Genomic DNA, 65,000 nt, shown 5'->3' on the forward strand with positions numbered 1-65,000 from the left:
GGGAGGAGTTGAGAGACTGGGATGGCATGTATACATTTATATGTATAAAATAGATAACAAATAAGAACCTGCTGTATAAAAATATAAAATAAAATTAAAATTAAAAAGAAATAAAATTTAAAAAATAAAACAGAAAAAACAATTATTCCTGCACATACATGTATTTATATGAATAAATTATTTCCATGCTTATATCTGTAAATACAAAAAAGAGGAATAAAATCTACCTTGAACAAAAACGAAAAAGAGAAAAAAAACACAGAACCCACCAGTTACACAGAGGAAAACCGTATCAGGGCACTTGCTCCAGTTGTAAACAATTCTGAAGTTGGTCAGTGGTGGGGAATCGTCTCCCATTCAGCCAGCAGCCCCCACGCAACAAGCGTCCTCATTGCAAAGCTGGGGCACCGTGCCGAGGCATCTGTGAGTAAACGTGAGCTGAGCCCCAGGCCAGTTGCTGCTGAACTATTCCCACCCGTCCCAGGTAAAACACCTGAATATATACAAGGACTTGAAAGCCTAGAGGAAGGGCCATAGAGCCACACGAGTGACAGCATGCCGGCCGACTTGGTGCCTGCAGGCCAGCCAGGATGGTCCTGGCCCTGGGTGCTCTTCTGGAAGATTTCCATTTCCCTGCCTGAGATACCCGTCCTGTCCCTGCCCCCACTGCTTTTTTCCTTCCTCACCTCTGCCCAGGGAGAAATTCCAGCAGCAGGTATGGGTGACACATCCTCTTCTTTAGCAGGTGGCAGCCTGGCAACTGCTGCAGAAAGTCCAGCAGAGCCCCACTCACACTGGGCCACCCACAAAGCCGTGGCCTCTCACTCCCTCCCACCAGCCCAGCCCCGAGACTGCTGACAGGGCAGAGAAAATGGCGTCAGGCACGGCTGCAGGGGCTCTTGCTGCCTGGAGTGGTATTTATATTGATCTCAACCCAGGCACACCTGGGGAGGGCTGGCCAGCACGGTAAGGCTGCCCAGGTCAGCCAATCATCACCCCTCAGGGGCTCACAGTTGCAGAAAATGGAACTTGCTGAACCGGCCAGGTCCAAGGAACAGGTGTGGGCTCCTGAGAGTCAGGATAGACAAGGGGCTGCAGCTTTGGCTTGTTTTCTAATCATTTTATCTGGCCCATGAGTGGGAGACAACTTCAAGAAAACCCTCTCCTAATGAGAGGAACCCAGGAGTCAGGTAGAGGAGGGGTGGGTGGTGGTTGGAGACAGAGGCCTGGTGCCCCGGGTGCAGTGGAAGTCTCTGGAAGACCAGGTGGAGGGAGGCCTCACGGAGTGATGCCCAGGGTCACAGACCTGTCGCAGCTGCTGTTTGTTAGTTCAAGTCCTGCTCTGAGGTGCTCTGTGTCAGCTCTGAGCGACAGGTGAGCTGGGGGTGCTCTGCAATGAGGGCTATGTGCACGGTTCCTGTGTGCCCAGCCCTGCCACGGTACCTGCAAGGGTAGCTCTGTATCCTGGGAGGGGCCTGACCACGAGAGCCCCGTGGGCTGGGGTGGGGGTGGGGTACCTGCCCAGGTGAGCTCCATATTCTGGGATTGGTCTGACCACGAGAGCCCCATGGGCTGCTGGGGACCTGGTAAAGGATGTCAGGACAGTCAGTGAAGCCACCGAGGATATACCTCCAGTTGCTCCTAATTCCTACACCCTGCTGGTCATTCTACCAACCACCAGGACATGGTATTCTGTATTAGTCTTCAATGATGCCTTCTTTTGTATTCCATTAGTCCCAGAGTCACAAGAAATTTTGGCTTGTGAGTGGCAGGACTCAACATACAACTAAAACAATACTTCCGGGCCGTCTGGCCCCAAGGGTGCAAAAATTCCCACACCATCTTTGGGGAAAGCTTAGCTAAAGACCTAAAAGTTCTACCTCTGGAAAAGGAAACCCTCCTTCAATATGCAGACGACATTCTGATCACCAGCCCTACTAAGGAGGCCTCTGAACTACCAAGCCAATAAAGGATAGAAGTTGTCCAAGAAAAAGCTCAAATATCACAGACTGCGGTGACCTGCCTGGGCTTCATTCTCACAGAAGGTCAGAGAAGCCCATCCCAGGAAAGGGAAGAAACCATTTTCAGCCTTACCCCTTTCTAAAACTAGAAGACAGCTTAGGGGTTCCTGGGGAGGCCAGGGTTTGCTGCTTCTGGATCCCTAACTACAGTCTACTAGCTGGGCCTCTATATGAAACACTGAAAGGAAAAGATGATGATCCTTTTGAATAGAATCCAGAAGTGGCCTTTCAAGAATGGAAAGAGCAGTCAATTCAGACCCTTGCCCTGGAACTCCCTAATTTAGCTAAACCCTTTGACCTTTACATTCCCGGTGAAAGGTGAATCGCCATTGGAGAATTAGTGCAAAAACTGGGACCACTTGAAATGGAACAATGCAAGAATGCCATCCAGGTAGGATAAACTACGGTCACTAAGGGGCTTGGCCCACTGCCACATCTGGCCAAGATACTGGCGGTATCTAAAAACCTGGAAATCAGCAGCCCAAAAGGCCACCTCCCTCCTAAGGGAAAAGGACCCCACGTGGTGATCCTAACCACCAACCATGCCCTGAAGTTGCAGGGTTCGCTCCGTGGGCACACCGACCTCGAGTGAGGAGGCCCTCCAACTCCAACATCCAGAGAGATAACCGGGGGCAACAGGGCACCATGACGACTCGTGTGAACATCACTTGACCTGGAGTTTCTCTCATAAAACAACAAGAGTGTGTCCCAAAAGAGTAGACTACTGCTTGCAGGACTTACTGCACCCAGAGGGGAGCTAATAATCTTGGCGGGGGAACAGTATACCACACTGTCACCATAGAAAAGCCTACAGACACCGTGATGATGGTGGCCAATAAGACCGGCTGGACTCCTGTTTACTTCAAAAGGCTGTTGACTCAGTAGCCATCATGGTCCTTGATCACCACTGACCCTGGACTGTCTGGGAGTTGAGCGGGCAGGGCTCTGACACCTGGTGCTGTTTGTACGTTAATTCAGGGGCCTAATTGAAGAAAGCGCAGACTACTGGTCAGAGCATCTAGGCTGGCAGAGACGGTCAGCCTAAGGTGGCCGAACAAATGTGGGGCGGGGTGAAACCGGCCCCCACAGCGTCTCTGCACATCTCTTTCCTGGACCCTTAAAGGTCATTAGAATCTATAACACTTCCAATGCTGGTGCTCAGGTGGACGAGCAGGGAGGCAGGGGTCCTGGGGACAATCAACGTCACCGGGAGGCTGCTGGGGAGAAGCTCTGACCCTCGCCCCAGGGTATGAGGGCTCCCAACTCAGCACTCAGCAGTTACAGAAGAAGGGTCTGCACCCTCAGCACTCCAAGAATGAGGAACGGGACAAAAGGCAGAGGAGGGGTTTGTCCCCAGCAAAGCCCATTAAAAATCCCTGGGAGATAAAAATAGAATCTGGGCAATAAAGTCAAGTCTAACCTTTTTTATCCTTTGTGCTTTGTCTAATTTCACGTGCTCCTAGGGTCCCGCATGCAGAGGTTCCACACCCGGCACTTCAGACCAGATTTCCTAGTGCAGAATGGCTGGGTCGACACCTCAGCTCCTGGGGCCCAGTGCAGACTCCACGATATAGAGCCTGAGCTACAGCCAACCCGGCCCTCGAGAGCTCCGCCGCCCCCTCCCTCCCACTGACTCTGACAGGATCTCTACACAGCAGCCCAGCCCACAGCCCACGGGGTAGTGCATGCTCTCACCTCTCCATTCTCTGATCAAAATATAAAGTTTCCTTTGCTTGTGAACCAAACTCAGTCTCGATCTGTTGGCCCCAATGACACTGGGCAGGGGGACACTTGTTGGGGTCCACTCTGGAGGATCAGTAACAGAAATTGAGACTATTGTAACCTCAATGAACAGATGTGTGAGCCAAACTGTAGTTAACATAGAACAGTGTATAAGGCTCGGGTAAAATAAGATGTTTTAACACTTCCATTTGATATTTCCATCACTTTTTATAAGCAAGTTCAGTGAAAAGGTTTGTCTTATTTGTCAGGTCAATATTAGAGAAACGAAGTGATTTCTTTCCAAGGATGTACAGCTAATAATCTTGGTTAAACCTTCAATCTTGTTTTAAATGCTTTTCCATTGAAAATGATACCTCTCTTTCAGCTCCCCCATTTCTGAGAAGTATAAAATCTTATAATTTATTATTACCAAAGGGGAAAGGTGGGAGGAGGGATAAATTAACAGTTTGGAATGAACACATACACACTGCTATGTATAAAATAGATCATCAACAAGGAACTACTGTATAGCACAGGGAACTACACTCAACATTTTGCAATAACCTATAAGGGGAAATAATCTGAAAAAGAATAGATATTTTTATTGACATCATCTATCAATGACAGTTAAAGTGTAGCCTAAGGGAAGCTGGTGGTGAGTGCTTCTGACCCTGAAGACTTCAATCATCTAAAGTTTGGACTCTGCCTACTTCCCAAGGCCCTTAATGAACATATGTGTAGCCGTAGCTTAAAAAATTCCCCAGTTTGGGTTTCGGGGAGACACTGATTTTGAAAAAGCCCTGGTGTTCTCCTTACATGAATGGGACTCTTCCTACTGCTAAAACATGTCTGTCACACCCAGAGGATGGTATACCGTCTGATCGGGAAGAGTTTGGAAAAGGCATCTCATCTCCTCATCTCCTGGTGCTCGGGTTCACCCCTCCAGCGTCTTTACTAACAGTCTCCCCACTTGGAGATGTCAGCACTGTCAACATCCTGTTGCGTACAGTTTGGAATTTGTCCAGAGGATGAAGCGGAAGGATGAGGAACAATGAGAGACAAGTCCTAGGTGTTCAGACAGGCACATGTCACTCTAATTTCCAATCAGGAAGACGAATTGACCAAAGGCTAGGGTTGCCCATGGAAACAGTATAGGGCTTGAGGAAATCCCGCTGCTTTGTGGCCAGTTCCCATAAACACGAGTTGAACAATGGAACTCAGGGGCAGTAAAATTCACAAAACTGCAGAGTTGAAAATATCCATCACTGAAAAATGTCTTGAGGAAAGTCAGAGAAAAGGACTTGTAAGCAAGGGAGAATGGCAGGAAAGGGATTTGAGGAGGTAGAAAGGACTCGCCATTAAGCACAAGAAAAGGAGCTGAACATTGCCAACATTGCAGTTGGCCAAAAAGGGTGTATGCGATTTTTCTGTATATATTCAAGAAAAGGGCATACACTTTTTTAGCCAACCAAACAGGGGGGCACTGGAAGTCAATACTACAAAAGATATCACTTCGCATCAGTCAGAAGAGCCATCCTCATAAAGCATAAACAACAGAAATGCAGGACAGGGCAACGAGAAGAGGGAGCCCTGTGAGACTTATAGTGGAAATGTATATTGCCAACGGCCATTCTGGAGAAGTGTATTGTGTTTACTAAAGCATCTAAAAAATGAGCTACAGAGCATAGGGCACTTGCACTCATGGGCGTATATCTTGGGAAAAACAAAAATCGAGAGGACACAGGCACCCCAATGTTTACCCCCTCTCTGTTTAAAAGATCCTCGACTAGGATATAACTTAAATGTCTCTGGAGGGAAAAAATGGATAGAGATGTGGTACTTAGGTAGAGTGGAATATTATTCAGCCTGGAAATCAATGAAATATGGCCAGTTGTAACAACTCCGGAGGAGTTACGTATGATCATTCTAAGTGACAGAATTCAAAAAGAAAAAGACACATATCATAAGATATCACTTAAAGGTGGAATCCAAAATGGCTACACATGAAATAAATTACAAAACAAAAACATAGTCAAATATGTAGAAAACACGCATAAGGCTGCTAAACGGGAAAGGTGGGGAGGGGTGAGGCATCATCCAGGAGGTTGAAATTAGCAAAGATACCATTCCAAATACCAAACTGATAATCAACAAGGCCTACACGGTAGCTAAAAGAACTGCACTCAGCACACTCAAGTCACCGGAAAAGAATATATACGACTGGTAAGAATCTGAAAAAGAATTTATTGATGTCTCTCTGTACGTGAATCAAGTGGATGTACAGCAGCAAGAAACAGAGCTTTGAAAATCAGCTGTAACCAATATAGTAATAAATTGAAAAAAATAAACGACAGAGAGACAGAGAAAACCTCTTACAACTTTTCCTCAGGGACGGTGATGCAACATGGATTGAACACATCTAGACCCACAGCAGGATGAGACATAAGGCTGGAAACTGTTTGCGCTAAGAGAAATGTGAGGTTGGGTGAGGAAATGCACACCCTTTAAAGTAATACTACCTGGTACCCATTGAATGGGTCCCAAATCTGCAGGTTCAAGGGATCTTCCTACAGCTAAAACATGCATGGAAAACCCAGAGGACTGTACACCATGTGATCGGGAGATGTGTCTAAAATGCACCTCATTTATCCTCTCCTGGTGCTCCTGTTCACCATTCCAGCCACGCTACTTAGAATCTCCCCACTTGGAGAATCAGCACATTTAAACTTCTGTTTCACACATTTTGCAAATTGTGAGGAGGATGAACGGGAAGAGGGGGAACCAATGAGAGAAGAGTTGTAGGGGTTTGGACGGGCACATATCACTCTAATTTCCCATTAAGAATAAGAATTAAAGAAAGGCTCAGCCTGCCTCGCCGGAGCCAAAATAGGGCCTGAAGCAATCCTGCGGGTTTGAGGCCAGCTCACAAAAGAACAACTTAAAAAATGGAGCTCAGGGTCACTGCAATTCACAAACCTGCAGAGTTATAAATGAAAACTAACGTCCAAAAATATGTTGAGGTAAGGCAAAGAAGAGGATCTGAATGCAAGACAGAATTGCAAGAAACAGATTTCAAGAGATAGATTGGACTCGTCTTTAACGCACATGAAAAGCGGCAGAATTTCGACAATGATGCAGTTGGCCCAAAAGGGCGTATGCGTTTTTTCCTGATTATATCCAGGAAAAAACGCATACGCACTTTATGGGCAATGAAGCAAGCAAGCAATGCAAATGTGCACAACAAAGAAGTCTCACTTCCCACCGGTCAAAAGGGCCATCCTAAAAAATTGTAAAAACCAGAAATGCAGGACAGGCCATGGAGAACAGGGAGCCTTTATACGCTGATGGGCAGTGTGTGAACTGCCGAGAGCCACTCTGGAGAAGTGTATGGTGGTTCCTAAATCATCTAAAAAACAGAGCTACAGAGCATAGGACACTTCCAATCATGGGAGTATATCTAGGGAAGTCTAAAAATCAACAAGACACAAGCACACCACAGTTTAGGGCTACTCTGTTTACAAGAACCTCAACTTCAGTACACCTTAAATATCCCAGGAAAGAGAACAATGGATAAAGAAGATGTGGTACTTATGTACAATGGAATATCTCTTCACCATGAAATCAATGTAATAAGGCTAGTAGAAGGATAAAGAGTGGATTTAGGTCCGATAATACTACTTGAAATAAGTCAAACAGAAAAAGAAACATGTCATAAGATATCACTTATAGAGGGAGGGTAAATATGGCTGCACAAGAAATGAATTACAGAACAGAACAGTGTCTCACATTTAGAAAACACACTTATGTCAGCTTAAGGGGAAAGGAGAGGTGGGGTGATGCATAAAACCAGAGTTTGAAATTAGCACAGATACCGTTCAATAAACCAAATAGGTATTAGACAAGATCTACACCTTGCTCAATGAACTGGCCTCAACACACCCTATACACCGCAGAGAAATATATCTGAGTAATAAGAATCTTAAAACCCATGTATTGATATATCTCCATAAGGGAATCAAGTGTGTGCAGAGCGGCACAAACACAGCAGTGAAAAGGAGCTAAACCCCATTATAGAAATAAATTTAAAAACAAAACGCTGAAACAATGAAAGAGAGAAAAATTCTTACAAAATTCGCTCAGGGGCTGTGATGCAACCTGGATTGACCACATATAAACCCACAGCTGGATAAGACATAAGGCTGGACACTTGGGGCTGACAGGATTGGTGAGCTTTGGTGAGCAACTGCCGAAAGTTTAATGCAATACTTCATGCTACTCATTCCAAGGGTCCCAACACTCCAGGTTGAAGGGAATCTTCCTACAGCTAAACCATGCTTGGGAAACCCAGCGACTGGTATACCATATGATCGGGAAAGGTTTCTAAAACGCACCTCATTTTTCCTCTCCTGGGGCTCCGGATCGACATTCCAGCCGCTTTACTAACAACATCCCCACATGGAGTCAATGCCTTTAAGTTCTGGTATCGCACAGTCTGCAGTTAGTGCAGAGGATGAATGGGAATAGGGGGAACCAGTGAGAAACTAGCTGTAGCGGTTTCAATGGGCACATGTCACTCTAATATCACATCAGTAAGAAGAATTAACCAAAGGCACAGCAAGGTGCCCAGAAGAAAAATAGGGCTTCAAGGAATCCTGTGGTTATGGGGCAAGACCACAAAAAATAAGAGCTGAAAAAATGGAGCTAAGGGCCACTGCAATTCAAAAACCTGCAGAGTTATAAAGGCCAACTATTTTCAAAAAATATATTGAGGTAAGGCTATGAAGAGGCATTGAAAGCAAGGCAGAATTGCAGGAAACCGATTTCAGGAGGTAGACTGGAATTGCATTGAAAGCATATGAAGAGAGTCAGAACTCGACAATGATGCACTTGGCCAAAAAGGGCGTATGCGTTTTTTCCTGAATATATTCAGGAAAAAACGCATACGCCCTTTTTGGCCAACCAAGCAAGCTTGCAAAGGAAATCTGCACTACAATGAAGTCTCACTTCCCCCGGTCAAAAGGGCCATCTGAAAAAAGTGTAAAATCCAGAAAGGCAGGACAGGCCATGGAGAACTGGGAGCCTTGTTATGCTGATGGGCGGGATGTAAATTGCCAACAGACACTCGGAGAAGTGTATGTGTTTCCTGAAACATCTAAAAAACAAAGCAACAGAGCCTAGGGCACTTCCACTTATGGTCCTATAGCTTAGGGAAATTAAAATCAAAAAGACACAGCCACCCCAAAGTTTGGGACGGCTCTGTTTACAAGAACCTCGTTTACGGTACAAGTTCAATATCGCAGAAAGTGAAAAATGGATAAAGAAGTTGTGCTATTTACGTACAATGCAATATCACTCAGCAATGAAATCTATGTCATCAGGCCCGTAGCAGCATAATGAGTGGATTCAGGTATGATGATTCTAACTGAAATAAGTCACACAGAAAAAGAAACATCATAAGATATCACTAATACACGGAATGTAAACTTGGCTACACAGGAACTGAATTACAAAACAGAACAGGGTCTCAAATTTAGAAAACCAACTTATGCTTGCTTAAGGGGAAAGGTGAGTTGGGGTGCTGCATAAAACCAGAGATTGAAATGAGCACAGATAAAGTTCCTTAAGCCAAATATGGAATAGACAAGAGCTACTCCTTGCTCAACGAAATGGACTCAACACCCCATATTAAACGCCTAAGAATGTACCTGACTAGTAAGTATCTTAAAACCTATGGATTGCTATGTCTCCGAAAGAGAATCAAGCATGTGTACAGGGGCATAAACGCAGCAGTGATAGGATTGGAGAGGTTCGGTGAGCAAATGAAGACCCTTTGAAGTCATATTGCATGGTACCCATTCCACGGGTCTCAACTCTCCAGGTTTAAGGTATTCTTCCTTCAGCTAAAACATGCATGTGGAACCCAGAGTATGATCAACCATGTGATCGGGAGACGTGTTCAAATATGTCTCAGTTTTCCTCCCTGGTACTCGGGTGCAACATTCCAGACGCTTTACTAACACTCTCCCCACTTGGAGAGTCAGCCCTTTAACCTCCTGTTTGGCCCAGTTTGCAATTTCTGCGGAAGATGAACAGGAATAGCGAGAACCAATGAGAGACTAGCTGGAGGTGTCTGGACGGGCAAATTTAACTCTCATTTCCCACCAGGAAGAGGAAATAACCAAAGGCTCAGCGTGCCGTGCCGGAACCAGATTAGGGCCTGAAGCCATCCTGCGGTGTTGCGGCCAGCTCACAAGAAAGCGAGTTGAAGAAAGGAGCTCAGGGGCACTGTAATTCACAAACCTGCAGAGTTATAAATGACAGCTATCGTCCAAAAATAGACTGAAGTAAGGCTGCCAAGAGGACTTGAAAGCGGGGCAGAATTGCAGGAAACCGATTTCAGGAGGTAGACTGGAATTGCATTGAAAGCATAGGAAAAGAGGCAGAACGTCCACAATGATGCACTTGGCCAAAAAGGGCGTATGCGTTTTTTCCTGAATATATTCAGGAAAAAACGCATACGCCCTTTTTGGCCAACCAAGCAAGCTTGCAAAGGAAATCTGCACTACAATGAAGTCTCACTTCCCCCCGGTCAAAAGGGCCATCTGAAAAAAGTGTAAAATCCAGAAAGGCAGGACAGGCCATGGAGAACTGGGAGCCTTGTTATGCTGATGGGCGGGATGTAAATTGCCAACAGACACTCGGGAGAAGTGTATGGTGTTTCCTGAAACATCTAAAAAACAAAGCAACAGAGCCTAGGGCACTTCCACTTATGGTCCTATAGATTAGGGAAATTAAAATCAAAAAGACACAGCCACCCCAAAGTTTGGGACGCCTCTGTTTACAAGAACCTCGTTTACAGTACAAGTTCAACATCGCAGAAAGTGAAAAATGGATAAAGAAGTTGTGGTATTTACTTACAAAGCAATATCACTCAGCAATGAAATCTATGTCATCAGGCCCTTAGCAGCACAATGAGTGGATTCAGGTATGATGATTCTAACTGAAATAAGTCACACAGAAAAAGAAACATCATAAGATATCAGTAATACACGGAATGTAAACTTGGCTACACAGGAACTGAATTACAGAACAGAACAGGGTCTCAAATTTAGAAAACCAACTTATGCTTGCTTAAGGGGAAAGGTGAGTTGGGGTGCTGCATAAAACCAGAGATTGAAATGAGCACAGATAAAGTTCCTTAAGCCAAATATGGAATAGACAAGAGCTACTCCTTGCTCAACGAAATGGACTCAACACCGCATATTAAACGCCTAAGAATGTACCTGACTAGTAAGTATCTTAAAACCTATGGATTGCTATGTCTCCGAAAGAGAATCAAGCATGTGTACAGGGGCATAAACGCAGCAGTGATAGGATTGGAGAGGTTCGGTGAGCAAATGAAGACCCTTTGAAGTCATATTGCATGGTACCCATTCCACGGGTTTCAACTACCCAGGTTTAAGGTATTCTTCCTTCAGCTAAAACATGCATGTGGAACCCAGAGTATGATCAACCATGTGAACGGGAGACGTGTTCAAATATGTCTCAGTTTTCCTCCCCTGGTACTCGGGTGCAACATTCCAGACGCTTTACTAACACTCTCCCCACTTGGAGAGTCAGCCCTTTAACCTCCTGTTTGGCCCAGTTTGCAATTTCTGCGGAAGATGAACAGGAATAGCGAGAACCAATGAGAGACTAGCTGGAGGTGTCTGGACGGGCAAATTTAACTCTCATTTCCCACCAGGAAGAGGAATTAACCAAAGGCTCAGCGTGCCGTGCCGGAACCAGATTAGGGCCTGAAGCCATCCTGCGGTGTTGCGGCCAGCTCACAAGAAAGCGAGTTGAAGAAAGGAGCTCAGGGGCACTGTAATTCACAAACCTGCAGAGTTATAAATGACAGCTATCGTCCAAAAATAGACTGAAGTAAGGCTGCCAAGAGGACTTGAAAGCGGGGCAGAATTGCAGGAAACCGATTTCAGGAGGTAGACTGGAATTGCATTGAAAGCATAGGAAAAGAGGCAGAACGTCCACAATGATGCACTTGGCCAAAAAGGGCGTATGCGTTTTTTCCTGAATATATTCAGGAAAAAACGCATACGCCCTTTTTGGCCAACCAAGCAAGCTTGCAAAGGAAATCTGCACTACAATGAAGTCTCACTTCCCCCGGTCAAAAGGGCCATCTGAAAAAAGTGTAAAATCCAGAAAGGCAGGACAGGCCATGGAGAACTGGGAGCCTTGTTATGCTGATGGGCGGGATGTAAATTGCCAACAGACACTCGGGAGAAGTGTATGGTGTTTCCTGAAACATCTAAAAAACAAAGCAACAGAGCCTAGGGCACTTCCACTTATGGTCCTATAGCTTAGGGAAATTAAAATCAAAAAGACACAGCCACCCCAAAGTTTGGAACGCCTCTTTTTCTGTTTACAAGAACCTCGTTTACAGTACAAGTTCAACATCGCAGAAAGTGAAAAATGGATAAAGAAGTTGTGGTATTTACTTACAAAGCAATATCACTCAGCAATGAAATCTATGTCATCAGGCCCTTAGCAGCACAATGAGTGGATTCAGGTATGATGATTCTAACTGAAATAAGTCACACAGAAAAAGAAACATCATAAGATATCAGTAATACACGGAATGTAAACTTGGCTACACAGGAACTGAATTACAGAACAGAACAGGGTCTCAAATTTAGAAAACCAACTTATGCTTGCTTAAGGGAAAGGTGAGTTGGGGTGCTGCATAAAACCAGAGATTGAAATGAGCACAGATAAAGTTCCTTAAGCCAAATATGGAATAGACAAGAGCTACTCCTTGCTCAACGAAATGGACTCAACACCGCATATTAAAAGCCTAAGAATGTACCTGACTAGTAAGTATCTTAAAACCTATGGATTGCTATGTCTCCGAAAGAGAATCAAGCATGTGTACAGGGGCATAAACGCAGCAGTGATAGGATTGGAGAGGTTCGGTGAGCAAATGAAGACCCTTTGAAGTCATATTGCATGGTACCCATTCCACGGGTTTCAACTACCCAGGTTTAAGGTATTCTTCCTTCAGCTAAAACATGCATGTGGAACCCAGAGTATGATCAACCGTGTGAACGGGAGACATGTTCAAATATGTCTCAGTTTTCCTCCCCTGGTACTCGGGTGCAACATTCCAGACGCTTTACTAACACTCTCCCCACTTGGAGAGTCAGCGCCTTTAACCTCCTGTTTGGCCCAGTTTGCAATTTCTGCGGAAGATGAACAGGAATAGCGAGAACCAATGAGAGACTAGCTGGAGGTGTCTGGACGGGCAAATTTAACTCTCATTTCCCACCAGGAAGAGGAAATAACCAAAGGCTCAGCGTGCCGTGCCGGAACCAGATTAGGGCCTGAAGCCATCCTGCGGTGTTGCGGCCAGCTCACAAGAAAGCGAGTTGAAGAAAGGAGCTCAGGGGCACTGTAATTCACAAACCTGCAGAGTTATAAATGACAGCTATCGTCCAAAAATAGACTGAAGTAAGGCTGCCAAGAGGACTTGAAAGCGGGGCAGAATTGCAGGAAACCGATTTCAGGAGGTAGACTGGAATTGCATTGAAAGCATAGGAAAAGAGGCAGAACGTCCACAATGATGCACTTGGCCAAAAAGGGCGTATGCGTTTTTTCCTGAATATATTCAGGAAAAAACGCATACGCCCTTTTTGGCCAACCAAGCAAGCTTGCAAAGGAAATCTGCACTACAATGAAGTCTCACTTCCCCCCGGTCAAAAGGGCCATCTGAAAAAAGTGTAAAATCCAGAAAGGCAGGACAGGCCATGGAGAACTGGGAGCCTTGTTATGCTGATGGGCGGGATGTAAATTGCCAACAGACACTCGGGAGAAGTGTATGGTGTTTCCTGAAACATCTAAAAAACAAAGCAACAGAGCCTAGGGCACTTCCACTTATGGTCCTATAGCTTAGGGAAATTAAAATCAAAAAGACACAGCCACCCCAAAGTTTGGACGCTCTGTTTACAAGAACCTCGTTTACAGTACAAGTTCAACATCGCAGAAAGTGAAAAATGGATAAAGAAGTTGTGGTATTTACTTACAAAGCAATATCACTCAGCAATGAAATCTATGTCATCAGGCCCTTAGCAGCACAATGAGTGGTTTCAGGTATGATGATTCTAACTGAAATAAGTCACACAGAAAAAGAAACATCATAAGATATCAGTAATACACGGAATGTAAACTTGGCTACACAGGAACTGAATTACAGAACAGAACAGGGTCTCAAATTTAGAAAACCAACTTATGCTTGCTTAAGGGGAAAGGTGAGTTGGGGTGCTGCATAAAACCAGAGATTGAAATGAGCACAGATAAAGTTCCTTAAGCCAAATATGGAATAGACAAGAGCTACTCCTTGCTCAACGAAATGGACTCAACACCGCATATTAAACGCCTAAGAATGTACCTGACTAGTAAGTATCTTAAAACCTATGGATTGCTATGTCTCCGAAAGAGAATCAAGCATGTGTACAGGGGCATAAACGCAGCAGTGATAGGATTGGAGAGGTTCGGTGAGCAAATGAAGACCCTTTGAAGTCATATTGCATGGTACCCATTCCACGGGTTTCAACTACCCAGGTTTAAGGTATTCTTCCTTCAGCTAAAACATGCATGTGGAACCTAGAGTATGATCAACCATGTGATCGGGAGACGTGTTCAAATATGTCTCAGTTTTCCTCCCCTGGTACTCGGGTGCAACATTCCAGACGCTTTACTAACACTCTCCCCACTTGGAGAGTCAGCCCTTTAACCTCCTGTTTGGCCCAGTTTGCAATTTCTGCGGAAGATGAACAGGAATAGCGAGAACCAATGAGAGACTAGCTGGAGGTGTCTGGACGGGCAAATTTAACTCTCATTTCCCACCAGGAAGAGGAATTAACCAAAGGCTCAGCGTGCCGTGCCGGAACCAGATTAGGGCCTGAAGCCATCCTGCGGTGTTGCGGCCAGGTCACAAGAAAGCGAGTTGAAGAAAGGAGCTCAGGGGCACTGTAATTCACAAACCTGCAGAGTTATAAATGACAGCTATCGTCCAAAAATAGACTGAAGTAAGGCTGCCAAGAGGACTTGAAAGCGGGGCAGAATTGCAGGAAACCGATTTCAGGAGGTAGACTGGAATTGCATTGAAAGCATAGGAAAAGAGGCAGAACGTCCACAATGATGCACTTGGCCAAAAAGGGCGTATGCGTTTTTTCCGGAATATATTCAGGAAAAAACGCATACGCCCTTTTTGGCCAACCAAGCAAGCTTGCAAAGGAAATCTGCACTACAATGAAGTCTCACTTCCCCCCGGTCAAAAGGGCCATCTGAAAAAAGTGTAAAATCCAGAAAGGCAGGACAGGCCATGGAGAACTGGGAGCCTTGTTATGCTGATGGGCGGGATGTAAATTGCCAACAGACACTCGGGAGAAGTGTATGGTGTTTCCTGAAACATCTAAAAAACAAAGCAACAGAGCCTAGGGCACTTCCACTTATGGTCCTATAGCTTAGGGAAATTAAAATCAAAAAGACACAGCCACCCCAAAGTTTGGAACGCCTCTGTTTACAAGAACCTCGTTTACAGTACAAGTTCAACATCGCAGAAAGTGAAAAATGGATAAAGAAGTTGTGGTATTTACTTACAAAGCAATATCACTCAGCAATGAAATCTATGTCATCAGGCCCTTAGCAGCACAATGAGTGGATTCAGGTATGATGATTCTAACTGAAATAAGTCACACAGAAAAAGAAACATCATAAGATATCAGTAATACACGGAATGTAAACTTGGCTACACAGGAACTGAATTACAGAACAGAACAGGGTCTCAAATTTAGAAAACCAACTTATGCTTGCTTAAGGGGAAAGGTGAGTTGGGGTGCTGCATAAAACCAGAGATTGAAATGAGCACAGATAAAGTTCCTTAAGCCAAATATGGAATAGACAAGAGCTACTCCTTGCTCAACGAAATGGACTCAACACCGCATATTAAACGCCTAAGAATGTACCTGACTAGTAAGTATCTTAAAACCTATGGATTGCTATGTCTCCGAAAGAGAATCAAGCATGTGTACAGGGGCATAAACGCAGCAGTGATAGGATTGGAGAGGTTCGGTGAGCAAATGAAGACCCTTTGAAGTCATATTGCATGGTACCCATTCCACGGGTCTCAACTCTCCAGGTTTAAGGTATTCTTCCTTCAGCTAAAACATGCATGTGGAACCCAGAGTATGATCAACCATGTGATCGGGAGACGTGTTCAAATATGTCTCAGTTTTCCTCCCTGGTACTCGGGTGCAACATTCCAGACGCTTTACTAACACTCTCCCACTTGGAGAGTCAGCCCTTTAACCTCCTGTTTGGCCCAGTTTGCAATTTCTGCGGAAGATGAACAGGAATAGCGAGAACCAATGAGAGACTAGCTGGAGGTGTCTGGACGGGCAAATTTAACTCTCATTTCCCACCAGGAAGAGGAAATAACCAAAGGCTCAGCGTGCCGTGCCAGAACCAGATTAGGGCCTGAAGCCATCCTGCGGTGTTGCGGCCAGGTCACAAGAAAGCGAGTTGAAGAAAGGAGCTCAGGGGCACTGTAATTCACAAACCTGCAGAGTTATAAATGACAGCTATCGTCCAAAAATAGACTGAAGTAAGGCTGCCAAGAGGACTTGAAAGCGGGGCAGAATTGCAGGAAACCGATTTCAGGAGGTAGACTGGAATTGCATTGAAAGCATAGGAAAAGAGGCAGAACGTCCACAATGATGCACTTGGCCAAAAAGGGCGTATGCGTTTTTTCCTGAATATATTCAGGAAAAAACGCATACGCCCTTTTTGGCCAACCAAGCAAACTTGCAAAGGAAATCTGCACTACAATGAAGTCTCACTTCCCCCCGGTCAAAAGGGCCATCTGAAAAAAGTGTAAAATCCAGAAAGGCAGGACAGGCCATGGAGAACTGGGAGCCTTGTTATGCTGATGGGCGGGATGTAAATTGCCAACAGACACTCGGGAGAAGTGTATGGTGTTTCCTGAAACATCTAAAAAACAAAGCAACAGAGCCTAGGGCACTTCCACTTATGGTCCTATAGCTTAGGGAAATTAAAATCAAAAAGACACAGCCACCCCAAAGTTTGGAACGGCTCTGTTTACAAGAACCTCGTTTACAGTACAAGTTCAACATCGCAGAAAGTGAAAAATGGATAAAGAAGTTGTGGTATTACTTACAAAGCAATATCACTCAGCAATGAAATCTATGTCATCAGGCCCTTAGCAGCACAATGAGTGGATTCAGGTATGATGATTCTAACTGAAATAAGTCACACAGAAAAAGAAACATCATAAGATATCAGTAATACACGGAATGTAAACTTGGCTACACAGGAACTGAATTACAGAACAGAACAGGGTCTCAAATTTAGAAAACCAACTTATGCTTGCTTAAGGGGAAAGGTGAGTTGGGGTGCTGCATAAAACCAGAGATTGAAATGAGCACAGATAAAGTTCCTTAAGCCAAATATGGAATACACAAGAGCTACTCCTTGCTCAACGAAATGGACTCAACACCGCATATTAAATGCCTAAGAATGTACCTGACTAGTAAGTATCTTAAAACCTATGGATTGCTATGTCTCCGAAAGAGAATCAAGCATGTGTACAGGGGCATAAACGCAGCAGTGATAGGATTGGAGAGGTTCGGTGAGCAAATGAAGACCCTTTGAAGTCATATTGCATGGTACCCATTCCACGGGTTTCAACTCCCAGGTTTAAGGTATTCTTCCTTCAGCTAAAACATGCATGTGGAACCCAGAGTATGATCAACCATGTGATCGGGAGACGTGTTCAAATATGTCTCAGTTTTCCTCCCCTGGTACTCGGGTGCAACATTCCAGACGCTTTACTAACACTCTCCCCACTTGGAGAGTCAGCCCTTTAACCTCCTGTTTGGCCCAGTTTGCAATTTCTGCGGAAGATGAACAGGAATAGCGAGAACCAATGAGAGACTAGCTGGAGGTGTCTGGACGGGCAAATTTAACTCTCATTTCCCACCAGGAAGAGGAATTAACCAAAGGCTCAGCGTGCCGTGCCGGAACCAGATTAGGGCCTGAAGCCATCCTGCGGTGTTGCGGCCAGCTCACAAGAAAGCGAGTTGAAGAAAGGAGCTCAGGGGCACTGTAATTCACAAACCTGCAGAGTTATAAATGACAGCTATCGTCCAAAAATAGACTGAAGTAAGGCTGCCAAGAGGACTTGAAAGCGGGGCAGAATTGCAGGAAACCGATTTCAGGAGGTAGACTGGAATTGCATTGAAAGCATAGGAAAAGAGGCAGAACGTCCACAATGATGCACTTGGCCAAAAAGGGCGTATGCGTTTTTTCCTGAATATATTCAGGAAAAAACGCATACGCCCTTTTTGGCCAACCAAGCAAGCTTGCAAAGGAAATCTGCACTACAATGAAGTCTCACTTCCCCCCGGTCAAAAGGGCCATCTGAAAAAAGTGTAAAATCCAGAAAGGCAGGACAGGCCATGGAGAACTGGGAGCCTTGTTATGCTGATGGGCGGGATGTAAATTGCCAACAGACACTCGGGAGAAGTGTATGGTGTTTCCTGAAACATCTAAAAAACAAAGCAACAGAGCCTAGGGCACTTCCACTTATGGTCCTATAGCTTAGGGAAATTAAAATCAAAAAGACACAGCCACCCCAAAGTTTGGGACGGCTCTGTTTACAAGAACCTCGTTTACAGTACAAGTTCAACATCGCAGAAAGTGAAAAATGGATAAAGAAGTTGTGGTATTTACTTACAAAGCAATATCACTCAGCAATGAAATCTATGTCATCAGGCCCTTAGCAGCACAATGAGTGGATTCAGGTATGATGATTCTAACTGAAATAAGTCACACAGAAAAAGAAACATCATAAGATATCAGTAATACACGGAATGTAAACTTGGCTACACAGGAACTGAATTACAGAACAGAACAGGGTCTCAAATTTAGAAAACCAACTTATGCTTGCTTAAGGGGAAAGGTGAGTTGGGGTGCTGCATAAAACCAGAGATTGAAATGAGCACAGATAAAGTTCCTTAAGCCAAATATGGAATAGACAAGAGCTACTCCTTGCTCAACGAAATGGACTCAACACCGCATATTAAACGCCTAAGAATGTACCTGACTAGTAAGTATCTTAAAACCTATGGATTGCTATGTCTCCGAAAGAGAATCAAGCATGTGTACAGGGGCATAAACGCAGCAGTGATAGGATTGGAGAGGTTCGGTGAGCAAATGAAGACCCTTTGAAGTCATATTGCATGGTACCCATTCCACGGGTCTCAACTCTCCAGGTTTAAGGTATTCTTCCTTCAGCTAAAACATGCATGTGGAACCCAGAGTATGATCAACCATGTGAACGGGAGACGTGTTCAAATATGTCTCAGTTTTCCTCCCCTGGTACTCGGGTGCAACATTCCAGACGCTTTACTAACACTCTCCCCACTTGGAGAGTCAGTCCCTTTAACCTCCTGTTTGGCCCAGTTTGCAATTTCTGCGGAAGATGAACAGGAATAGCGAGAACCAATGAGAGACTAGCTGGAGGTGTCTGGACGGGCAAATTTAACTCTCATTTCCCACCAGGAAGAGGAATTAACCAAAGGCTCAGCGTGCCGTGCCGGAACCAGATTAGGGCCTGAAGCCATCCTGCGGTGTTGCGGCCAGCTCACAAGAAAGCGAGTTGAAGAAAGGAGCTCAGGGGCACTGTAATTCACAAACCTGCAGAGTTATAAATGACAGCTATCGTCCAAAAATAGACTGAAGTAAGGCTGCCAAGAGGACTTGAAAGCGGGGCAGAATTGCAGGAAACCGATTTCAGGAGGTAGACTGGAATTGCATTGAAAGCATAGGAAAAGAGGCAGAACGTCCACAATGATGCACTTGGCCAAAAAGGGCGTATGCGTTTTTTCCTGAATATATTCAGGAAAAAACGCATACGCCCTTTTTGGCCAACCAAGCAAGCTTGCAAAGGAAATCTGCACTACAATGAAGTCTCACTTCCCCCCGCCAAAAGGGCCATCTGAAAAAAGTGTAAAATCCAGAAAGGCAGGACAGGCCATGGAGAACTGGGAGCCTTGTTATGCTGATGGGCGGGATGTAAATTGCCAACAGACACTCGGGAGAAGTGTATGGTGTTTCCTGAAACATCTAAAAAACAAAGCAACAGAGCCTAGGGCACTTCCACTTATGGTCCTATAGCTTAGGGAAATTAAAATCAAAAAGACACAGCCACCCCAAAGTTTGGAACGCCTCTGTTTACAAGAACCTCGTTTACAGTACAAGTTCAACATCGCAGAAAGTGAAAAATGGATAAAGAAGTTGTGGTATTTACTTACAAAGCAATATCACTCAGCAATGAAATCTATGTCATCAGGCCCTTAGCATCACAATGAGTGGATTCAGGTATGATGATTCTAACTGAAATAAGTCACACAGAAAAAGAAACATCATAAGATATCAGTAATACACGGAATGTAAACTTGGCTACACAGGAACTGAATTACAGAACAGAACAGGGTCTCAAATTTAGAAAACCAACTTATGCTTGCTTAAGGGGAAAGGTGAGTTGGGGTGCTGCATAAAACCAGAGATTGAAATGAGCACAGATAAAGTTCCTTAAGCCAAATATGGAATAGACAAGAGCTACTCCTTGCTCAACGAAATGGACTCAACACCGCATATTAAATGCCTAAGAATGTACTTGACTAGTAAGTATCTTAAAACCTATGGATTGCTATGTCTCCAAAGAGAATCAAGCATGTGTACAGGGGCATAAACGCAGCAGTGATAGGATTGGAGAGGTTCGGTGAGCAAATGAAGACCCTTTGAAGTCATATTGCATGGTACCCATTCCACGGGTCTCAACTCCAGGTTTAAGGTATTCTTCCTTCAGCTAAAACATGCATGTGGAACCCAGAGTATGATCAACCATGTGATCGGGAGACGTGTTCAAATATGTCTCAGTTTTCCTCCCCTGGTACTCGGGTGCAACATTCCAGACGCTTTACTAACACTCTCCCCACTTGGAGAGTCAGCGCCTTTAACCTCCTGTTTGGCCCAGTTTGCAATTTCTGCGGAAGATGAACAGGAATAGCGAGAACCAATGAGAGACTAGCTGGAGGTGTCTGGACGGGCAAATTTAACTCTCATTTCCCACCAGGAAGAGGAATAACCAAAGGCTCAGCGTGCCGTGCCGGAACCAGATTAGGGCCTGAAGCCATCCTGCGGTGTTGCGGCCAGCTCAAAAGAAAGCGAGTTGAAGAAAGGAGCTCAGGGGCACTGTAATTCACAAACCTGCAGAGTTATAAATGACAGCTATCGTCCAAAAATAGACTGAAGTAAGGCTGCCAAGAGGACTTGAAAGCGGGGCAGAATTGCAGGAAACCGATTTCAGGAGGTAGACTGGAATTGCATTGAAAGCATAGGAAAAGAGGCAGAACGTCCACAATGATGCACTTGGCCAAAAAGGGCGTATGCGTTTTTTCCTGAATATATTCAGGAAAAAACGCATACGCCCTTTTTGGCCAACCAAGCAAGCTTGCAAAGGAAATCTGCACTACAATGAAGTCTCACTTCCCCCAGTCAAAAGGGCCATCTGAAAAAAGTGTAAAATCCAGAAAGGCAGGACAGGCCATGGAGAACTGGGAGCCTTGTTATGCTGATGGGCGGGATGTAAATTGCCAACAGACACTCGGAAGAAGTGTATGGTGTTTCCTGAAACATCTAAAAAACAAAGCAACAGAGCCTAGGGCACTTCCACTTATGGTCCTATAGCTTAGGGAAATTAAAATCAAAAAGACACAGCCACCCCAAAGTTTCAGGAAACACCATACACTTCTCCTGAGTGTCTGTTGGCAATTTACATCCCGCCCATCAGCATAACAAGGCTCCCAGTTCTCCATGGCCTGTCCTGCCTTTCTGGATTTTACACTTTTCAGATGGCCCTTTTGACCGGGGGGAAGTGAGACTCATTGTAGTGCAGATTTCCTTTGCAAGCTTGCTTGGTTGGCAAAAAGGGCGTATGCGTTTTTTCCTGAATATATTCAGGAAAAAACGCATACGCCCTTTTTGGCCAAGTGCATCATTGTGGACGTTCTGCCTCTTTCCTATGCTTTCAATGCAATTCCAGTCTACCTCCTGAAATCGGTTTCCTGCAATTCTGCCCCGCTTTCAAGTCCTCTGGCAGCCTTACTTCAGTTATTTTTGACGATAGCTGTCATTTATAACTCTGCAGGTTGTGAATTACAGTGCCCCTGAGCTCCTTTCTTCAACTCGCTTTCTTGTGAGCTGGCCGCAACACCGCAGGATGGCTTCAGGCCCTAATCTGGTTCCGGCACGGCACGCTGAGCCTTTGGTTAATTCCTCTTCCTGGTGGGAAATGAGAGTTAAATTTGCCCGTCCAGACACCTCCAGCTAGTCTCTCATTGGTTCTCGCTATTCCTGTTCATCTTCCGCAGAAATTGCAAACTGGGCCAAACAGGAGGTTAAAGGCGCTGACTCTCCAAGTGGGGAGAGTGTTAGTAAAGCGTCTGGAATGTTGCACCCGAGTACCAGGGGAGGAAAACTGAGACATATTTGAACACGTCTCCCGATCACATGGTTGATCATACTCTGGGTTCCACATGCATGTTTTAGCTGAAGGAAGAATACCTTAAACCTGGAGAGTTGAAACCCGTGGAATGGGTACCATGCAATATGACTTCAAAGGGTCTTCATTTGCTCACCGAACCTCTCCAATCCTATCACTGCTGCGTTTATGCCCCTGTACACATGCTTGATTCTCTTTCGGAGACATAGCAATCCATAGGTTTTAAGATACTTACTAGTCAGGTACATTCTTAGGCGTTTAATATGCGGTGTTGAGTCCATTTCGTTGAGCAAGGAGTAGCTCTTGTCTATTCCATATTTGGCTTAAGGAACTTTATCTGTGCTCATTTCAATCTCTGGTTTTATGCAGCACCCCAACTCACCTTTCCCCTTAAGCAAGCATAAGTTGGTTTTCTAAATTTGAGACCCTGTTCTGTTCTGTAATTCAGTTCCTGTGTAGCCAAGTTTACATTCCGTGTATTACTGATATCTTATGATGTTTCTTTTTCTGTGTGACTTATTTCAGTTAGAATCATCATACCTGAATCCACTCATTGTGCTGCTAAGGGCCTGATGACATAGATTTCATTGCTGAGTGATATTGCTTTGTAAGTAAATACCACAACTTCTTTATCCATTTTTCACTTTCTGCGATGTTGAACTTGTACTGTAAACGAGGTTCTTGTAAACAGAGGCGTTCCAAACTTTGGGGTGGCTGTGTCTTTTTGATTTTAATTTCCCTAAGCTATAGGACCATAAGTGGAAGTGCCCTAGGCTCTGTTGCTTTGTTTTTTAGATGTTTCAGGAAACACCATACACTTCTCCCGAGTGTCTGTTGGCAATTTACATCCCGCCCATCAGCATAACAAGGCTCCCAGTTCTCCATGGCCTGTCCTGCCTTTCTGGATTTTACACTTTTTTCAGATGGCCCTTTTGACCGGGGGGAAGTGAGACTTCATTGTAGTGCAGATGTCCTTTGCAAGCTTGCTTGGTTGGCCAAAAAGGGCGTATGCGTTTTTTCCTGAATATATTCAGGAAAAAACGCATACGCCCTTTTTGGCCAAGTGCATCATTGTGGACGTTCTGCCTCTTTTCCTATGCTTTCAATGCAATTCCAGTCTACCTCCTGAAATCGGTTTCCTGCAATTCTGCCCCGCTTTCAAGTCCTCTTGGCAGCCTTACTTCAGTCTATTTTTGGACGATAGCTGTCATTTATAACTCTGCAGGTTTGTGAATTACAGTGCCCCTGAGCTCCTTTCTTCAACTCGCTTTCTTGTGAGCTGGCCGCAACACCGCAGGATGGCTTCAGGCCCTAATCTGGTTCCGGCACGGCACGCTGAGCCTTTGGTTAATTCCTCTTCCTGGTGGGAAATGAGAGTTAAATTTGCCCGTCCAGACACCTCCAGCTAGTCTCTCATTGGTTCTCGCTATTCCTGTTCATCTTCCGCAGAAATTGCAAACTGGGCCAAACAGGAGGTTAAAGGGACTGACTCTCCAAGTGGGGAGAGTGTTAGTAAAGCGTCTGGAATGTTGCACCCGAGTACCAGGGGAGGAAAACTGAGACATATTTGAACACGTCTCCCGATCACATGGTTGATCATACTCTGGGTTCCACATGCATGTTTTAGCTGAAGGAAGAATACCTTAAACCTGGGAGTTGAAACCCGTGGAATGGGTACCATGCAATATGACTTCAAAGGGTCTTCATTTGCTCACCGAACCTCTCCAATCCTATCACTGCTGCGTTTATGCCCCTGTACACATGCTTGATTCTCTTTCGGAGACATAGCAATCCATAGGTTTTAAGATACTTACTAGTCAGGTACATTCTTAGGCGTTTAATATGCGGTGTTGAGTCCATTTCGTTGAGCAAGGAGTAGCTCTTGTCTATTCCATATTTGGCTTAAGGAACTTTATCTGTGCTCATTTCAATCTCTGGTTTTATGCAGCACCCCAACTCACCTTTCCCCTTAAGCAAGCATAAGTTGGTTTTCTAAATTTGAGACCCTGTTCTGTTCTGTAATTCAGTTCCTGTGTAGCCAAGTTTACATTCCGTGTATTACTGATATCTTATGATGTTTCTTTTTCTGTGTGACTTATTTCAGTTAGAATCATCATACCTGAATCCACTCATTGTGCTGCTAAGGGCCTGATGACATAGATTTCATTGCTGAGTGATATTGCTTTGTAAGTAAATACCACAACTTCTTTATCCATTTTTCACTTTCTGCGATGTTGAACTTGTACTGTAAACGAGGTTCTTGTAAACAGAGGCGTCCCAAACTTTGGGGTGGCTGTGTCTTTTTGATTTTAATTTCCCTAAGCTATAGGACCATAAGTGGAAGTGCCCTAGGCTCTGTTGCTTTGTTTTTTAGATGTTTCAGGAAACACCATACACTTCTCCCGAGTGTCTGTTGGCAATTTACATCCCGCCCATCAGCATAACAAGGCTCCCAGTTCTCCATGGCCTGTCCTGCCTTTCTGGATTTTACACTTTTTTCAGATGGCCCTTTTGACCGGGGGGAAGTGAGACTTCATTGTAGTGCAGATTTCCTTTGCAAGCTTGCTTGGTTGGCCAAAAAGGGCGTATGCGTTTTTTCCTGAATATATTCAGGAAAAAACGCATACGCCCTTTTTGGCCAAGTGCATCATTGTGGACGTTCTGCCTCTTTTCCTATGCTTTCAATGCAATTCCAGTCTACCTCCTGAAATCGGTTTCCTGCAATTCTGCCCCGCTTTCAAGTCCTCTTGGCAGCCTTACTTCAGTCTATTTTTGGACGATAGCTGTCATTTATAACTCTGCAGGTTTGTGAATTACAGTGCCCCTGAGCTCCTTTCTTCAACTCGCTTTCTTGTGAGCTGGCCGCAACACCGCAGGATGGCTTCAGGCCCTAATCTGGTTCCGGCACGGCACGCTGAGCCTTTGGTTAATTCCTCTTCCTGGTGGGAAATGAGAGTTAAATTTGCCCGTCCAGACACCTCCAGCTAGTCTCTCATTGGTTCTCGCTATTCCTGTTCATCTTCCGCAGAAATTGCAAACTGGGCCAAACAGGAGGTTAAAGGGCTGACTCTCCAAGTGGGGAGAGTGTTAGTAAAGCGTCTGGAATGTTGCACCCGAGTACCAGGGGAGGAAAACTGAGACATATTTGAACACGTCTCCCGATCACATGGTTGATCATACTCTAGGTTCCACATGCATGTTTTAGCTGAAGGAAGAATACCTTAAACCTGGTTAGTTGAAACCCGTGGAATGGGTACCATGCAATATGACTTCAAAGGGTCTTCATTTGCTCACCGAACCTCTCCAATCCTATCACTGCTGCGTTTATGCCCCTGTACACATGCTTGATTCTCTTTCGGAGACATAGCAATCCATAGGTTTTAAGATACTTACAAGTCAGGTACATTCTTAGGCGTTTAATATGCGGTGTTGAGTCCATTTCGTTGAGCAAGGAGTAGCTCTTGTCTATTCCATATTTGGCTTAAGGAACTTTATCTGTGCTCATTTCGATCTCTGGTTTTATGCAGCACCCCAACTCACCTTTACCCTTAAGCAAGCATAAGTTGGTTTTCTAAATTTGAGACCCTGTTCTGTTCTGTAATTCAGTTCCTGTGTAGCCAAGTTTACATTCCGTGTATTACTGATATCTTATGATGTTTCTTTTTCTGTGTGACTTATTTCAGTTAGAATCATCATACCTGAATCCACTCATTGTGCTGCTAAGGGCCTGATGACATAGATTTCATTGCTGAGTGATATTGCTTTGTAAGTAAATACCACAACTTCTTTATCCATTTTTCACTTTCTGCGATGTTGAACTTGTACTGTAAACGAGGTTCTTGTAAACAGAGCCGTTCCAAACTTTGGGGTGGCTGTGTCTTTTTGATTTTAATTTCCCTAAGCTATAGGACCATAAGTGGAAGTGCCCTAGGCTCTGTTGCTTTGTTTTTTAGATGTTTCAGGAAACACCATACACTTCTCCCGAGTGTCTGTTGGCAATTTACATCCCGCCCATCAGCATAACAAGGCTCCCAGTTCTCCATGGCCTGTCCTGCCTTTCTGGATTTTACACTTTTTTCAGATGGCCCTTTTGACCGGGGGGAAGTGAGACTTCATTGTAGTGCAGATTTCCTTTGCAAGCTTGCTTGGTTGGCCAAAAAGGGCGTATGCGTTTTTTCCTGAATATATTCAGGAAAAAACGCATACGCCCTTTTTGGCCAAGTGCATCATTGTGGACGTTCTGCCTCTTTTCCTATGCTTTCAATGCAATTCCAGTCTACCTCCTGAAATCGGTTTCCTGCAATTCTGCCCCGCTTTCAAGTCCTCTTGGCAGCCTTACTTCAGTCTATTTTTGGACGATAGCTGTCATTTATAACTCTGCAGGTTTGTGAATTACAGTGCCCCTGAGCTCCTTTCTTCAACTCGCTTTCTTTTGAGCTGGCCGCAACACCGCAGGATGGCTTCAGGCCCTAATCTGGTTCCGGCACGGCACGCTGAGCCTTTGGTTAATTCCTCTTCCTGGTGGGAAATGAGAGTTAAATTTGCCCGTCCAGACACCTCCAGCTAGTCTCTCATTGGTTCTCGCTATTCCTGTTCATCTTCCGCAGAAATTGCAAACTGGGCCAAACAGGAGGTTAAAGGCGCTGACTCTCCAAGTGGGGAGAGTGTTAGTAAAGCGTCTGGAATGTTGCACCCGAGTACCAGGGGAGGAAAACTGAGACATATTTGAACACGTCTCCCGATCACATGGTTGATCATACTCTGGGTTCCACATGCATGTTTTAGCTGAAGGAAGAATACCTTAAACCTGGGTAGTTGAAACCCGTGGAATGGGTACCATGCAATATGACTTCAAAGGGTCTTCATTTGCTCACCGAACCTCTCCAATCCTATCACTGCTGCGTTTATGCCCCTGTACACATGCTTGATTCTCTTTCGGAGACATAGCAATCCATAGGTTTTAAGATACTTACTAGTCAGGTACATTCTTAGGCGTTTAATATGGGGTGTTGAGTCCATTTCGTTGAGCAAGGAGTAGCTCTTGTCTATTCCATATTTGGCTTAAGGAACTTTATCTGTGCTCATTTCAATCTCTGGTTTTATGCAGCACCCCAACTCACCTTTCCCTTAAGCAAGCATAAGTTGGTTTTCTAAATTTGAGACCCTGTTCTGTTCTGTAATTCAGTTCCTGTGTAGCCAAGTTTACATTCCGTGTATTACTGATATCTTATGATGTTTCTTTTTCTGTGTGACTTATTTCAGTTAGAATCATCATACCTGAATCCACTCATTGTGCTGCTACGGGCCTGATGACATAGATTTCATTGCTGAGTGATATTGCTTTGTAAGTAAATACCACAACTTCTTTATCCATTTTTCACTTTCTGCGATGTTGAACTTGTACTGTAAACGAGGTTCTTGTAAACAGAGGCATCCAAACTTTGGGGTGGCTGTGTCTTTTTGATTTTAATTTCCCTAAGCTATAGGACCATAAGTGGAAGTGCCCTAGGCTCTGTTGCTTTGTTTTTTAGATGTTTCAGGAAACACCATACACTTCTCCCGAGTGTCTGTTGGCAATTTACATCCCGCCCATCAGCATAACAAGGCTCCCAGTTCTCCATGGCCTGTCCTGCCTTTCTGGATTTTACACTTTTTTCAGATGGCCCTTTTGACCGGGGGGAAGTGAGACTTCATTGTAGTGCAGATTTCCTTTGCAAGCTTGCTTGGTTGGCCAAAAAGGGCGTATGCGTTTTTTCCTGAATATATTCAGGAAAAAACGCATACGCCCTTTTGGCCAAGTGCATCATTGTGGACGTTCTGCCTCTTTTCCTATGCTTTCAATGCAATTCCAGTCTACCTCCTGAAATCGGTTTCCTGCAATTCTGCCCCGCTTTCAAGTCCTCTTGGCAGCCTTACTTCAGTATATTTTTGGACGATAGCTGTCATTTATAACTCTGCAGGTTTGTGAATTACAGTGCCCCTGAGCTCCTTTCTTCAACTCGCTTTCTTGTGAGCTGGCCGCAACACCGCAGGATGGCTTCAGGCCCTAATCTGGTTCCGGCACGGCACGCTGAGCCTTTGGTTATTTCCTCTTCCTGGTGGGAAATGAGAGTTAAATTTGCCCGTCCAGACACCTCCAGCTAGTCTCTCATTGGTTCTCGCTATTCCTGTTCATCTTCCGCAGAAATTGCAAACTGGGCCAAACAGGAGGTTAAAGGGACTGACTCTCCAAGTGGGGAGAGTGTTAGTAAAGCGTCTGGAATGTTGCACCCGAGTACCAGGGGAGGAAAACTGAGACATATTTGAACACGTCTCCCGATCACATGGTTGATCATACTCTGGGTTCCACATGCATGTTTTAGCTGAAGGAAGAATACCTTAAACCTGGGAGTTGAACCCGTGGAATGGGTACCATGCAATATGACTTCAAAGGGTCTTCATTTGCTCACCGAACCTCTCCAATCCTATCACTGCTGCGTTTATGCCCCTGTACACATGCTTGATTCTCTTTCGGAGACATAGCAATCCATAGGTTTTAAGATACTTACTAGTCAGGTACATTCTTAGGCGTTTAATATGCGGTGTTGAGTCCATTTCGTTGAGCAAGGAGTAGCTCTTGTCTATTCCATATTTGGCTTAAGGAACTTTATCTGTGCTCATTTCAATCTCTGGTTTTATGCAGCACCCCAACTCACCTTTCCCTTAAGCAAGCATAAGTTGGTTTTCTAAATTTGAGACCCTGTTCTGTTCTGTAATTCAGTTCCTGTGTAGCCAAGTTTACATTCCGTGTATTACTGATATCTTATGATGTTTCTTTTTCTGTGTGACTTATTTCAGTTAGAATCATCATACCTGAATCCACTCATTGTGCTGCTAAGGGCCTGATGACATAGATTTCATTGCTGAGTGATATTGCTTTGTAAGTAAATACCACAACTTCTTTATCCATTTTTCACTTTCTGCGATGTTGAACTTGTACTGTAAACGAGGTTCTTGTAAACAGAGGCGTCCCAAACTTTGGGGTGGCTGTGTCTTTTTGATTTTAATTTCCCTAAGCTATAGGACCATAAGTGGAAGTGCCCTAGGCTCTGTTGCTTTGTTTTTTAGATGTTTCAGGAAACACCATACACTTCTCCCGAGTGTCTGTTGGCAATTTACATCCCGCCCATCAGCATAACAAGGCTCCCAGTTCTCCATGGCCTGTCCTGCCTTTCTGGATTTTACACTTTTTTCAGATGGCCCTTTTGACCGGGGGGAAGTGAGACTTCATTGTAGTGCAGATTTCCTTTGCAAGCTTGCTTGGTTGGCCAAAAAGGGCGTATGCGTTTTTTCCTGAATATATTCAGGAAAAAACGCATACGCCCTTTTTGGCCAAGTGCATCATTGTGGACGTTCTGCCTCTTTTCCTATGCTTTCAATGCAATTCCAGTCTACCTCCTGAAATCGGTTTCCTGCAATTCTGCCCCGCTTTCAAGTCCTCTTGGCAGCCTTACTTCAGTCTATTTTGGACGATAGCTGTCATTTATAACTCTGCAGGTTTGTGAATTACAGTGCCCCTGAGCTCCTTTCTTCAACTCGCTTTCTTGTGAGCTGGCCGCAACACCGCAGGATGGCTTCAGGCCCTAATCTGGTTCGGCACGGCACGCTGAGCCTTTGGTTAATTTCCTCTTCCTGGTGAGGAAATGAGAGTTAAATTTGCCGATCCAGACACCTCCAGCTAGTCTCTCATTGGTTCTCGCTATTCCTGTTCATCTTCCGCAGAAATTGCAAACTGGGCCAAACAGGAGTTAAAGGACTGACTCTCCAAGTGGGGAGAGTGTTAGTAAAGCGTCTGGAATGTTGCACCCGAGAGTACCAGGGTACGAAAACTGAGCCATATTTGAACACGTCTCCCGATCACATGGTTGATCATACTCTAGGTTTCCACATGCATGTTTTAGCTGAAGGAAGAATACCTTAAACCTGGAGTAGTTGAGACCCGTGGAATGCAGTACCATGCAATATGACTTCAAAGGGTCTTCATTTGCTCACGAACCTCTCAAATCCTATCACTGCTGCGTTTATGCCCCTGTACACATGCTTGATTCTCTTTCGGAGACATAGCAATCCATAGGTTTTAAGATACTTACTAGTCAGGTACATTCTTAGGCGTTTAATATGCGGTGTTGAGTCCAGTTCGTTGAGCACGGAGTAGCTCTTGTCTATTCCATATTTGGACTTAAGGAACTTTATCTGTGCTCATTTCAACTCTCTGGTTTTATGCAGCACACCCCAACTCACCTTCCCCTTAAGCAAGCATAAGTTGGTTTTCTAAATTTGAGACCCTGTTCTGTTCTGTAATTTCAGTTCCTGTGTAGCCAAGTTCCATTCCGTTGTATTAACTGATATCTTATGATGTTTCTTTTTCTGTGTGACTTATTTCAGTTAGAATCATCATACCTGAATCCACTCATTGTGCTGCATAGGGCTGATGACATAGATTTCATTGCTGAGTGATATTGCTTTGTAAGTAAATACCACAACTTCTTTATCCATTTTTCACTTTCTGCGATGTTGAACTTGTACTGTAAACGAGGTTCTTGTAAACAGAGCCGTTCCAAACTTTGGGGTGGCTGTGTCTTTTTGATTTTAATTTCCCTAAGCTATAGGACCATAAGTGGAAGTGCCCTAGGCTCTGTTGCTTTGTTTTTTAGATGTTTCAGGAAACACCATACACTTCTCCCGAGTGTCTGTTGGCAATTTACATCCCGCCCATCAGCATAACAAGGCTCCCAGTTCTCCATGGCCTGTCCTGCCTTTCTTGATTTTACACTTTTTTCAGATGGCCCTTTTGACCGGGGGGGAAGTGAGACTTCATTGTAGTGCAGATTTCCTTTGCAAGCTTGCTTGGTTGGCCAAAAAGGGCGTATGCGTTTTTTCCTGAATATATTCAGGAAAAACGCATACGCCCTTTTTGGCCAAGTGCATCATTGTGGACGTTCTGCCTCTTTTCCTATGCTTTCAATGCAATTCCAGTCTACCTCCTGAAATCGGTTTCCTGCAATTCTGCCCCGCTTTCAAGTCCTCTTGGCAGCCTTACTTCAGTCATATTTTGGACGATAGCTGTCATTTATAACTCTGCAGGTTTGTGAATTACAGTGCCCCTGAGCTCCTTTCTTCAACTCGCTTTCTTGTGACATGGCCGCAACACACGCAGGATGGCTTCAGGCCCCTAATCTGGTTCCGGCACGGCACTGCTGAGCCTTTGGTTAATTCCTCTTCCTGGTGGGAAATGAGAGTTAAATTTGCCCGTCCAGACACCTCCAGCTAGCCTCTCATTGGTTCTCGCTATTCCTGTTCATCTTCCGCAGAAATTGCAAACTGGGCCAAACAGGAGGGTAAAGGGACTGACTCTCCAGTGGGGAGAGTGTTAGTAAAGCGTCTGGAATGTTGCACCCGAGTACCAGGGGAGGAAAACTGAGACATATTTTGACCACGTCTCCCGTTCAACATGGTTGATCATACTCTGGGTTCCACATGCATGTTTTAAGCTGAAGGAAGAATACCTTAAACCTGGGTAAGTTGAGACCCGTGGAATGGGTACCATGCAATATGACTTCAAAGGGTCTTCATTTGCTCACCGAACCTCTCCAATCCTATCACTGCTGCGTTTATGCCCCTGTACACATGCTTGATTCTCTTTCGGAGACATAGCAATCCATAGGTTTTAAGATACTTACTAGTCAGGTACATTCTTAGGCGTTTAATATGCGGTGTTGAGTCCATTTCGTTGAGCAAGGAGTAGCTCTTGTCTATTCCATATTTGGCTTAAGGAACTTTATCTGTGCTCATTTCAATCTCTGGTTTTATGCAGCACCCCAACTCACCTTTCCCCTTAAGCAAGCATAAGTTGGTTTTCTAAATTTGAGACCCTGTTCTGTTCTGTAATTCAGTTCCTGTGTAGCCAAGTTTACATTCCGTGTATTACTGATATCTTATTGATGTTTCTTTTTCTGTGTGACTTATTTCAGTTAGAATCATCATACCTGTATCCACTCATTATGCTGCTACGGGCCTGATGACATAGATTTCATTGCTGAGTGATATTGCATTTGTAAGTAAGTACCACAAGCTTCTTTATCCATTTTTCACTTTCTGCGATATTGAACTTGTACGGTAAACGAGGTTCTTGTAAACAGAGGCGTCCCAAACTTTGGGGTGGCTGTGTCTTTTTGATTTTAATTTCCCTAAGCTATAGGACCATAAGTGGAAGTGCCCTAGGCTCTGTTGCTTTGTTTTTTAGATGTTTCAGGAAACACCATACACTTCTCCCGAGTGTCTGTTGGCAATTTACATCCCGCCCATCAGCATAACAAGGCTCCCAGTTCTCCATGGCCTGTCCTGCCTTTCTGGATTTTACACTTTTTTCAGATGGCCCTTTTGACCGGGGGGAAGTGAGACTTCATTGTAGTGCAGATTTCCTTTGCAAGCTTGCTTGGTTGGCCAAAAAGGGCGTATGCGTTTTTTCCTGAATATATTCAGGAAAAAACGCATACGCCCTTTTTGGCCAAGTGCATCATTGTGGACGTTCTGCCTCTTTTCCTATGCTTTCAATGCAATTCCAGTCTACCTCCTGAAATCGGTTTCCTGCAATTCTGCCCCGCTTTCAAGTCCTCTTGGCAGCCTTACTTCAGTCTATTTTTGGACGATAGCTGTCATTTATAACTCTGCAGGTTTGTGAATTACAGTGCCCCTGAGCTCCTTTCCTCAACTCGCTTTCTTGTGAGCTGGCCGCAACACCGCAGGATGGCTTCAGGCCCTAATCTGGTTCCGGCACGGCACGCTGAGCCTTTGGTTAATTCCTCTTCCTGGTGGGAAATGAGAGTTAAATTTGCCCGTCCAGACACCTCCAGCTAGTCTCTCATTGGTTCTCGCTATTCCTGTTCATCTTCCGCAGAAATTGCAAACTGGGCCAAACAGGAGGTTAAAGGCACTGACTCTCCAAGTCGGGAGAGTGTTAGTAAAGCGTCTGGAATGTTGCACCCGAGTACCAGGGGAGGAAAACTGAGACATATTTGAACACGTCTCCCATTCACACGGTTGATCATACTCTGGGTTCCACATGCATGTTTTAGCTGAAGGAAGAATACCTTAAACCTGGAGAGTTGAGACCCGTGGAATGGGTACCATGCAATATGACTTCAAAGGGTCTTCATTTGCTCACCGAACCTCTCCAATCCTATCACTGCTGCGTTTATGCCCCTGTACACACGCTTGATTCTCTTTTCGAGACATAGCAATCCATAGGTTTTAAGATACTTACTAGTCAGGTACATTCTTAGGCGTTTAATATGGGGTGTTGAGTCCATTTCGTTGAGCAAGGAGTAGCTCTTGTCTATTCCATATTTGGCTTAAGGAACTTTATCTGTGCTCATTTCAATCTCTGGTTTTATGCAGCACCCCAACTCACCTTTACCCCTTAAGCAAGCATAAGTTGGTTTTCTAAATTTGAGACCCTGTTCTGTTCTGTAATTCAGTTCCTGTGTAGCCAAGTTTACATTCCGTGTATTACGTGATATCTTATGATGTTTCTTTTCTGTGTGACTTATTTCAGTTAGAATCATCATACCTGAATCCACTCATTGTGCTGCTAAGGGCCTGATGACATAGATTTCATTGCTGAGTGATATTGCTTTGTAAGTAAATACCACAACTTCTTTATCCATTTTTCACTTTCTGCGATGTTGAACTTGTACTGTAAACGAGGTTCTTGTAAACAGAGCCGTTCCAAACTTTGGGGTGGCTGTGTCTTTTTGATTTTAATTTCCCTAAGCTATAGGACCATAAGTGGAAGTGCCCTAGGCTCTGTTGCTTTGTTTTTTAGATGTTTCAGGAAACACCATACACTTCTCCAGAGTGTCTGTTGGCAATTTACATCCCGCCCATCAGCATAACAAGGCTCCCAGTTCTCCATGGCCTGTCCTGCCTTTCTGGATTTTACACTTTTTTCAGATGGCCCTTTTGACCGGGGGGGAAGTGAGACTTCATTGTAGTGCAGATTTCCTTTGCAAGCTTGCTTGGTTGGCCAAAAAGTGCGTATGCGTTTTTTCCTGAATATATTCAGGAAAAAACGCATACGCCCTTTTTGGCCAAGTGCATCATTGTCGAGTTTCTGACTCTCTTCATATGCTTTCAATGCAATTCCAGTCTACCTCCTGAAATCGGTTTCCTGCAATTCTGCCTTGCTTTCAATGCCTCTTCATAGCCTTACCTCAATATATTTTTAAAAATAGTTGGCCTTTATAACTCTGCAGGTTTTTGAATTGCAGTGGCCCTTAGCTCCATTTTTTAGCTCTTATTTTTGTGGTCTTGCCCCATAACCACAGGATTCCTTGAAGCCCTATTTTTCTTCTGGGGCACCTTGCTGTGCCTTTGGTTAATTCTTCTTACTGATGTGATATTAGAGTGACATGTGCCCATTGAAACCGCTACAGCTAGTTTCTCACTGGTTCCCCCTATTCCCATTCATCCTCTGCACTAACTGCAGACTGTGCGATACCAGAACTTAAAGGCATTGACTCCATGTGGGGATGTTGTTAGTAAAGCGGCTGGAATGTCGATCCGGAGCCCCAGGAGAGGAAAAATGAGGTGCGTTTTAGAAACCTTTCCCGATCATATGGTATACCAGTCGCTGGGTTTCCCAAGCATGGTTTAGCTGTAGGAAGATTCCCTTCAACCTGGAGTGTTGGGACCCTTGGAATGAGTAGCATGAAGTATTGCATTAAACTTTCGGCAGTTGCTCACCAAAGCTCACCAATCCTGTCAGCCCCAAGTGTCCAGCCTTATGTCTTATCCAGCTGTGGGTTTATATGTGGTCAATCCAGGTTGCATCACAGCCCCTGAGCGAATTTTGTAAGAATTTTTCTCTCTTTCATTGTTTCAGCGTTTTGTTTTTAAAATTTATTTCTATAATGGGGTTTAGCTCCTTTCACTGCTGTGTTTGTGCCGCTCTGCACACACTTGATTCCCTTATGGAGATATATCAATACATGGGTTTTAAGATTCTTATTCCTCAGATATATTTCTCTGCGGTGTATAGGGTGTGTTGAGGCCTGTTCATTGAGCAAGGTGTAGATCTTGTCTAATACCTATTTGGTTTATTGAACGGTATCTGTGCTAATTTCAAACTCTGGTTTTATGCATCACCCCACCTCTCCTTTCCCCTTAAGCTGACATAAGTGTGTTTTCTAAATGTGAGACACTGTTCTGTTCTGTAATTCATTTCTTGTGCAGCCATATTTACCCTCCCTCTATAAGTGATATCTTATGATATGTTTCTTTTTCTGTTTGACTTATTTCAAGTAGTATTATCGGACCTAAATCCACTCTTTATCCTTCTACTAGCCTTATTACATTGATTTCATGGTGAAGAGATATTCCATTGTACATAAGTACCACATCTTCTTTATCCATTGTTCTCTTTCCTGGGATATTTAAGGTGTACTGAAGTTGAGGTTCTTGTAAACAGAGTAGCCCTAAACTGTGGTGTGCTTGTGTCTTGTTGATTTTTAGACTTCCCTAGATATACTCCCATGATTGGAAGTGTCCTATGCTCTGTAGCTCTGTTTTTTAGATGATTTAGGAACCACCATACACTTCTCCAGAGTGGCTCTCGGCAGTTCACACACTGCCCATCAGCGTATAAAGGCTCCCTGTTCTCCATGGCCTGTCCTGCATTTCTGGTTTTTACAATTTTTTAGGATGGCCCTTTTGACCGGTGGGAAGTGAGACTTCTTTGTTGTGCACATTTGCATTGCTTGCTTGCTTCGTTGCCCATAAAGTGCGTATGCGTTTTTTCCTGGATATAATCAGGAAAAAACGCATACGCCCTTTTGGGCCAACTGCATCATTGTCGAAATTCTGCCGCTTTTCATGTGCGTTAAAGACGAGTCCAATCTATCTCTTGAAATCTGTTTCTTGCAATTCTGTCTTGCATTCAGATCCTCTTCTTTGCCTTACCTCAACATATTTTTGGACGTTAGTTTTCATTTATAACTCTGCAGGTTTGTGAATTGCAGTGACCCTGAGCTCCATTTTTTAAGTTGCTCTTTTGTGAGCTGGCCTCAAACCCGCAGGATTGCTTCAGGCCCTATTTTGGCTCCGGCGAGGCAGGCTGAGCCTTTCTTTAATTCTTATTCTTAATGGGAAATTAGAGTGATATGTGCCCGTCCAAACCCCTACAACTCTTCTCTCATTGGTTCCCCCTCTTCCCGTTCATCCTCCTCACAATTTGCAAAATGTGTGAAACAGAAGTTTAAATGTGCTGATTCTCCAAGTGGGGAGATTCTAAGTTAGCGTGGCTGGAATGGTGTACAGGAGCACCAGGAGAGGATAAATGAGGTGCATTTTAGACACATCTCCCGATCACATGGTGTACAGTCCTCTGGGTTTTCCATGCATGTTTTAGCTGTAGGAAGATCCCTTGAACCTGCAGATTTGGGACCCATTCAATGGGTACCAGGTAGTATTACTTTAAAGGGTGTGCATTTCCTCACCCAACCTCACATTTCTCTTAGCGCAAACAGTTTCCAGCCTTATGTCTCATCCTGCTGTGGGTCTAGATGTGTTCAATCCATGTTGCATCACCGTCCCTGAGGAAAAGTTGTAAGAGGTTTTCTCTGTCTCTCTGTCGTTTATTTTTTTCAATTTATTACTATATTGGTTACAGCTGATTTTCAAAGCTCTGTTTCTTGCTGCTGTACATCCACTTGATTCACGTACAGAGAGACATCAATAAATTCTTTTTCAGATTCTTACCAGTCGTATATATTCTTTTCCGGTGACTTGAGTGTGCTGAGTGCAGTTCTTTTAGCTACCGTGTAGGCCTTGTTGATTATCAGTTTGGTATTTGGAATGGTATCTTTGCTAATTTCAACCTCCTGGATGATGCCTCACCCCTCCCCACCTTTCCCGTTTAGCAGCCTTATGCGTGTTTTCTACATATTTGACTATGTTTTTGTTTGTAATTTATTTCATGTGTAGCCATTTTGGATTCCACCTTTAAGTGATATCTTATGATATGTGTCTTTTTCTTTTTGAATTCTGTCACTTAGAATGATCATACGTAACTCCTCCGGAGTTGTTACAACTGGCCATATTTCATTGATTTCCAGGCTGAATATATTCCACTCTACCTAAGTACCACATCTCTATCCATTTTTTCCCTCCAGAGACATTTAAGTTATATCCTAGTCGAGGATCTTTTAAACAGAGAGGGGGTAAACATTGGGGTGCCTGTGTCCTCTCGATTTTTGTTTTTCCCAAGATATACGCCCATGAGTGCAAGTGCCCTATGCTCTGTAGCTCATTTTTTAGATGCTTTAGTAAACACAATACACTTCTCCAGAATGGCCGTTGGCAATATACATTTCCACTATAAGTCTCACAGGGCTCCCTCTTCTCGTTGCCCTGTCCTGCATTTCTGTTGTTTACGCTTTATGAGGATGGCTCTTCTGACTGATGCGAAGTGATATCTTTTGTAGTATTGACTTCCAGTGCCCACCTGTTTGGTTGGCTAAAAAAGTGTATGCCCTTTTCTTGAATATATACAGAAAAGAACGCATACACCCTTTTTGGCCAACTGCAATGTTGGCAATGTTCAGCTCCTTTTCTTGTGCTTAATGGCGAGTCCTTTCTACCTCCTCAAATCCCTTTCCTGCCATTCTCCCTTGCTTACAAGTCCTTTTCTCTGACTTTCCTCAAGACATTTTTCAGTGATGGATATTTTCAACTCTGCAGTTTTGTGAATTTTACTGCCCCCTGAGTTCCATTGTTCAACTCTGTGTTTATGGGAACTGGCCACAAAGCAGCGGGATTTCCTCAAGCCCTATACTGTTTCCATGGGCAACCCTAGCCTTTGGTTCAATTCGGTCTTCCTGATTGGAAATTAGAGTGACATGTGCCTGTCTGAACACCTAGGACTTGTCTCTCATTGTTCCTCATCCTTCCGCTTCATCCTCTGGACAAATTCCAAACTGTACGCAACAGGATGTTGACAGTGCTGACATCTCCAAGTGGGGAGACTGTTAGTAAAGACGCTGGAGGGGTGAACCCGAGCACCAGGAGATGAGGAGATGAGATGCCTTTTCCAAACTCTTCCCGATCAGACGGTATACCATCCTCTGGGTGTGACAGACATGTTTTAGCAGTAGGAAGAGTCCCATTCATGTAAGGAGAACACCAGGGCTTTTTCAAAATCAGTGTCTCCCCGAAACCCAAACTGGGGAATTTTTTAAGCTACGGCTACACATATGTTCATTAAGGGCCTTGGGAAGTAGGCAGAGTCCAAACTTTAGATGATTGAAGTCTTCAGGGTCAGAAGCACTCACCACCAGCTTCCCTTAGGCTACACTTTAACTGTCATTGATAGATGATGTCAATAAAAATATCTATTCTTTTTCAGATTATTTCCCCTTATAGGTTATTGCAAAATGTTGAGTGTAGTTCCCTGTGCTATACAGTAGTTCCTTGTTGATGATCTATTTTATACATAGCAGTGTGTATGTGTTCATTCCAAACTGTTAATTTATCCCTCCTCCCACCTTTCCCCTTTGGTAATAATAAATTATAAGATTTTATACTTCTCAGAAATGGGGGAGCTGAAAGAGAGGTATCATTTTCAATGGAAAAGCATTTAAAACAAGATTGAAGGTTTAACCAAGATTATTAGCTGTACATCCTTGGAAAGAAATCACTTCGTTTCTCTAATATTGACCTGACAAATAAGACAAACCTTTTCACTGAACTTGCTTATAAAAGTGATGGAAATATCAAATGGAAGTGTTAAAAACATCTTATTTTACCCGAGCCTTATACACTGTTCTATGTTAACTACAGTTTGGCTCACACATCTGTTCATTGAGGTTACAATAGTCTCAATTTCTGTTACTGATCCTCCAGAGTGGACCCCAACAAGTGTCCCCCTGCCCAGTGTCATTGGGGCCAACAGATCGAGACTGAGTTTGGTTCACAAGCAAAGGAAACTTTATATTTTGATCAGAGAATGGAGAGGTGAGAGCATGCACTACCCCGTGGGCTGTGGGCTGGGCTGCTGTGTAGAGATCCTGTCAGAGTCAGTGGGAGGGAGGGAGGCGGCGGAGCTCTCGAGGGCCGGGTTGGCTGTAGCTCAGGCTCTATATCGTGGAGTCTGCACTGGGCCCCAGGAGCTGAGGTGTCGACCCAGCCATTCTGCACTAGGAAATCTGGTCTGAAGTGCCGGGTGTGGAACCTCTGCATGCGGGACCCTAGGAGCACGTGAAATTAGACAAAGCACAAAGGATAAAAAAGGTTAGACTTGACTTTATTGCCCAGATTCTATTTTTATCTCCCAGGGATTTTTAATGGGCTTTGCTGGGGACAAACCCCTCCTCTGCCTTTTGTCCCGTTCCTCATTCTTGGAGTGCTGAGGGTGCAGACCCTTCTTCTGTAACTGCTGAGTGCTGAGTTGGGAGCCCTCATACCCTGGGCGAGGGTCAGAGCTTCTCCCCAGCAGCCTCCCGGTGACGTTGATTGTCCCCAGGACCCCTGCCTCCCTGCTCGTCCACCTGAGCACCAGCATTGGAAGTGTTATAGATTCTAATGACCTTTAAGGGTCCAGGAAAGAGATGTGCAGAGACGCTGTGGGGGCCGGTTTCACCCCGCCCCACATTTGTTCGGCCACCTTAGGCTGACCGTCTCTGCCAGCCTAGATGCTCTGACCAGTAGTCTGCGCTTCTTCAGTTAGGCCCCTGAATTAACGTACAAACAGCACCAGGTGTCAGAGCCCTGCCCGCTCAACTCCCCAGACAGTCCAGGGTCAGTGGTGATAAGGACCATGATGGCTACTGAGTCAACAGCCTTTTGAAGTAAACAGGAGTCCAGCCGGTCTTATTGGCCACCATCATCACGGTGTCTGTAGGCCTTTTCTATGGTGACAGTGTGGTATACTGTTCCCCCGCCAAGATTATTAGCTCCCCTCTGGGTGCAGTAAGTCCTGCAAGCAGTAGTCTACTCTTTTGGGACACACTCTTGTTGTTTTATGAGAGAAACTCCAGGTCAAGTGATGTTCACACGAGTCGTCATGGTGCCCTGTTGCCCCCGGTTATCTCTCTGGATGTTGGAGTTGGGCGGGCCTCCTCACTCGAGGTCGGTGTGCCCACGGAGCGAACCCTGCAACTTCAGGGCATGGTTGGTGGTTAGGATCACCACGTGGGGTCCTTTTCCCTTAGGAGGGAGGTGGCCTTTTGGGCTGCTGATTTCCAGGTTTTTAGATACCGCCAGTATCTTGGCCAGATGTGGCAGTGGGCCAAGCCCCTTAGTGACCGTAGTTTATCCTACCTGGATGGCATTCTTGCATTGTTCCATTTCAAGTGGTCCCAGTTTTTGCACTATTCTCCAATGGCGATTCACCTTTCACCGGGAATGTAAAGGTCAAAGGGTTTAGCTAAATTAGGGAGTTCCAGGGCAAGGGTCTGAATTGACTGCTCTTTCCATTCTTGAAAGGCCACTTCTGGATTCTATTCAAAGGATCATCATCTTTTCCTTTCAGTGTTTCATATTGGCCCAGCTAGTAGACTGTAGTTAGGGATCCAGAAGCAGCAAACCCTGGCCTCCCCAGGAACCCCTAAGCTGTCTTCTAGTTTTAGAAAGGGGTAAGGCTGAAATGGTTTCTTCCCTTTCCTGGGATGGGCTTCTCTGACCTTCTGTGAGAATGAAGCCCAGGCAGGTCACCGCAGTCTGTGATATTTGAGCTTTTTCTTGGACAACTTCTATCCTTTATTGGCTTGGTAGTTCAGAGGCCTCCTTAGTAGGGCTGGTGATCAGAATGTCGTCTGCATATTGAAGGAGGGTTTCCTTTTCCAGAGGTAGAACTTTTAGGTCTTTAGCTAAGCTTTCCCCAAAGATGGTGTGGGAATTTTTGCAACCTTTGGGCCAGACGGCCCGGAAGTATTGTTTTAGTTGTATGTTGAGTCCTGCCACTCACAAGCCAAAATTTCTTGTGACTCTGGGACTAATGGAATACAAAAGAAGGCATCATTGAAGACTAATACAGAATACCATGTCCTGGTGGTTGGTAGAATGACCAGCAGGGTGTAGGAATTAGGAGCAACTGGAGGTATATCCTCGGTGGCTTCACTGACTGTCCTGACATCCTTTACCAGGTCCCCAGCAGCCCATGGGGCTCTCGTGGTCAGACCAATCCCAGAATATGGAGCTCACCTGGGCAGGTACCCCACCCCCCACCCCGCCCACGGGGCTCTCGTGGGCAGGCCCCTCCCAGGATACAGAGCTACCCTTGCAGGTACCGTGGCAGGGCTGGGCACACAGGAAACCGTGCACATAGCCCTCATTGCAGAGCACCCCCAGCTCACCTGTCGCTCAGAGCTGACACAGAGCACCTCAGAGCAGGACTTGAACTAACAAACAGCAGCTGCGACAGGTCTGTGACCCTGGGCATCACTCCGTGAGGCCTCCCTCCACCTGGTCTTCCAGAGACTTCCACTGCACCCGGGGCACCAGGCCTCTGTCTCCAACCACCACCCACCCCTCCTCTCCCTGACTCCTGGGTTCCTCTCATTAGGAGAGGGTTTTCTTGAAGTTGTCTCCCACTCATGGGCCAGATAAAATGATTAGAAAACCAAGCCAAAGCTGCAGCCCCTTGTCTATCCTGACTCTCAGGAGCCCACACCTGTTCCTTGGACCTGGCCGTTTCAGCAAGTTCCATTTTCTGCAACTGTGAGCCCCTGAGGGGTGATGATTGGCTGACCTGGGCAGCCTTACCGTGCCGGCCAGCCCTCCCCAGGTGTGCCTGGGTTGAGATCAATATAAATACCACTCCAGGCAGCAAGAGCCCCTGCAGCCGTGCCTGACGCCATTTTCTCTGCCCTGTCAGCAGTCTCGGGCTGGGCTGGTGGGAGGGAGTGAGAGGCCACGGCTTTGTGGGTGGCCCAGTGTGAGTGGGGCTCTGCTGGACTTTCTGCAGCAGTTGCCAGGCTGCCACCTGCTAAAGAAGAGGATGTGTCAACCCATACCTGCTGCTGGAATTTCTCCCTGGGCAGAGGTGAGGAAGGAAAAAAGCAGTGGGGGCAGGGACAGGACGGGTATCTCAGGCAGGGAAATGGAAATCTTCCAGAAGAGCACCCAGGGCCAGGACCATCCTGGCTGGCCTGCAGGCACCAAGTCGGCCGGCATGCTGTCACTCGTGTGGCTCTATGGCCCTTCCTCTAGGCTTTCAAGTCCTTGTATATATTCAGGTGTTTTACCTGGGACGGGTGGGAATAGTTCAGCAGCAACTGGCCTGGGGCTCAGCTCACGTTTACTCACAGATGCCTCGGCACGGTGCCCCAGCTTTGCAATGAGGGACGCTTGTTGCGTGGGGGCTGCTGGCTGAATGGGAGACGATTCCCCACCACTGACCAACTTCAGAATTGTTTACAACTGGAGCAAGTGCCCTGATACGGTTTTCCTCTGTGTAACTGGTGGGTTCTGTGTTTTTTTTTCTCTTTTTCGTTTTTGGTTCAAGGTAGATTTTATTCCTCTTTTTGTATTTACAGATATAAGCATGGAAATAATTTATTCATATAAATACATGTATGTGCAGGGAATAATTGTTTTTCTGTTTTATTTTTTAAATTTTATTTCTTTTTAATTTTGAATTTTATTTTATATTTTTATACAGCAGGTTCTTATTGGTTATCTATTTTATACATATAAATGTATACATGCCAATCCCAGTCTCTCAACTCCTCCCACCACCACCCCCCCAACAGCTTTCCCCCCTTGTTGTCCATACGTTTGTTGTCTACATCTGTTGCTCTATTTATGCCTTGCAAAATGGTTAATCTGTACAGTTTTTCTAGGTTCCACATATATGCATGAATATACAAGATTTGTTTTTCTCTTTCTGACTTACTTCACTCTGTATGACAGTCTCTAGATCCATCGACGTCTCTACAAATGACCCAATTTCATTCCTTTGCATGCTTAGTAATATTCCATTTTATATATGTACCACAGCTTTATGCATTCGCCTGTCTGTGGGCATTTAGGTTGCTTCCATTACCTCGATATTGTAAATAGTGATGCAATGAACATTGCGGTGAATGACTCTTTTTGATTTATGGTTTTGTCTGGGTATATGTCCAGTACTGGGATTGCTGTATCATATGGTAATTCTATTGTTAGTTTCTTAAGAATTCCATATTGTTCTCCATAATGACTGTATCAATTTATATTCCCAACAATAGTGGAAGAGGGTTCCTTTTCTCCACACCCTTTCCAGCATTTTTGTTTGTAGATTTTCTATGATGCCTATTCTACCAGGTGTGAGGTGATACCTCATTGTTGAATCCATTTCGTTGAGACAAGGGGTAGCTCTTGTCCTATTACATATTTGGCTTATGGAAACGGTATCTCTGTGCTAATTTCAAACTCTGCTTTTATGCAGCACCCCAACTCACCTTCCCCCTTAAGCAGGCATAAGTTGGTTTTCTAAACTTGAGACCTGTTCTGTTTTGTATTCAGTTCATGGTGTAGCCAAGTTCACATTCCGTGTATTAGTGATATCTTATGATGTTTCTTTTTCTGTGTGACTTATTTCACTTAGAATCATCATACCTGAATCCACTCATTGTGCTGCTAAGGGCCTGATGACATAGATTTCATTGCTGAGTGATATTGCTTTGTAAGTAAATTACACAACTTCTTATCCATTTTTCACTTTCTGCAATTGTTGAACTTGTACTGTAAACGAGGTTCTTGTAAACAGAGCCGTTCCAAACTTTGGGGTGGCTGTGTCTTTTTGATTTTAATTTCCCTAAGCTATAGGACCATAAGTGGAAGTGCCCTAGGCTCTGTTGCTTTGTTTTTTAGATGTTTCAGGAAACACCATACACTTCTCCCGAGTGTCTGTTGGCAATTTACATCCCGCCCATCAGCATAACAAGGCTCCCAGTTCTCCATGGCCTGTCCTGCCTTTCTGGATTTTACACTTTTTTCAGATGGCCCTTTTGACCGGGGGGAAGTGAGACTTCATTGTAGTGCAGATTTCCTTTGCAAGCTTGCTTGGTTGGCCAAAAAGGGCGTATGCGTTTTTTCCTGAATATATTCAGGAAAAAAACGCATACGCCCTTTTTGGCCAAGTGCATCATTGTGGACGTTCTGCCTCTTTTCCTATGCTTTCAATGCAATTCCAGTCTACCTCCTGAAATCGGTTTCCTGCAATTCTGCCCCCGCTTTCAAGTCCTCTTGGCAGCCTTACTTCAGTCTATTTTGGACGATAGCTGTCATTTATAACTCTGCAGGTTTTGTGAATTACAGTGCCCCTGAGCTCCTTTCTTCAACTCGCTTTCTTTTGAGCTGGCCGCAACACCGCAGGATGGCTTCAGGCCCTAATCTGGTTCCGGCACGGCACGCTGAGCCTTTGGTTAATTCCTCTTCCTGGTGGGAAATGAGAGTTAAATTTGCCCGTCCAGACACCTCCAGCTAGTCTCTCATTGGTTCTCGCTATTCCTGTTCATCTTCCGCAGAAATTGCAAACTGGGCCAAACAGGAGGTTAAAGGCGCTGACTCTCCAAGTGGGGAGAGTGTTAGTAAAGCGTCTGGAATGTTGCACCCGAGTACCAGGGGAGGAAAACTGAGACATATTTGAACACGTCTCCCGATCACATGGTTGATCATACTCTAGGGTTCCACATGCATGTTTTAGCTGAAGGAAGAATACCTTAAACCTGGAGAGTTGAGAACCCTGGAATGGGTACCATGCAATATGACTTCAAAGGGTCTTCATTTGCTCACCGAACCTCTCCAATCCTATCACTGCTGCGTTTATGCCCCTGTACACATGCTTGATTCTCTTTCGGAGACATAGCAATCCATAGGTTTTAAGATACTTACTAGTCAGGTACATTCTTAGGCGTTTAATATGCGGTGTTGAGTCCATTTCGTTGAGCAAGGAGTAGCTCTTGTCTATTCCATATTTGGCTTAAGGAACTTTATCTGTGCTCATTTCAATCTCTGGTTTTATGCAGCACCCCAACTCACCTTTCCCCTTAAGCAAGCATAAGTTGGTTTTCTAAATTTGAGACCCTGTTCTGTTCTGTAATTCAGTTCCTGTGTAGCCAAGTTTACATTCCGTGTATTACTGATATCTTATGATGTTTCTTTTTCTGTGTGACTTATTTCAGTTAGAATCATCGTACCTGAATCCACTCATTGTGCTGCTAAGGGCCTGATGACACAGATTTCATTGCTGAGTGATATTGCTTTGTAAGTAAATACCACAAGTTCTTTATCCATTTTTCACTTTCTGCTAATAGTTGAACTTGTACTGTAAACGAGGTTCTTGTAAACAGAGGCGTCCCAAACTTTGGGGTGGCTGTGTCTTTTTGATTTTAATTTCCCTAAGCTATAGGACCATAAGTGGAAGTGCCCTAGGCTCTGTTGCTTTGTTTTTTAGATGTTTCAGGAAACACCATACACTTCTCCCGAGTGTCTGTTGGCAATTTACATCCCGCCCATCAGCATAACAAGGCTCCCAGTTCTCCATGGCCTGTCCTGCCTTTCTGGATTTTACACTTTTTTCAGATGGCCCTTTTGACCGGGGGGAAGTGAGACTTCATTGTAGTGCAGATTTCCTTTGCAAGCTTGCTTGGTTGGCCAAAAAGGGCGTATGCGTTTTTTCCTGAATATATTCAGGAAAAAACGCATACGCCCTTTTTGGCCAAGTGCATCATTGTGGACGTTCTGCCTCTTTTCCTATGCTTTCAATGCAATTCCAGTCTACCTCCTGAAATCGGTTTCCTGCAATTCTGCCCCGCTTTCAAGTCCTCTTGGCAGCCTTACTTCAGTCTATTTTTGGACGATAGCTGTCATTTATAACTCTGCAGGTTTGTGAATTACAGTGCCCCTGAGCTCCTTTCTTCAACTCGCTTTCTTTTGAGCTGGCCGCAACACCGCAGGATGGCTTCAGGCCCTAATCTGGTTCCGGCACGGCACGCTGAGCCTTTGGTTAATTCCTCTTCCTGGTGGGAAATGAGAGTTAAATTTGCCCGTCCAGACACCTCCAGCTAGTCTCTCATTGGTTCTCGCTATTCCTGTTCATCTTCCGCAGAAATTGCAAACTGGGCCAAACAGGAGGTTAAAGGCGCTGACTCTCCAAGTGGGGAGAGTGTTAGTAAAGCGTCTGGAATGTTGCACCCGAGTACCAGGGGAGGAAAACTGAGACATATTTGAACACGTCTCCCGTTCACATGGTTGATCATACTCTGGGTTCCACATGCATGTTTTAGCTGAAGGAAGAATACCTTAAACCTGGAGTAGTTGAGACCCGTGGAATGGGTACCATGCAATATGACTTCAAAGGGTCTTCATTTGCTCACCGAACCTCTCCAATCCTATCACTGCTGCGTTTATGCCCCTGTACACATGCTTGATTCTCTTTCGGAGACATAGCAATCCATAGGTTTTAAGATACTTACTAGTCAGGTACATTCTTAGGCGTTTAATATGGGGTGTTGAGTCCATTTCGTTGAGCAAGGAGTAGCTCTTGTCTATTCCATATTTGGCTTAAGGAACTTTATCTGTGCTCATTTCAATCTCTGGTTTTATGCAGCACCCCAACTCACCTTTACCCTTAAGCAAGAATAAGTTGGTTTTCTAAATTTGAGACCCTGTTCTGTTCTGTAATTCAGTTCCTGTGTAGCCAAGTTTACATTCCGTGTATTACTGATATCTTATGATGTTTCTTTTTCTGTGTGACTTATTTCAGTTAGAATCATCATACCTGAATCCACTCATTGTGCTGCTAAGGGCCTGATGACATAGATTTCATTGCTGAGTGATATTGCTTTGTAAGTAAATACCACAACTTCTTTATCCATTTTTCACTTTCTGCGATGTTGAACTTGTACTGTAAACGAGGTTCTTGTAAACAGAGGCGTCCCAAACTTTGGGGTGGCTGTGTCTTTTTGATTTTAATTTCCCTAAGCTATAGGACCATAAGTGGAAGTGCCCTAGGCTCTGTTGCTTTGTTTTTTAGATGTTTCAGGAAACACCATACACTTCTCCCGAGTGTCTGTTGGCAATTTACATCCCGCCCATCAGCATAACAAGGCTCCCAGTTCTCCATGGCCTGTCCTGCCTTTCTGGATTTTACACTTTTTTCAGATGGCCCTTTTGACCGGGGGGAAGTGAGACTTCATTGTAGTGCAGATTTCCTTTGCAAGCTTGCTTGGTTGGCCAAAAAGGGCGTATGCGTTTTTTCCTGAATATATTCAGGAAAAAACGCATACGCCCTTTTTGGCCAAGTGCATCATTGTCGACGTTCTGACTCTCTTCATATGTTTTCAATGCAATTCCAGTCTACCTCCTGAAATCGGTTTCCTGCAATTCTGCCTTGCTTTCAATGCCTCTTCATAGCCTTACCTCAATATATTTTTGAAAATAGTTGGCCTTTATAACTCTGCATGTTTTTGAATTGCAGTGGCCCTTAGCTCCATTTTTTAGCTCTTATTTTTGTGGTCTTGCCCCATAACCACAGGATTCCTTGAAGCCCTATTTTTCTTCTGGGGCACCTTGCTGTGCCTTTGGTTAATTCTTCTTACTGATGTGATATTAGAGTGACATGTGCCCATTGAAACCGCTACAGCTAGTTTCTCACTGGTTCCCCCTATTCCCATTCATCCTCTGCACTAACTGCAGACTGTGCGATACCAGAACTTAAAGGCATTGACTCCATGTGGGGATGTTGTTAGTAAAGCGGCTGGAATGTCGATCCGGAGCCCCAGGAGAGGAAAAATGAGGTGCGTTTTAGAAACCTTTCCCGATCATATGGTATACCAGTCGCTGGGTTTCCCAAGCATGGTTTAGCTGTAGGAAGATTCCCTTCAACCTGGAGTGTTGGGACCCTTGGACTGAGTAGCATGAAGTATTGCATTAAACTTTCGGCAGTTGCTCACCAAAGCTCACCAATCCTGTCAGCCCCAAGTGTCCAGCCTTATGTCTTATCCAGCTGTGGGTTTATATGTGGTCAATCCAGGTTGCATCACAGCCCCTGAGCGAATTTTGTAAGAATTTTTCTCTCTTTCATTGTTTCAGCGTTTTGTTTTTAAAATTTATTTCTATAATGGGGTTTAGCTCCTTTTCACTGCTGTGTTTGTGCCGCTCTGCACACACTTGATTCCCTTATGGAGATATATCAATACATGGGTTTTAAGATTCTTATTCCTCAGATATATTTCTCTGCGGTGTATAGGGTGTGTTGAGGCCTGTTCATTGAGCAAGGTGTAGATCTTGTCTAATACCTATTTGGTTTATTGAACGGTATCTGTGCTAATTTCAAACTCTGGTTTTATGCATCACCCCACCTCTCCTTTCCCTTAAGCTGACATAAGTGTGTTTTCTAAATGTGAGACACTGTTCTGTTCTGTAATTCATTTCTTGTGCAGCCATATTTACCCTCCCTCTATAAGTGATATCTTATGATATGTTTCTTTTTCTGTTTGACTTATTTCAAGTAGTATTATCGGACCTAAATCCACTCTTTATCCTTCTACTAGCCTTATTACATTGATTTCATGGTGAAGAGATATTCCATTGTACATAAGTACCACATCTTCTTTATCCATTGTTCTCTTTCCTGGGATATTTAAGGTGTACTGAAGTTGAGGTTCTTGTAAACAGAGTAGCCCTAAACTGTGGTGTGCTTGTGTCTTGTTGATTTTTAGACTTCCCTAGATATACTCCCATGATTGGAAGTGTCCTATGCTCTGTGCTCTGTTTTTTAGATGATTTAGGAACCACCATACACTTCTCCAGAGTGGCTCTCGGCAGTTCACACACTGCCCATCAGCGTATAAAGGCTCCCTGTTCTCCATGGCCTGTCCTGCATTTCTGGTTTTTACAATTTTTTAGGATGGCCCTTTTGACCGGTGGGAAGTGAGACTTCTTTGTTGTGCACATTTGCATTGCTTGCTTGCTTCGTTGCCCATAAAGTGCGTATGCGTTTTTTCCTGGATATAATCAGGAAAAAACGCATACGCCCTTTTGGGCCAACTGCATCATTGTCGAAATTCTGCCGCTTTTCATGTGCGTTAAAGACGAGTCCAATCTATCTCTTGAAATCTGTTTCTTGCAATTCTGTCTTGCATTCAGATCCTCTTCTTTGCCTTACCTCAACATATTTTTGGACGTTAGTTTTCATTTATAACTCTGCAGGTTTGTGAATTGCAGTGACCCTGAGCTCCATTTTTTAAGTTGCTCTTTTGTGAGCTGGCCTCAAACCCGCAGGATTGCTTCAGGCCCTATTTTGGCTCCGGCGAGGCAGGCTGAGCCTTTCTTTAATTCTTATTCTTAATGGGAAATTAGAGTGATATGTGCCCGTCCAAACCCCTACAACTCTTCTCTCATTGGTTCCCCCTCTTCCCGTTCATCCTCCTCACAATTTGCAAAATGTGTGAAACAGAAGTTTAAATGTGCTGATTCTCCAAGTGGGGAGATTCTAAGTAGCGTGGCTGGAATGGTGAACAGGAGCACCAGGAGAGGATAAATGAGGTGCATTTTAGACACATCTCCCGATCACATGGTGTACAGTCCTCTGGGTTTTCCATGCATGTTTTAGCTGTAGGAAGATCCCTTGAACCTGCAGATTTGGGACCCATTGAATGGGTACCAGGTAGTATTACTTTAAAGGGTGTGCATTTCCTCACCCAACCTCACATTTCTCTTAGCGCAAACAGTTTCCAGCCTTATGTCTCATCCTGCTGTGGGTCTAGATGTGTTCAATCCATGTTGCATCACCGTCCCTGAGGAAAAGTTGTAAGAGGTTTTCTCTGTCTCTCTGTCGTTTATTTTTTTCAATTTATTACTATATTGGTTACAGCTGATTTTCAAAGCTCTGTTTCTTGCTGCAGTACATCCACTTGATTCACGTACAGAGAGACATCAATAAATTCTTTTTCAGATTCTTACCAGTCGTATATATTCTTTTCCGGTGACTTGAGTGTGCTGAGTGCAGTTCTTTTAGCTACCGTGTAGGCCTTGTTGATTATCAGTTTGGTATTTGGAATGGTATCTTTGCTAATTTCAACCTCCTGGATGATGCCTCACCCCTCCCCACCTTTCCCGTTTAGCAGCCTTATGCGTGTTTTCTACATATTTGACTATGTTTTTGTTTTGTAATTTATTTCATGTGTAGCCATTTTGGATTCCACCTTTAAGTGATATCTTATGATATGTGTCTTTTTCTTTTTGAATTCTGTCACTTAGAATGATCATACGTAACTCCTCCGGAGTTGTTACAAACTGGCCATATTTCATTGATTTCCAGGCTGAATAATATTCCACTCTACCTAAGTACCACATCTCTATCCATTTTTTCCCTCCAGAGACATTTAAGTTATATCCTAGTCGAGGATCTTTTAAACAGAGAGGGGGTAAACATTGGGGTGCCTGTGTCCTCTCGATTTTTGTTTTTCCCAAGATATACGCCCATGAGTGCAAGTGCCCTATGCTCTGTAGCTCATTTTTTAGATGCTTTAGTAAACACAATACACTTCTCCAGAATGGCCGTTGGCAATATACATTTCCACTATAAGGTCTCACAGGGCTCCCTCTTCTCGTTGCCCTGTCCTGCATTTCTGTTGTTTACGCTTTTATGAGGATGGCTCTTCTGACTGATGCGAAGTGATATCTTTTGTAGTATTGACTTCCAGTGCCCACCTGTTTGGTTGGCTAAAAAAGTGTATGCCCTTTTCTTGAATATATACAGAAAAGAACGCATACACCCTTTTTGGCCAACTGCAATGTTGGCAATGTTTCAGCTTCCTTTTCTTGTGCTTAATGGCGAGTCCTTTTCTACCTCCTCAGAATCCCTTTCCTGCCATTCTCCCTTGCTTACAAGTCCTTTTCTCTGACTTTCCTCAAGACATTTTTCAGTGATGGATATTTTCAACTCTGCAGTTTTGTGAATTTTACTGCCCCTGAGTTCCATTGTTCAACTCGTGTTTATGGGAACTGGCCACAAAGCAGCGGGTTTTTCCTCAAGCCCTATACTGTTTCCATGGGCAACCCTACCCTTTGGTCAATTCGTCTTCCTGATTGGAAATTAGAGTGACATGTGCCTGTCTGAACACCTAGGACTTTTCTCTCATTGTTCCTCATCCTTCCGCTTCATCCTCTGGACAAATTCCAAACTGTACGCAACAGGATGTTGACAGTGCTGACATCTCCAAGTGGGGGAGACTGTTAGTAAAGACGCTGGAGGGTGGACCCCGAGCACCAGGAGATGAGGAGATGAGATGCCTTTTCCAAACTCTTCCCGATCAGACGGTATACCATCCTCTGGGTGTGACAGACATGTTTTAGCAGTAGGAAGAGTCCCATTCATGTAAGGAGAACACCAGGGCTTTTCAAATCAGTGTCTCCCACGAACCCAAACTTGGGGAAGTTTTTAAGCTACGGCTACACATATGTTCATTAAGGGCCTTGGGAAGTATGGCAGAGTCCAAACTTTAGATGATTGAAGTCTTCAGGGTCAGAAGCACTCACCACCAGCTTCCCTTAGGCTACACTTTAACTGTCATTGATAGATGATGTCAATAAAAATATCTACGTCTTTTTCAGATTATTTCCCCTTATAGGTTATTGCAAAATGTTGAGTGTAGTTCCCTGTGCTATACAGTAGTTCCTTGTTGATGATCTATTTTATACATAGCAGTGTGTATGTGTTCATTCCAAACTGTTAATTTATCCCTCCTCCCACCTTTCCCCTTTGGTAATAATAAATTATAAGATTTTATACTTCTCAGAAATGTGGGAGCTGAAAGAGAGGTATCATTTTCAATGGAAAAGCATTTAAACAAGATTGAAGGTTTAACCAAGATTATTAGCTGTACATCCTTGGAAAGAAATCACTTCGTTTCTCTAATATTGACCTGACAAATAAGACAAACCTTTCACTGAACTTGCTTATAAAAAGTGATGGAAATATCAAATGGAAGTGTTAAAAACATCTTATTTTACCCGAGCCTTATACACTGTTCTATGTTAACTACAGTTTGGCTCACACCTCTGTTCATTGAGGTTACAATAGTCTCAATTTCTGTTACTGATCCTCCAGAGTGGACCCCAACAAGTGTCCCCCTGCCCAGTGTCATTGGGGCCAACAGATCGAGACTGAGTTTGGTTCACAAGCAAAGGAAACTTTATATTTTGATCAGAGAATGGAGAGGTGAGAGCATGCACTACCCCGTGGGCTGTGGGCTGGGCTGCTGTGTAGAGATCCTGTCAGAGTCAGTGGGAGGGAGGGAGGCGGCGGAGCTCTCGAGGGCCGGGTTGGCTGTAGCTCAGGCTCTATATCGTGGAGTCTGCACTGGGCCCCAGGAGCTGAGGTGTCGACCCAGCCATTCTGCACTAGGAAATCTGGTCTGAAGTGCCGGGTGTGGAACCTCTGCATGCGGGACCCTAGGAGCACGTGAAATTAGACAAAGCACAAAGGATAAAAAAGGTTAGACTTGACTTTATTGCCCAGATTCTATTTTTATCTCCCAGGGATTTTTAATGGGCTTTGCTGGGGACAAACCCCTCCTCTGCCTTTTGTCCCGTTCCTCATTCTTGGAGTGCTGAGGGTGCAGGCCCTTCTTCTGTAACTGCTGAGTGCTGAGTTGGGAGCCCTCATACCCTGGGGCGAGGGTCAGAGCTTCTCCCCAGCAGCCTCCCGGTGACGTTGATTGTCCCCAGGACCCCTGCCTCCCTGCTCGTCCACCTGAGCACCAGCATTGGAAGTGTTATAGATTCTAATGACCTTTAAGGGTCCAGGAAGAGATGTGCAGAGACGCTGTGGGGGCCGGTTTCACCCCGCCCCACATTTGTTCGGCCACCTTAGGCTGACCGTCTCTGCCAGCCTAGATGCTCTGACCAGTAGTCTGCGCTTTCTTCATTAGGCCCCTGAATTAACGTACAAACAGCACCAGGTGTCAGAGCCCTGCCCGCTCAACTCCCAGACAGTCCAGGGTCAGTGGTGACCAAGGACCATGATGGCTACTGAGTCAACAGCCTTTTGAAGTAAACAGGAGTCCAGCCGGTCTTATTGGCCACCATCATCACGGTGTCTGTAGGCTTTTTCTATGGTGACAGTGTGGTATACTGTTTCCCCCGCCAAGATTATTAGCTCCCCTCTGTGTGCAGTAAGTCCTGCAAGCAGTAGTCTACTCTTTTGGGACACACTCTTGTTGTTTTATGAGAGAAACTCCAGGTCAAGTGATGTTCACACGAGTCGTCATGGTGCCCTGTTGCCCCCGGTTATCTCTCTGGATGTTGGAGTTGGAGGGCCTCCTCACTCGAGGTCGGTGTGCCCACGGAGCGAACCCTGCAACTTCAGGGCATGGTTGGTGGTTAGGATCACCACGGGGGGTCCTTTTCCCTTAGGAGGGAGGTGGCCTTTTGGGCTGCTGATTTCCAGGTTTTTAGATACCGCCAAGTATCTTGGCCAGATGTGGCAGTGGGCCAAGCCCCTTAGGTGACCGTAGTTTATCCTACCTGGATGGCATTCTTGCATTGTTCCATTTCAAGTGGTCCCAGTTTTTGCACTAATTCTCCAATGGCGATTCACTTTCACACGGAATGTAAAGGTCAAAGGGTTTAGCTAAATTAGGGAGTTCCAGGGCAAGGGTCTGAATTGACTGCTCTTTCCATTCTTGAAAGGCACTTCTGGATTCTATTCAAAAGGATCATCATCTTTTCCTTTCAGTGTTTCATATAGAGGCCCCAGTATAGACTGTAGTTAGGGATCCAGAAGCAGCAAACCCTGCCTCCCCAGGAACCCCTAAGCTGTCTTCATAGTTTTAGAAAGGGGTAAGCTGAAAATGGTTTCTTCCCTTTCCTGGGATGGCTTCTCTGACCTTCTGTGAGAATGAAGCCCAGGCAGGTCACCGCAGTCTGTGATATTTGAGCTTTTTCTTGGACAACTTCTATCCTTTATTGGCTTGGTAGTTCAGAGGCCTCCTTAGTAGGGCTGGTGATCAGAATGTCGTCTGCATATTGAAGGAGGGTTCCTTTTCCAGAGGTAGAACTTTTAGGTCTTTAGCTAAGCTTTCCCCAAAGATGGTGTGGGAATTTTTGCACCCTTGGGGCCAGACGGCCCGGAAGTATTGTTTTAGTTGTATGTTGAGTCCTGCCACTCACAAGCCAAAATTTCTTGTGACTCTGGGACTAATGGAATACAAAAGAAGGCATCATTGAAGACTAATACAGAATACCATGTCCTGGTGGTTGGTAGAAATGACCAGCAGGGTGTAGGAATTAGGAGCAACTGGAGGTATATCCTCGGTGGCTTCACTGACTGTCCTGACATCCTTTACCAGGTCCCCAGCAGCCCATGGGGCTCTCGTGGTCAGACCAATCCCAGAATATGGAGCTCACCTGGGCAGGTACCCCACCCCCACCCCAGCCCACGGGGCTCTCGTGGTCAGGCCCCTCCCAGGATACAGAGCTACCCTTGCAGGTACCGTGGCAGGGCTGGGCACACAGGAACCGTGCACATAGCCCTCATTGCAGAGCACCCCCAGCTCACCTGTCGCTCAGAGCTGACACAGAGCACCTCAGAGCAGGACTTGAACTAACAAACAGCAGCTGCGACAGGTCTGTGACCCTGGGCATCACTCCGTGAGGCCTCCCTCCACCTGGTCTTCCAGAGACTTCCACTGCACCCGGGGCACCAGGCCTCTGTCTCCAACCACCACCCACCCCTCCTCTCCCTGACTCCTGGGTTCCTCTCATTAGGAGAGGGTTTTCTTGAAGTTGTCTCCCACTCATGGGCCAGATAAAATGATTAGAAAACAAGCCAAAGCTGCAGCCCCTTGTCTATCCTGACTCTCAGGAGCCCACACCTGTTCCTTGGACCTGGCCGGTTCAGCAAGTTCCATTTTCTGCAACTGTGAGCCCCTGAGGGGTGATGATTGGCTGACCTGGGCAGCCTTACCGTGCCGGCCAGCCCTCCCCAGGTGTGCCTGGGTTGAGATCAATATAAATACCACTCCAGGCAGCAAGAGCCCCTGCAGCCGTGCCTGACGCCATTTTCTCTGCCCTGTCAGCAGTCTCGGGGCTGGGCTGGTGGGAGGGAGTGAGAGGCCACGGCTTTGTGGGTGGCCCAGTGTGAGTGGGGCTCTGCTGGACTTTCTGCAGCAGTTGCCAGGCTGCCACCTGCTAAAGAAGAGGATGTGTCACCCATACCTGCTGCTGGAATTTCTCCCTGGGCAGAGGTGAGGAAGGAAAAAAGCAGTGGGGGCAGGGACAGGACGGGTATCTCAGGCAGGGAAATGGAAATCTTCCAGAAGAGCACCCAGGGCCAGGACCATCCTGGCTGGCCTGCAGGCACCAAGTCGGCCGGCATGCTGTCACTCGTGTGGCTCTATGGCCCTTCCTCTAGGCTTTCAAGTCCTTGTATATATTCAGGTGTTTTACCTGGGACGGGTGGGAATAGTTCAGCAGCAACTGGCCTGGGGCTCAGCTCACGTTTACTCACAGATGCCTCGGCACGGTGCCCCAGCTTTGCAATGAGGACGCTTGTTGCGTGGGGGCTGCTGGCTGAATGGGAGACGATTCCCCACCACTGACCAACTTCAGAATTGTTTACAACTGGAGCAAGTGCCCTGATACGGTTTTCCTCTGTGTAACTGGTGGGTTCTGTGTTTTTTTTCTCTTTTTCGTTTTTGGTTCAAGGTAGATTTTATTCCTCTTTTTTGTATTTACAGATATAAGCATGGAAATAATTTATTCATATAAATACATGTATGTGCAGGGAATAATTGTTTTTTCTGTTTTATTTTTTAAATTTTACTTCTTTTTAATTTTGAATTTTATTTTATATTTTTATACAGCAGGTTCTTATTGGTTATCTATTTTATACATATAAATGTATACATGCCAATCCCAGTCTCTCAACTCCTCCCACCACCACCCCCCCAACAGCTTTCCCCCCTTGTTGTCCATACGTTTGTTGTCTACATCTGTTGCTCTATTTATGCCTTGCAAAATGGTTAATCTGTACAGTTTTTCTAGGTTCCACATATATGCATGAATATACAAGATTTGTTTTTCTCTTTCTGACTTACTTCACTCTGTATGACAGTCTCTAGATCCATCGACGTCTCTACAAATGACCCATTTCATTCCTTTTCATGGCTTAGTAATATTCCATTTTATATATGTACCACAGCTTTATGCATTCGTCTGTCTGTGGGCATTTAGGTTGCTTCCATTACCTCGATATTGTAAATAGTGATGCAATGAACATTGCGGTGAATGACTCTTTTTGATTTATGGTTTTGTCTGGGTATATGTCCAGTACTGGGATTGCTGTATCATATGGTAATTCTATTGTTAGTTTCTTAAGAAATTCCATATTGTTCTCCATAATGACTGTATCAATTTATATTCCCAACAATAGTGGAAGAGGGTTCCTTTTCTCCACACCCTTTCCAGCATTTTTTGTTTGTAGATTTTCAATGATGCCTATTCTACCAGGTGTGAGGTGATACCTCATTGTTGAATCCATTTCGTTGAGCAAGGGGTAGCTCTTGTCTATTACATATTTGGCTTATGGAACGGTATCTGTGCTAATTTCAAACTCTGCTTTTATGCAGCACCCCAACTCACCTTCCCCCTTAAGCAGGCATAAGTTGGTTTTCTAAACTTGAGACCCTGTTCTGTTTGTAATTCAGTTCATGTGTAGCCAAGTTCACATTCCGTGTATTAGTGATACCTTATGATGTTTCTTTTTCTGTGTGACTTATTTCACTTAGAATCATCGTGCCTCAATGCACTCATTATGCTGGTACGGGCCTGGTGACATAGATTTCATTGCTGAGTGGTATTCTGTTGTACATAAGTACCGCAACTTCTTTATCCATTATTTGCTCTCTGGATATTTAACTTGTGCCGTAGAAGAGATTTCCTGTAAAAAGAGCCAGTCCCAAATTTTGGGGTTGCTGTGTCTTTTTGATTTTAATTTCCCTAAGCTATAGGACCATAAGTGGAAGTGCCCTAGGCTCTGTTGCTTTGTTTTTTAGATGTTTCAGGAAACACCATACAATTCTCCCGAGTGTCTGTTGGCAATTTACATCCCGCCCATCAGCATAACAAGGCTCCCAGTTCTCCATGGCCTGTCCTGCCTTTCTGGATTTTACACTTTTTTCAGATGGCCCTTTTGACCGGGGGGAAGTGAGACTTCATTGTAGTGCAGATTTCCTTTGCAAGCTTGCTTGGTTGGCCAAAAAGGGCGTATGCGTTTTTTCCTGAATATATTCAGGAAAAAACGCATAGGCCTTTTTGGCCAAGTGCATCATTGTGGACGTTCTGCCTCTTTTCCTATGCTTTCAATGCAATTCCAGTCTACCTCCTGAAATCGGTTACCTGCAATTCTGCCCCGCTTTCAAGTCCTCTTGGCAGCCTTACTTCAGTATATTTTTGGACGATAGCTGTCATTTATAACTCTGCAGGTTTGTGAATTACAGAGCCCCTGAGCTCCTTTCTTCAACTCGCTTTCTTGTGAGCTGGCCGCAACACCGCAGGATCGCTTCAGGCCCTAATCTGTTTCCCGTACAGCACGCTGAGCCTTTGGTTAATTCCTGTTCCTGGTGGGAAATGAGAGTTAAATTTGCCCGTCCAGACACCTCCAGCTAGTCTCTCATTGGTTCTCCCTATTCCTGTTCATCTTCCGCAGAAATTGCAAACTGGGCCAAACAGGAGGTTAAAGGCGCTGACTCTCCAAGTCGGGAGAGTGTTAGTAAGCGTCTGGAATGTTGCACCCGAGTACCAGGGGAGGAAAACTGAGACATATTTGAACACGTCTCCCGTTCACACGGTTGATCATACTCTGGGTTCCACATGCATGTTTTAGCTGAAGGAAGAATACCTTAAACCTGGAGAGTTGAGACCCGTGTAATGGGTACCATGCAATATGACTTCAAAGGGTCTTCATTTGCTCACCGAACCTCTCCAATCCTATCACTGCTGCGTTTATGCCCCTGTACACATGCTTGATTCTCTTTCGGAGACATAGCAATCCATAGGTTTTAAGATACTTACTAGTCAGGTACATTCTTAGGCGTTTAATATGGGGTGTTGAGTCCATTTCGTTGAGCAAGGAGTAGCTCTTGTCTATTCCATATTTGGCTTAAGGAACTTATCTGTGCTCATTTCAATCTCTGGTTTTATGCAGCACCCCAACTCACCTTTCCCCTTAAGCAAGCATAAGTTGGTTTTCTAAATTTGAGACCCTGTTCTGTTTTGGAATTCAGTTCCTGTGTAGCCAAGTTTACATTCAGTGTATTAGTGATATCTTTATGATGTTTCTTTTCTGTGTGACTTATTTCAGTTAGAATCATCATACCTGAATCCACTCATTGTGCTGCTAAGGGCCTGATGACATAGATTTCATTGCTGAGTGATACTGCATTGTACGTAAGTACCACAAGTTCTTTATCCATTTTTCACTTTCTGTGATATTGAACTTGTACTGTAAATGAGGTTCTTGTAAACAGAGGCGTCCCAAACTTTGGGGTGGCTGTGTCTTTTTTGATTTTAATTTCCCTAAGCTATAGGACCATAAGTGGAAGTGCCCTAGGCTCTGTTGCTTTGTTTTTTTAGATGTTTCAGGAAACACCATACACTTCTCCCAAGTGTCTGTTGGCAATTTACATCCCGCCCATCAGCATAACAAGGCTCCCAGTTCTCCATGGCCTGTCCTGCCTTTCTGGATTTACACTTTTTTCAGATGGCCCTTTGACCGGGGGGAAGTGAGACTTCATTGTAGTGCAGATTTCCTTTGCAAGCTTGCTTGGTTGGCCAAAAAGGGCGTATGCGTTTTTCCTGAATATATTCAGGAAAAAACGCATACGCCCTTTTTGGCCAAGTGCATCATTGTGGCCGTTCTGCCTCTTTTCCTATGCTTTCAATGCAATTCCAGTCTACCTCCTGAAATCGGTTTCCTGCAATTCTGCCCCGCTTTCAAGTCCTCTTGGCAGCCTTACTTCAGTATATTTTGGACGATAGCTGTCATTTATAACTCTGCAGGTTTTGTGAATTACAGTGCCCCTGAGCTCCTTTCTTCAACTCGCTTTCTTGTGAGCTGGCCGCAACACCGCAGGATGGCTTCAGGCCCTAATCTGGTTCCGGCACGGCACGCTGAGCCTTTGGTTAATTCCTCTTCCTGGTGGGAAATGAGAGTTAAATTTGCCCGTCCAGACACCTCCAGCTAGTCTCTCATTGGTCCTCCCTATTCCTGTTCATCTTCCGCAGAAATTGCAAACTGGGCCAAACAGGAGGTTAAAGGCGCTGACTCTCCATTGGGCAGAGTGTTAGTAAAGCGTCTGTAATGTTGCACCCGAGTACCAGGGGAGGAAAAACTGAGACATATTTGAACACGTCTCCCGTTCACATGGTTGATCATACTCTGGGTTCCACATGCATGTTTTAGCTGAAGGAAGAATACCTTAAACCTGGAGAGTTGAGACCCGTGGAATGGGTACCATGCAATATGACTTCAAAGGGTCTTCATTTGCTCACCGAACCTCTCCAATCCTATCACTGCTGCGTTTATGCCCCTGTAAACACGCTTGATTCTCTTTTGGAGACATAGCAATCCATAGGTTTTAAGATACTTACTAGTCAGGTACATTCTTAGGCGTTTAATATGGGGTGTTGAGTCCATTTCGTTGAGCAAGGAGTAGCTCTTGTCTATTCCATATTTGGCTTAAGGAACTTTATCTGTGCTCATTTCAATCTCTGGTTTATGCAGCACCCCAACTCACCTTTCCCCTTAAGCAAGCATAAGTTGGTTTTCTAAACTTTGAGACACTGTTTCTGTTTTGTAATTCAGTTTCCTGTGTAGCCAAGTTTACATTCCGTGTATTAGTGATATCTTATGATGTTTCTTTTCTGTGTGACTTATTTCAGTAGAATCATCATACCTGAATCCACTCATTATGCTGCTACGGGCCTGATGACATAGATTTCATTGCTGAGTGATATTGCATTGTACGTAAGTACCACAAGTTCTTTATCCATTTTTCACTTTCTGCGATGTTGAACTTGTACTGTAAACGAGGTTCTTGTAAACAGAGGCGTCCCAAACTTTGGGGTGGCTGTGTCTTTTTGATTTTAATTTCCCTAAGCTATAGGACCCATAAGTGGAAGTGCCCTAGGCTCTGTTGCTTTGTTTTTTAGATGTTTCAGGAAACACCATACACTTCTCCCGAGTGGCTGTTGGCAATTTACATCCCGCCCATCAGCAATAAGAAGGCTCCCAGTTCTCCATGGCCTGTCTGCCTTTATGGATTTTACACTTTTTTCAGATGGCCCTTTTTGACCAGGTGGAAGTGAGACTTCATTGTAGTGCAGATTTCCTTTGCAAGCTTGCTTGGTTGGCCAAAAAGGGCGTATGCGTTTTTTTTCCTGAATATATTCAGGAAAAAACGCATACGCCCTTTTTGGCCAAGTGCATCATTGTCGAGTTTCTGACTCTCTTCATATGTTTTCAGTGCAATTCCAGTCTACCTCCTGAAATCGGTTTCCTGCAATTCTGCCTTGCTTTCAATGCCTCTTCATAGCCTTACCTCAATATATTTTTTAAAAATAGTTGGCCTTTATAACTCTGCAGGTTTTGAATTGGCAGTGGCCCTTAGCTCCATTTTTTAGCTCTTATTTTTGTGGTCTTGCCCCAGTAACCACAGGATTCCTTGAAGCCCTATTTTTCTTCTGGGGCACCTTGCTGTGCCTTTGGTTAATTCCTTCTTACTGATGTGATATTAGAGTGACATGTGCCCATTGAAACCGCTACAACTAGTTTCTCACTGGTTCCGCCTATTCCCATTCATCCTCTGCACTAACTGCAGACTGTGCGATACCAAAACTTAAAGGCATTGACCTCCATGTGGGGATGTTTGTTAGTAAAGCGGCTGAATGTCGATCCGGAGCCCCAGGAGAGGAAAAATGAGGTGCGTTTTAGAAACCTTTCCCAGTCATATGGTATACCAGTCTGCTGGGTTTCCCAAGCATGGTTAGCTGTAGAAGGATTCCTTCAACCTGGAGTGTTGGGACCCTTGGACTGAGTAGCATGAAGTATTGCATTAAACTTTCGGCAGTTGCTCACCAAAGCTCACCAATCCTGTCAGCCCCAAGTGTCCAGCCCTTATGTCTTATCCAGCTGTGGGTTTATATGTGGTCCAATCCAGGTTTCATCACAGCCCCAGAGCGAATTTTGTAAGAATTTTTCTCTCTTTCATTGTTTCAGCGTTTGTTTTTAAAAATTTATTTCTATAATGGGGTTTAGCTCACTTTTCACTGCTGTGTTTGTGCCGCTCTGCACACACTTGATTCCCTTATGGAGATATATCAATACATGGGTTTTAAGATTCTTATTCCTCAGATATATTTCTCTGCGGTGTATAGGGTGTGTTGAGGCCTGTTCATTGAGCAAGGTGTAGATCTTGTCTAATACCCTATTTGGTTATTGAACGGTATCTGTGCTAATTTCAAACTCTGGTTTTAATGCATCACCCCACCTCTCCTTTCCCCTTAAGCTGACATAAGTGTGTTTTCTAAATGTGAGACACTGTTCTGTTCTGTAATTCATTTCTTGTGCAGCCATATTTACCCTCCCTCTATAAGTGATATCTTATGATATGTTTCTTTTTCTGTTTGACTTATTCAAGTAGTATTATCGGGACCTAAATCCACTCTTTATCCTTCTACCTAGCCTTATTACATTGATTTCATGGTGAAGAGATATTCCATTGTACATAAGTACCACATCTTCTTTATCCATTGTTCTCTTTCCTGGATATTTAAGGTGTACTGAAGTTGAGGTTCTTGTAAACAGAGTAGCCCTAAACTGTGGTGTGCTTGTGTCTTGTTGATTTTTAGACTTCCCTAGATATACTCCCATGATTGGAAGTGTCCTATGCTCTGTAGCTCTGTTTTTTAGATGATTTAGGAACCAACCATACACTTCTCCAGAGTGGCTCTCGGCAGTTCACAACACTGCCCATCAGCGTATAAAGGCACCCTGTTCTCCATGGCCTGTCCTGCATTTCTGGTTTTTACAATTTTTTAGGATGGCCCTTTTGACCGGTGGGAAGTGAGACTTCTTTGTTGTGCACATTTGCATTGCTTGCTTGCTTCGTTGCCCATAAAGTGCGTATGCGTTTTTTCCTGATTATATCCAGGAAAAACGCATACGCACTTTTGGGCCAACTGCATCATTGTCGAAATTCTGCCGCTTTTCATGTGCATTAAAGACGAGTCCAATCTATCTCTTGAAATCTGTTTCTTGCAATTCTGTCTTGCATTCAGATCCTCTTCTTTGCCTTACCTCAACATATTTTTGGACGTTAGTTTTCATTTATAACTCTGCAGGTTTGTGAATTGCAAGTGACCCTGAGCTCCATTTTTTAAGTTGCTCTTTTGTGAGCTGGCCTCAAACCCGCAGGATTGCTTCAGGCCCTATTTTGGCTCCGGCGAGGCAGGCTGAGCCTTCTTTAATTCTTATTCTTAATGGGAAATTAGAGTGATATGTGCCCGTCCAAACCCCTACAACTCTTCTCTCATTGGTTCCCCCTCTTCCCGTTCATCCTCCTCACAATTTGCAAAATGTGTGAAACAGAAGTTTAAATGTGCTGATTCTCCAAGTGGGGAGATTCTAAGTAACGTGGCTGGAATGGTGAACAGGAGCACCAGGAGAGGATAAATGAGGTGCATTTTAGACACATCTCCCGATCACATGGTGTACAGTCCTCTGGGTTTTCCATGCATGTTTTAGCTGTAGGAAGATCCTTGAACCTGCAGATTTGGGATCCCATTGAATGGGTACCAGGTAGTATTACTTTAAAGGGTGTGCATTTCCTCACCCAACCTCACATTTCTCTTAGCGCAAACAGTTTCCAGCCTTATGTCTCATCCTGCTGTGGGTCTAGATGTGTTCAATCCATGTTGCATCACCGTCCCTGAGGAAAAGTTGTAAGAGGTTTTCTCTGTCTCTCTGTCGTTTATTTTTTCAATTTATTACTATATTGGTTACAGCTGATTTTCAAAGCTCTGTTTCTTGCTGCTGTACATCCACTTGATTCACGTACAGAGAGTCATCAATAAATTCTTTTTCAGATTCTTACCAGTCAGTAGATATTCTTTTCGGTGACTTGAGTGTGCTGAGTGCAGTTCTTTTAGCTACCGTGTAGGCCTTGTTGATTATCAGTTTGGTATTTGGAATGGTATCTTTGCTAATTTCAAACCTCCTGGATGATGCCTCACCCCTCCCCACCTTTCCCGTTTAGCAGCCTTATGCTGTGTTTTCTACATATTTGACTATGTTTTTGTTTTGTAATTTATTTCATGTGTAGCCATTTTGGATTCCACCTTTAAGTGATATCTTATGATATGTGTCTTTTTCTTTTTGAATTCTGTCACTTAGAATGATCATACGTAACTCCTCCGGAGTTGTTACAACTGGCCATATTTCATTGATTTCCAGGCTGAAGTAATATTCCACTCTACCTCAGTACCACAGCTCTATCCATTTTTTCCCTCCAGAGACATTTAAGTTATATCCTAGTCGAGGATCTTTTAAACAGAGAGGGGGTAAACATTGGGTGCCTGTGTCCTCTCGATTTTTGTTTTTCCCAAGATATACGCCCATGAGTGCAAGTGCCCTATGCTCTGTAGCTCATTTTTTAGATGCTTAGTAAACACAATACACTTCTCCAGAATGGCCGTTGGCAATATACATTTCCACTATAAGTCTCACAGGGCTCCCTCTTCTCGTTGCCCTGTCCTGCATTTCTGTTGTTTACGCTTTATGAGGATGGCTCTTCTGACTGATGCGAAGTGATATCTTTTGTAGTATTGACTTCCAGTGCCCACCTGTTTGGTTGGCTAAAAAAGTGTATGCCCCTTTTCTTGAATAATACAGAAAAAGAACGCATACACCCTTTTTGGCCAACTGCAATGTTGGCAATGTTCAGCTCCTTTTCTTGTGCTTAATGGCGAGTCCTTTCTACCTCCTCAAATCCCTTTCCTGCCATTCTCCCTTGCTTACAAGTCCTTTTCTCTGACTTTCCTCAAGACATTTTCAGTGATGGATATTTTCAACTCTGCAGTTTTGTGAATTTTACTGCCCCTGAGTTCCATTGTTCAACTTGTGTTTATGGGAACTGGCCACAAAGCAGCGGATTTCCTCAAGCCTATACTGTTTCCATGGGCAACCCTAGCCTTTGGTCAATTCGTCTTCCTGATTGGAAATTAGAGTGACATGTGCCTGTCTGAACACCTAGGACTTGTCTCTCATTGTTCCTCATCCTTCCGCTTCATCCTCTGGACAAATTCCAAACTGTACGCAACAGGATGTTGACAGTGCTGACATCTCCAAGTGGGGAGACTGTTTAGTAAAGACGCTGGAGGGGTGAACCCAAGCACCGAGGAGATGAGGAGATGAGATGCCTTTTCCAAACTCTTCCCGATCAGACGGTATACCATCCTCTGGGTGTGACAGACATGTTTTAGCAGTAGGAAGAGTCCCATTCATGTAAGGAGAACACCAGGGCTTTTTC

General features: G+C 44.6%; 1 long non-coding RNA gene across 1 annotated transcript; it reads left to right on the plus strand.

Moving 5' to 3' along the window:
- The first annotated feature begins 43,997 nt into the window (after positions 1-43,997).
- LOC141277733 (uncharacterized) lies at positions 43,998-58,863 on the plus strand. Its single transcript, XR_012329506.1, has 3 exons — positions 43,998-44,086; positions 47,171-47,252; positions 58,775-58,863. It is a non-coding gene; the product is annotated as an uncharacterized lncRNA (long non-coding RNA).
- The last annotated feature ends 6,137 nt before the right edge of the window (positions 58,864-65,000 follow it).

This window comes from Tursiops truncatus, unplaced genomic scaffold (assembly GCF_011762595.2).
Source record: "Tursiops truncatus isolate mTurTru1 unplaced genomic scaffold, mTurTru1.mat.Y mat_scaffold_237_arrow_ctg1, whole genome shotgun sequence".
Classification (NCBI taxonomy): Eukaryota; Metazoa; Chordata; class Mammalia; order Artiodactyla; family Delphinidae; genus Tursiops; species Tursiops truncatus.